At 34.9% G+C, this 72,089-nt stretch overlaps 1 protein-coding gene and 1 long non-coding RNA gene across 2 annotated transcripts; both read right to left on the bottom strand.

Annotated features, from left to right (window-relative positions):
- Positions 1-17,696: 17,696 nt before the first annotated feature.
- On the bottom strand, positions 17,697-23,340 carry SDF2 (stromal cell-derived factor 2-like protein precursor). The gene is made up of 6 exons (XM_086602006.1): positions 22,988-23,340; positions 22,769-22,909; positions 22,551-22,691; positions 18,578-18,627; positions 18,370-18,499; positions 17,697-17,970 (listed from the first exon to the last, which is right to left on the bottom strand). The coding sequence occupies exons 1-6, from the start codon at positions 23,093-23,095 to the stop codon at positions 17,887-17,889; spliced, it is 654 nt and encodes a 217-aa protein (XP_086458132.1). The 5' UTR covers positions 23,096-23,340; the 3' UTR covers positions 17,697-17,886.
- Positions 23,341-30,934: 7,594 nt separating this feature from the next.
- Positions 30,935-32,383, bottom strand: LOC147509781 (uncharacterized). The gene is made up of 3 exons (XR_015216634.1): positions 32,233-32,383; positions 31,248-31,367; positions 30,935-30,992 (listed from the first exon to the last, which is right to left on the bottom strand). It is a non-coding gene; the product is annotated as an uncharacterized LOC147509781 (long non-coding RNA).
- Positions 32,384-72,089: the final 39,706 nt, after the last annotated feature.

Raw genomic sequence — 72,089 nt, forward strand, 5'->3', positions numbered from 1 at the left:
GCAACGAATCCTTTGGCCTTGGGCTTCCAAATAGGCTTTAAAATTGGTCCAAGTCGCATCTTTAATAGCTTCAATTCCTTGGCCTTCTCCATGATTGTCCACGGGCTTCCCATGTGATCCTTAATGCTCCGAATTGCTCCATTTTATCTCTTTTTCTCTAATATTCTACAAAACTCTCTTTTTCACCTGTAGAATCTTAAAACATAACTTACAAACACTATTAGTCCACTAAGATGGCTAAACAAGAGGCATAATCGAGGGTTAAATTGCACTTTTTGAGCACTTATCAATTTCCACATTACAGTCCCTCTTACACTTAACGAAAAGATAACTCATAGCTTTTACTACCTTTTTCAGGTTAAGGAGTATTTTAGATCACTTATCATAATAGTTGTATCTTAGCCCCAAAAGGAGCATTAATCACGCTTATTATGAAGACTAGTAGCTACTACAGAAAAGTGCTTAAAAAGTCAAGTCAACCGGTCAAAGTCAACAGTCAAAATACTCAACTCAGAAGACCAAAGATGGATGCCCTTATTTCAAATTATGAAGACTTATCCCTAAACATACCTTGGTAAAGAAGGCACCCATAAAGCAAAAGTAAAGCAAAAGTGAAAGGGATGAGGTGTCTAGTTTAGAATAGATGAGGGCAAATCTATAAATGGCAAAAGTAGAGATATATAATCCAAAAACAAAATATAGAGAAGTCATCCATTGTATTAGGATCCAAACCTGGTTTGCTTTACTTTTCTAGTCTTGTTTTTCAATTCAAGTTTTACTTTATTGTTCTTTATTTTCTTGTATTTCAATCTTGTTATTTTATCTTGTTTATTTCAATTAATCAATATTTCCTTGTTCTTCTTGTTTCAATCTTTCAGTCAATCATTTGATTTCAATGTTTTGAGTCATTTCAATCTTTAACAACTTGCTTTTCAATGTTTTCATTCACAACTAAACTAGCCAAGTCCCAAACTAAGAGTCTACTTTCTTCCCTAAACTCCCAATCTCTCAACTTTAAACAATCTAGGATTAATCTCAACTTCTTACAAATCTTTGAAGTATACTTTCCACCAAATATTACAACTTCAATACCATGTCAAAGAAAAAACCCTGGTGATCTGTAAATCCTCATCTCGATACCAGGTCAACCAAAAAACCCTGGTGATCTGCAGATCCTCATCTCAATACCAAGTCAAAAAAAATCTAGTTCTTTGCAGCAATGTCGAGTTTGGGTCAAAAAATCCAGTTCTTGGCAGCAATGTCGAGTTCGGGTAAAAAAATCCAATACTTGGCAGCAATGTCGAGTTCAGGTAAAAAAATCCAGTTATTGGCAGCAATGTCAAGTTCAGGTAAAAAAATCTAGTTCTTGGCAGCAATGTTGAGTTTGGGTAAAAAAATCCAGTTCTTGGCTGCAATGTCGAGTTCGGGTAAAAAAATCCAGTTCTTGGCAGCAATGTCGAGTTCGGGTAAAAAAATCCCGTTCTTAACAGCAATGTCGAGTTCGGGTAAAAAAATCCTGGTATTAGCTGGAATGTCGATATGAGGTCAAGATTGTGATGAAAATCTTGGTATTGGCAGAAATGTCGATATCAGATCAAGATCGTGATGAAAATCCTGGCATATATGGTACCGTATACTTGATACCATGTCAAAAACAAGAAGGCAAACACCTAAGTTATGTAACATAAGGGATATTTCTTTCTTATTTTCGGTTCCAAATATATCAAGGGAATAGTATCGAATTTCCAACTTGATTTTCAAAAAATTACAAATGTTGATATTATTTATAGATGGAGTAGCACCGAATTTTTTGGTTTTTAGGTATTGCAATATGGAAAAATTGAATATATTTTTTTAAGCAAAAGTAGTGCGATAATAATCATTGAAAAGGGATAACATTAGCAAAACAGAGTTGTTACACATAGAGTTGAAAAGTAAATAACATAAAGAAAACATTAATCTTCATATTCATCGTCATCTTCATTTTCATCCATCATCAGCATCATCACCATCATCCTCGTCATCACCATCAATTGAAGACCCATCATTACCTTTTTCATAGCAATATGGGTCTCAAAGCTATTCATCTTCATATTCTTCTTCTTCTTCGTCTTCTTCTATTTTTTTTGTCTTCTTATTCTTCCTCTTCTTCATCATTAGAATACTCGGTGGTTGGGCAATCTGACTAATGAGACCACTCCGGGAGAACCATGACAACAACAAGAGCAGTAAGGAAGTATGAAACAGGAGACATTTTTTTTTAAGTTTGTTGCTTTCAGTAAGAGGATTACAAAAGATGGTTTACAATCATGTAGTTGAGGGTTTTTGTTTTATAGTAGTAAAAAATTATAAAAAAGAGGAAAGTTAATGGTGATTAGCAAGAAAACGAGGAAACTTAATGGTGATTAGCAAGAAAACGAGAAAAGTTAAGGGTGATTAGCAAGAAAACGAGAAAACTTAATGGTGATTAGCAAGAAAATGAGGAAACTTAATGAAAAATTAATTCTTGGTTATCGGTGCGCGGGACGGTTTCAAGATTAAATGATAATTCATTAAAGTTTAATGGCGTGGTTAATTTAGTGTATATTGGGTTTTGAGCCAGTTGGTTGAATTTATTTATTGTTGGTAATATGAGTTTTTATATTGAATAAATGTTACAAGTTTCATTACCAAATTTGTCTTCAAAAGCAAGGTTACGAGTTCGAATCCTGGTATCGGTACCAGGTCAAAGAAAAAATCTTAGTGATCTATAGATCCTTATCTCGATGCCAGATCAAAAATTATGGTTCAAAGACAACGGTATTTTTAAAGCTATATCGATATCAAAGAGATGATGTCAATCGATACTAGTTTTAATTGGAGTGGTTTCGAAAATCTAATTTTCTTTTCAAAATCTTAATAAGTATCAATCGATACTGTTTTTAATTTGAGTGATATCGAAAATCTAATTTTCTTTTCAAAATCTTAATAAGTATCAATCGATACTGCTTTTAATTGGAGTGGTATCGAAAATCTAATTTTCCTTTCAAAATCTTAATAAGTATCAATCGATACTGCTTTTAATTGGAGTGGTATCGAAAATCTAATTTTCTTTTCAAAATCTTACTAAGTATCAATCGATACTACTTTTAATTGGAGTGGTATCGAAAATCTAATTTTCTTTTCAAAATCTTAATAAGTATCAATCAATACTGTTTTTAATTGGAGTGGTATCGAAAATCTAATTTTTTTCAAACTCTTACTAAATATCAATCGATACTGTTTTTAATTGGAGTGGTATCGAAAATCTAATTTTCTTTTCAAAATCTTACTAAGTATCAATTGATACTGTCTGTGAGCGGAGTGGTATCGAAATTCTAATTTTCTTTTTAGATATATTTTTAAGTGTCAATGGCTACTAACAAATATATTGTAGATATAAACAAACCAAAAGAAGAAAAAGAGATATATTTCATATTTCAAAGGAAGTTCAAGAGAATAAGGCAAAACAAATAAGTCTTTGTATCAATATTACAAAATGGAACAAATCATGAAGAAAAGATTAGATCTGGGATGAGTTATTGGTCTAGTTTAGATCATTAGATATGGAATCAAGAATAGTAGTGAGATCGACACACATATCGACTCCTTCCAAGCAGTTGGATGTAAGAATGAAGGAGTCAGGGTTGAAAGGGGGGGTAGTCGTGATATTGGCGGGTTTAACTGTCTCCATGTCATCATCACTACTTTCTTTGTCAGTCACAATAGCCTCTGTATCAACCTCGACAGCTTTCTGGTCCATTGATAAGAGCCCAAAACTGTAGTTTCAACCCCTTAATAGTATTACATTTAGGCCAATTATATTTATAATAAATAATAGTTGGTAATGTTTTCGTATTTTTGCGTATTCTAGGTATTTTAGGTCTTGGAATTAATTATGTGAAGAAATACGTCATTTTTGCAAGAGAAAGGAGTCAAATTTCTTGCTAGAGAAGTTCTATGGTTAAAGCTCACGTTTCAAGGAGAAAAAGCCTTTTTAATGCCTAGTCAAAGAAGAAAAGTCAAAGTCAACTCGTGTAGAAAAAGAACATAAAAGTCAATAGAAATTCCACAGGCAATATTTTCGGACTCAGACCTCGGAATTGGGCATATTATATGTCAAAACGACCGACTCAGAAATAGCTTTCTAATGGTTCAAACATTTACCCAATCAGAGTAGTAAAAGTGGACAAAAAGAGTATTACAATAAATTCTATCAAGAAAACCCTTTTTGGACTTAAGTAATTAGGTTTTGGGCTTGATTTAGTGTCCCAAAATACAGCTCCGAAGTCAATGCACGAAATTATAAACCTAACCCTCTCCTATATAAAGATGATTAAGGCAAAACTCTATTCTCTCTTCCCTCCCATTAGTTAGAATAATTTAGCTCTCTCTCCTACTTAGTTTAGTTTAATTAGGGTTTATAATTGTAGCCTCCATAAAACCTCTATTAAAATACTTTCAAGTTATTATTATTATTCAATTCAATTGCTTCTCTTTCTATTATGTCTTCTTCTCATTCTTTTATTCATGATAGTCCCATGAATCAAACATAAACCTCCATTAGATAAGGTTTGAATAAAGCTTTGATGAAGATTTGATTTGTTAGTATAGAATTGTTGGTTAGAACTTCAAGTTTAGGTTTTTATTGACTCAGAAATAAGAAGAGTTTAATCTAAACTATAGAATATTGAGTTTTGACATGAGAATGGAAAACAAACTTTCTCTTATGTTAATTAGTTATGACTAGAGATACCATAATTGATTAGGGATTATTAAAGGTCTAATCTTTATGTTTGAACCTTGTGTTTGAATGTAAAGATTATGGTTTCACAACAAACTCTATGCTAGTATGTTAAGTATTAATTAAAGTAGATTTCAATCTCTCTGTATTCTTCTCCATATTTTATTCAAGTCATATTCAATTACTTTAATTAAATTAGTATACGTTAAATTCATATATTTAGTTTCGTAGTGTAAATTCACATCTATAAATATTGCTTTCACCACTGTTTCCTTGTGTTTGTTAGTTGAATTCATTTAAGTCTAGAGAGTTAAGAGTGGAACGATTCCGTACTCTATATATTGTATGAATATATATGTGTGAGTAGAAAATAAATAATTGATAACGTAAGAATAGGTTAGAGAAATCTAGTATTGTGTTTTTACGTTTATCAAATGGCGCCGGTACCAAACAAGGCAAAAGGGAGGGCGTGCGTCCCTTGAGTTAAACACAGTGATATGTAAAACTTTTACAGGCGACTCCCACAGACTTGTGGACAATGACTCTTTAGTTGTTTTCCCTAACCAGCCAGTCTGAAAAACAATCAACAGTAAGAATATCAAGTTTAAAGGAAACGAAACGAGAAGAACATCTACAAATGAAGTAGTATTAACGTTGCTGCAAAATCAAAATCAAATTATGCAACAAACATTTCAAATGATGCAGTCTTTGTGCCAAAAGGTTATTGACACGTCTCCTAACCAAAATAATAACCAAACAGGCGTACTTCCAGGTCAAGCAATGCCTAATCCTACATCGACAAGCACCACCTTCGAAGTGAACAGTATTCACTATAATGGTGATATAAACAAAGGGGCACCTACAGGCAGTCAGGTAGAGTAGTTGATAACAAAGTGACTATGCCTGCAGATCGCCCGCAAACGGAAGCTGAAAATGAAACCATACCGAATATTGTCATAGAAACTAAAAACCCTACAACTGTAGAAGTTCCAGTCCAACCACAACCAAAATGTACAACCTTACCGAATACCATCATAGAAATTGAAGATCCTACACCTATAGAAATTCCAATATAGACACCTAGATGGTTAAAGGACGAGAATTTTGATGAGATTAAGGAAGTGTTTAAAAATCTGACTATAAACCTACCTTTTCTAGATGCTATAAAAGTCTACCTGGACACACTAAGTTTCTAAGAGAGGGTTGTGCACCAAAAAGAGGAAATCCAGCATACCCAATAAAGCCTTTTTAACTGAACAATATCCTACTTTATCTTAACATAACGGAATTGTTAAGTACAAGGACTGTCACACCCCGAATTTCGACAGAATTCGGAAAAATATTATTTGTTCCCAACTCTTCGATCTCCGAGGTGTGACGCACTCTCCACTTCCAAAAACCCATAAACAGTTTAAATATGCGGATAATTAAAAACCAATAAAAATTTTAAATTAAACAAAAGTCCTCTTCATTACAAAAATTAACAAATGAAAATGCAAATAACTTTATCTTAACTGAAAATCTATATCACCTCAAAGGAAAACAAAGCCTATCTTGAAATGCGATGCTAACGCAAACCACAAGCAGCAACCAACCTTCTTCAACATGAAACCTATCAAGACTTATCAACTATGTTCATTTAATGAACACACCCGATAAGCAAACATGCAAATCGGGTTAGCATTATAAAAATGCTGGTGTGAGTAGCTCTAAAATACAACATATACTTATACACATATATACACAAACCATACGGCAGTTAGTTCCTCCACCGAGGCGCCTTAACTTTCCACGACTAATACAACATCCTTAAGTTCAATAACTAAGGTAGGTAGTTCCTCCACTGAGGCGCCTTAACTTTCCACGACTAATACAACATCCTTAAGTTCAATAACTAAGGCAGGTAGTTCCTCCACTGAGGCGCCTTAACTTCCCACTAACCACACAACAAACTATACGCATAATAAATAAGGCATTTAGTTCCTCCACGAGGCGCCTTAGGTTCTAACTAAACAAATAACCAGCCAAGCATATACAATCATCTATCTAAAGATATATTATTAACCAACATATTACCATAATTAGATTAATTAAGGTTTTCTTTGTGTGTCCCTAAAATCACGTCGTATCTATGTCTTACCTAGTTTCCCTGGCTACCACAATCGCTACCCAACGCCGAACATGTACATCCACATGCCTCCCCTTACATAATGTACCACTCCGTGCATAACTACCCTGAGCGGGATGTCGCACACCAGGTAACCCTCACACGGAAGCCATTATGTAAGTACTGCCACTATTCGACATAAAATATCGCGCGTCTCGTTCCAATATTTGCGAATGGAATAATCAAGCCACTATTCGGCTACGATTGCCCAACACATGGGTCAATCAACATCTTATATATACACCCTACACAAGGGCCAATCATATCACATACGCCCACACAGGGCAAATCACATGAGTTGTGGTAGTCAGGTTCTAGGATTTTCGTTGCGTAATTTATTCAGGTGTCATACCTTTATGACTCATAATCATTCCACTATATCACGTGCAGGTCAATTACCTTATTGCACTACGCCACACTCCCGTGGGAAATATCCACAAATACTCTACTGGCATCTCACAGATAAAATAATGGAGTGTCTATACATTTATTTCTCCACAACTATTGCATTTAATATATATATATCCCAACATATTATATAAGGTCACAATATCAACGTCAAATCTTAATTAGATAATGACCACCAAATTTATACAAGCTTCCACAGTATTTTAGCATTTGATTTGTCCATATAATTTACAACATAAAATGTAGCACAATTAAACAGTCCACAGTCCACAATCAAAGCCCAATATATATATGCTTTACACACTATTCACGTCAAATCATAATTAGATAATGACAAACAACGTTATATAATTTTAAACAATATTTTATTACTATATTTGTCCATATTCTTAAATATGTGAAAAACTGGAAAAAGTCAACATTCCACAGTCAATGGTCAAAGGTCAAAATCAACGGTCAAAGTCAAAATCAAAGTCAACACATCATGGTCGAAGTCAAACTATCGTTTCTATGTTCAACAGGTTCAGGGTCATAGCCATGGTTCATGGCTAAGGTCAATGTGCATGGCTCATGGGCTCATGACCAAGGTAATGGTTCGGACCCAACTGGCCAAGCCCAAACCTTAGAACCCGAAAGTCTAAACATTTAAATACCCAATTAGATCTATTTTAAGTTATATGGACCGGCCCCAAAACTAACTTGAAACTAGTCCAAAGAAAAGCAATTAAAACTGGCCCCCAACAAGAAATAGAACCGGCCCAACTCAAAAGATTAATATCGGCCCAAAACAGAAAATTGGATTTCGGCCCAACCAACTAAACAAGCTAGGCCCCAACCAAAACTAAAACATTTCGGCCCAACTAACAAAACATTTCGGCCCAAGACAAATAATTAGAATTTGGCCCAGCAAGAAATAGAACCGGCCCAACCGATTAAGCCCAAGCCCAAACCGAATTACTGTTCATCTTCTCCAACAGTTTCTCTCCTCCACCACCACCAAAATCGACCACCACAAGATTCCAATCGACCACCCAATTCAACCAATCGGTTTTAACCCCTGCGAAAACCCCTACCACTTTAATAAATGCGAAATCCTCAATTCATTCAATTCAAACTTCACCCAAAACTAGATCTAGAATATTCCGACCGCCATTAATGGCTTCCACCACCTTTCAACAGCCCCCATCCAAATTCCAACATTCAAACATACCTCAACAACCCACAAAATCAACCAAAACCGTTTTAATAAGCTTTTTTCAGCGGTGTTTGGGCAAGCCGCCATTAACAAGTCTTGGAGCTTCCACCAAGCTCTACTCACACCCCCAACCACACTTCTGGACTCAATCCATAACCGACCACCGTATTCCATCCCCCACTAACCTCCAACAATACAAACCCACAACAACATAAAAACGAGTTCAAACAGCCATAAACAGGACGCCATTAACATCTCCGTCAAAACTCCAACAGGCCACCCAATCAAACCTCAATAGCCAAACCTACAATCCCTTACTCCCCCCGACATCATACAACCCAAAACAAAACCACCCACGCACAACAGTAAAACGAGTTCAATACAAAGTTAGTTTGGGAAGCAATGCGCCTCTTAACACCCCCTTCCGTAGTTTCGGGCGGTTTAATAACTACTTAAAATGGTATACTAACCTTACCTAGTTTTAACAGTTCAACAACAGCCAAAGATAATGGCGAATTTAATTGAAAGAAAACATGGGACAAGAATTTTTTTGTATCACGGTGAAGTAGAAAAACTAACTACTCACCTTAACTAACAGCTCGACGAATTCCTCATAGTCCGAATCGTCGCGCTCCACCTTCCAGCAATCCAATTTTTATGTCTGCCTCCATTTTTATCATTTTTTTTTATTCTCCAAGAACCATATTCTCTAGAACAATGTGTTTATATATTTGGGTCTGAAACCCAAGCCCAACACAGACTCGGGCCCAGAAAACAGGCCCACATATCCAAATCCAATCCAACCGATTTTTAAATAAATAATTTAATTAATAAATAAATAAATAAATAAATAAATAAATATGTATTTTAAATATGGGCGTTACAAGGACCCTGGTCGTCCTACTGTACAATGCACCTTAGGCGATACCTTCATAACAACTGCTTTATTAGACCTGGGGGCGAATGTTAACTTACTCCTATTTTATTTATATAAACAGCTAGGTCTCCATGAACTTAAACCAACCAAGATGACTTTGCAGTTAGCCAATTGTTTGTTGAAAACATTCTCGTTAAAGTTCAAGACTTTTACAATCCAGCTGACTTTGTTATTCTCAACACAGAAGTTGCTCATGATTCCATTCCCATCATCTTAGGGCGTCCTTTCTTGGCAACTGCCAATGCCCAAATCAATTATCGGGATGACTCAATGACTCTTTCTTTTGGAAATCTTTCTGTGGAAGTTAACATGTTTAGACAAAAATAGGGACAACTAGGTATGCCTGTAGAAGGAGAACTGAAATCCATAGAGTTTTTTCTCTCACACTAATACAACTGACGCCTTAGTCCCCACCTTAGTCGATACCCCTTTTAGGGAAGAAGACAAAGATCATAATTTCGACTCCCTGAACATAGATGAAATCAAGGAAGATTTCCTTCGACTATTTTGCAACCCTTCTTTGCCACCTCCCGAGTCCCCTCCCATTAACATCCATTTATCCCTTAATACCATGACGGAAGAAGAATTGTTCACCCTCTATCCTAGTGATTCTTCTAAACCACTTATTGAGGAATGTCTTGCATATCTCCAGGCCTATGATGATCTAGAATTGATAACTCTAGTTAAGCACCATTCACCCGCCTCACATTATCCTATCAGTCATTCACCTTCCATCACGAGTGTTCCCTGCCCTCCACCTTTCCTGTGCTTCATGATTTTCTAAACCCTCCTAATACAGACATAATACCCAAGGACAAGCCACCAAATCCCTTCATTTTTTGATGTGAGACAATACAACCATACCTTTTCAAAACTTATCCATATCCCACATATCTTCCAAAACCCAATTTCTCACGATCATTCACTTGGTCACCCTTTCATTGCAGGAAAAAGAAGAAATTGCATGCTAGGTTACATTCTAGGTCTATTAGACTTCACTCCCATTTATTTAAGCCACGTCATAAAAAATCTTGGTGCTTAATTATGTTTGGGGGTGCTTTCTGTGATAATTATTTATGGAAAGATTCACAACTATATATTTAGATTATTGATATATGGTAAATTACATTTTAATATACTTTAGATAAAGTCTCGAGTATCTGACTTTAAAATACTCATCTTATTCTTTGGTGTACTCCATTTCATTTCATATTTCATGGGAATGCACCTTTCATGTAACTCACGCATTCATCTCTTGCACTTTTTCTCATTATTTGAGTAATGTTTCTCTATGGAGTGAGTTTCATTTTCATTTTTTTTTTCGTCGTAATTTTGTTTTTCAAAAATCAAACATATAAAAATTAAAAAATTAAAAGCATAAACATATATTAGTAAGTCTAGGGAATCAGACTTTAAAAAACCCAAGTTTTTGTACAATACCACCTTTCGGGAGTATATGCCAAACAAAAATTTTCAAATTTAAAAAATGTTTTCAAATTTTGTTTGGGGGTGGCATATTTTGGTCTTTCATTTCAAAAAATTTTGCCACTTTTTGCCTGTCATGTTTACTCCACTAGAGTCTAGGTTAGTTAATTATGTAATTTAATTGTGTTATTGAATTATTTCATGAACCCCCTTTTCCCAAATTGTTTGGGGGTGGTATATTTAATTTTAGCACATTGTACATTTACGTATTAAAATTGCATGTATAAATATCAAAATATTGATGCATAATGTATTTAGGTACCTTAATTTCGTGAAATTTCACTATTTTGCTGAATTTTGGAAGCTAATCCTATAGGAGCCACGATATGCACATGTTTGATTTGTGAATGTATGATATTATTTTATTTCACTTAGAGTCTGCTTATGTCCCAAGCGCTATTTATTATTTCATGTTATCCCCATAACGGGAGGAACTAATATAGTAAGAACAAGGTTTTCTCTAGTTATATATTTTGAAGACCCTATTATCTCAGACTTATCTTTTTGAATATCCATTTCCTTCTTTCTTTAACCAATACCTACGCCCCGTATCACCTAATAAAGACATCTAGCTCAATTAGGAATAGGTTTGTGTGATAGTAAGTGATAGATGTATTTGATCAACCTCAGCTTTCTTAGATTTTCATTGAGATTGTGAGGAAACGTGTGCCCACTGCACACTGGAGTTAGCAAACTTGAGTGGAAAAATCCGAGTGTTATGTGTCTTGACACATTCCTTATGAGAACCTACTCAGGCACGCTACCCAAAAGTTTCAAAAAAAGACCTGCCATTGCATTTCATAGCATAGTTCATTGTATAGTTATTTATCTTAAGATAATTTGATTATTATGTATATATTAATTTAGGAGTTAGATTGATGATCTTTGTTTAAATGCTAGTTAGATGTATAGATATATGAGATAAATTAGGGGAAAATTAATTTTATTTCTTAGTCGTTGTAGTATAAATAAACTTTGTGAGTACCTTCTCTAGAAAACTCTAACGAGGCTATAACTCGTCCACTACGAAATTCTTAGTGGTTTAAGGCCTTATTACATATGGTCAACGTAGTCGCACTCAGCAAAACGAGTGTAGTTAGGAATACATTTTTGGCCACTTATTTTAATTTCAGATATTTGCTGGAGGACAAGCAAAATATTGTTTGGGGGTGGTTTGATAAGAGCCCAAAACTGTACTTTCAACCCCTTAATAGTATTACATTTAGGCCAATTATGTTTATAATAAATAAGAGTTGGTAATGTTTATGTGTTTTTGTGTATTTCAGGTCTTGGAATCAATTATGTGAATAAATACATCACTTTTGCAAGAGAAAAGAGTCAAATTGCTTACTAGAGAAGTTCTATGGTTAAAGCCCAAATTTCAAGGAGAAAAAACCTTTTTAAAGCCTAATCAAAGCTGAAAAGTCAAAATCAACCCGGGTATGTAAAAAAAGAACATAAAAATCAACAGAACTTTCGCAGGTCGTATCTTTGGACTCATACCTCGGAATTGGGCCTATTATATGTTAAAACGACTGGCTCGAAAAGAAATTTTTAATGATTCAAGCCATGACCCAATCAGAGTTGCAAAAGTAGACAAAAAGGGTATTACAATAAACTTTATCAAAAAAACCCTCTTTGGACTTAAGTAATTAGGTTTTGAGCTTGATTTAGTGGCCCATAACACAGCTCCAAAGCCCATGCACGAAATTGTAAACCTAACCCTCTCCTATATAAAGAGGATTAAAGCAAAACTCTATTCTCTCTCCCTCCCATTAGTTAGAATAAATTAGTTCTCTCTCTCTCCCACTTAGTTAAGTTTAATTAGGGTTTATAATTGTAGCCTCCATAAAACCTCCATTAAAATACCCAAGTTATTATTATTATTATTATTATTCAATTCAATTGCTTCTCTTTCTCTTATGTCTTCTTCTCATTCTTTTATTCATGATAGTCCCATGAATCAAAACTAAACCTCAATTAGAGAGGGTTTGAATGAAACTTTAATGAGGACTTGATTTGTTAGTATAGAATTGTTTGTTAGAACTTCAAGTTTAGGTTTTTCTTGACTTGAAATAAGAATAGTTTAATTTAAACTAGAGAATAGTGAGTTTTGTCATGAGAATGGAAAACAAACTTTCTCTCATGCTATTAGTTATGACTAGAGATACCATAATTGATTAAGGATCATTAAAGGTCTAATTTTTATGTTTGAACCATGTGTTTGAATGTAAATATTAAGGTTTCGCAACAAACTCTATGCTAGCATGTTAAGTATTAATTAAAGTGGATTTCAATCTCTCTCTATTCTTCTCCATATTTTATTCAAGTCTTATTCAATTGCTTTAAATAAATTAGTATAAGTTAAATTCATATATATATTTAGTTTCGTAGTATAAATTCGCATCCATAAATATTGCTCTCACTACTATTTCCTTGTGTTTGATTAGTTGAATTCGTTTAAGTCTAGAGAGTTAAGAGTAGAACGATTCCATACTCTATATATTACATTAATATATATGTAAGAGTAGGAAATAAATAATTGATAACGTAAGAATAGGTTATAGAAATCTAGTATTATGTTTTTACGTTTATCATCCATATTAACAGCAGATTCAAAAGGAATAGCATTCTCATCATCAGAATTAAGGTGATACTGATCAATAACATCTGGAGGAAGATATTGTTTGAAGCTCTTCATGGTAGAGACACAATAATTCATGTTTTCATCAGCTTCAGCTAGTTCGGTATCAGCCCGGGTTATTTGGGCCACGAGCTCAGTTTTCTCTTTCTCAAAATCATTTCTTTCTTTCTCAAGTTTCACCTCCATCTCTACATAAGAGAGTTTCAGTCTATCAATCAATAAAGTATTCTCATCAACAAAAGTCTTCAGTTCGGCATTAGCAGTTTGTCGAGCTGTTTCGGAAACATCTAGTTTTTAATGATGGTGAGAGCATGTTTTCTTTTTTCCTCTTCAAAAGAGTGTTGGAGGTGTTCATTGTCTTTCTTTAATTTGGCATTTTCTTCCATGAAATGGTGGAAGGAAGCCATCTCGTTCTCAAACTGACTAACAGCAGCAACTTTAGCCTGAAATCAAGAATACAGCAGAAGGGTGCATTGTAAATAAAGGTCAAACAGTTATAAAATCAAGGCAAAAGGTATATACATACTTTTTCGAGCGAAGTACACAAAATTTGAAATCATTCAGAAATTGGAATTTCAGCCATCGCTGATCGATCTCGAGGAAGAATCGTGTTCAGAACGAGAGCTTCTCTGAGTCCAGATGTCGGAGGATCATAAAATAAAGAAAAAGATTTTAGAACCTCTTTTTATTATGAAGAACAAGATCTGGCACAAAAACTTCAGATGAAGAAGAAGCATACACAGTTAATGGACCAGTGGCATGAACAGTGGCTGGGGCAGTTGAAGATTTAAAAGGCATAGAGGCAAGTGCAACAGAGTTTGAAGTCCTCGAAATCTTGGACACCTCCGCAGTATGTAACACTTCAGTGGTCGATGGTTCTTTTCTTTTCTTTTGAAGAGGGCGAGTATCGGCATGTTTTTCTTTGGAAGGAGTGGGAGTCTTGGGAACCTAGGAGGAACTACCTCCTGTTGATTTTTTCGAGGTAAGAAACTTGCTAGTTGATTTATCTTGTCCACGAGGGATGTGAGATGCCATATCTGTGTACAATAAGCAGTGGTGATCAAACACATCTTGCAAAAGTGGATAATTATAGAAGTCTGGAACTTCTTGTTTGATTTTGGGAAAAAGATCTTCAGTCATAATAAAGTCATTAATTATATAATCAAAATAACATCGAGGAGTGTTATCAGGCAATTCAGAAGAATTAAAATTTTTTCTAAATCCTTTTTCATAAGAACAAGACTGTAATGAACATGGAGCAGCTTGGGAAGGTACAACAGTTTGGGGAGGTGAAGGATCTTGAGCACATTACTCTTTAAGATATATAAAGGAGCAATATAATTGTCGACCTCTTGTAAGACGACATTTGAGACTGGATTTTCCATATTTATCAGCACCAGTTCTAGCAGTTATTTCTTCGTCAGTGCCTTTCAGAAGCTCCATTACTCTAATAGACTCTCCACGACCTCTCGAAGTGGTAGATCTTAGTACTGAAACAATGGCACAAGTATAGGCCAATCAAATAAAAGGTCCGAGATGGAGTGTCGAAAGCTTTTTAGAGATGCCATAGTTAACGTACCTCCAAAATTAAACACACAGTGTACCAAGGAAGAAACATCGATAGATGTGGATGACTCCCATTAACCAGATATGATGAGAGGATAGAGTGGTCATCTAAAGTCACTATCTCAATTCACTCTTATGGTGCCATGTCGGTTACTCCATTTCTTGGGATAAAAATAGCCACTAGGCTCAGTTGGACCATTTTTGAATTTTTCAAGACGTTCGATAAAGGTATAATGGGTCTGAATATCGACAAGCCGGATTTTTTGGGATCTCCACATATCGGGTTCAAGATGAACATTATAGTAGTTACAAATGTACATCAATCTCCAAAAATTGCCCATGCCTTTGCCATAAGAGATGTTCAAATGGTTCAATACCTCACAATCGAGGTAAATTAAGGGGAGTCACAAACCAGTAGCTAGTTGCCTAATAGTGATGATGATTAACTGGGCATCACCACTTTGGCATCTGGTCCCTCTCTTACATCCAGCATAGTGTCAAAGAGTGACAGTATCTGGTATCTGGTATCTGGTATGCAGCTCTAACTACTTCTAAGTTTGGTCTTTTTGGGAAGTGAGGATTCAAACCACCACTCCATATGATGTAATCTTCCATAATTTTATGCTCCGATTCCGAGGTCACAGTCTCGAAAGGGTGGCATGCTAGGCCAGCAACAAGATACGTTAGGCGCCATTCTAGTTCATCAATATCAGTCCTTTGTGATGTCGAGGCTGAGGAAGAAGAACTAATTCTATCTTCAGACTCGATACCTTCACTTGGCATATCGATATCACTAGAAACAATAAATTTTTTATTATAATTATATCCTTCATCGATACTACTATCGCTATATTCAGTACAATTGTATATTATATTATTTATTATACACATATAGAGATTTCGTGGTGACAATGACGAGTTTCGAGGTGATAATGTTTGTCTCAAAAGCATATATTCTTGACGTCGAAGCCAGGATCTTTTCGAGATGGTTCGCCTAAAATTAACACAAGTTTTTCTCCTGGTCATACTAAAACAGATTAAAATATATAATTCAAAAATCTAGTTAGTATAGTGGTTGTACAGATAAAACGTTCAAGTTCAAACCCTAACCCTAACCCTCTTAATTTGAGAAGAGGAACAGACGCGATATTAAGGATAAACAAATAAAAAGAAAAACGATTATGATAGCAAATAAGCATATTAAAGTTTTTTTCTAACTAACCTGTCAAATTTGCAGGAAAATATGGTGAAGAGGACAGTGAGTAATTCCAAATCGAAGCTTTTCAGGTTTGTTAATGGTGGTGGAGTTTGAATATTTTGAGTTTTTTGCGAATAAGTGAAGAGAGAGAAAGTGAAGACGAGTTTTTATATTCGATATTTTGATGTGACTTTTCTGTTCCAACAATAACCGCTTGATAATTTGAATTTTGAATTTGAGTATTTTAGATTGAATTTTTGGTTTTTCCTGGTTGTTTCTCAAAACATTCAAATTTTCGAGATCGAAATTTGAAAGTTTCGAGAGAGGGGCGATGTCGTGGGCAAATATCGTCAACTCGATATTTCAGCCCGAATATCGTAAATAATTCGAGATATTGACATGATTGTCGATATCTTGTATATAAGTTCATGTGTTACAAAAACAAGCGGGAAGAATGAATGAGAAGAATGGGAATGGACACGCGTCAGAATAGGATTGGACTCCACTATAGCTGAAGGACTATATAAAGCGATGATCAGGAAAAAGAAGATTCATTCGATTCATTCCAGAAAAACTTATAAAACCAAAGCAATAGAGAGAGAGTTTGAGCAACTTTGTAACCGCCATTACTGATTAATACAAAAACTTAAGTTTTACTTCTTCGCAACTTTGTAACCGCCATTACTAATTAATACAAAAGCTTAAGTTTTACTTCTTCTTGATTCTCAATTCAATCCAAACCTATTCAATTTATAATTGATCTTAGAAGAAGAACTTGATCACTATAGTTTATGCCATCATAAATCCGTCACTCCTTACATGTGTATGTGTTTTTCGTCCAACTGAAACTGAGGTACATTGAGTGATACGTCGCCAACATTTGAAATTTTGAATAGACTAAACTCTCTAAAGCCAAAATGTCGTCAAAGTTCTGACAACAATGCTCGACTACCGTATTAGAGAAATTTCCAGGGGTGTCAAGATAGCCGATCATTACCAACTAAGCGAGCTAGGACATCGTTCTAGAAAAATTTTGCGCATATCTTCCAAAGAATGAATCTGCAATGAATTGAGCTAATTGGAGTAGAAGGCACATGGTTTGAGAACTCTGAATTTACACACAGACCACAGTTAGGGTGGTGGTGGTCATAACAGCAACAAAAACGACGTTGATAATAATATTAAGATAATTTCACAGTTAACATTGAAAAAAACTTCTAAAGAGTCCTTATGCTACATTGCATGGTAGGATATCAAGCAGAGGTATTTTTTTCGATAGGTTTCTCTCATATATACGAATGTTCCTGATAATGAGAATAACAGTGCAGAACAAGTAGTTGGCAATGCAGAATATAATAAACATCAACATATTTTTGTGAGATGAAAAGGTGCGCACAAGTCCTAAATGAACACGCACAATCAGTATGAACATGACTGGCCATAAGTGATGATTCTTCTTTTAACTCAGAAGAGATACAAGCATGATACAAAAAACCCAATTACTTCAAGCTAAGAGAGCCAAATCTACTTGGTTTCAGAAACTGGAAGGTAAACCCCTTCCGCTGCCAACCACACATTATCAGGACGCTTGTCACGAACTCCACAAATCTGCACACAAGCCCACAGTTACAGTTTAATTGATCTTAGCTTTGAAGTGGAAGGTCAGACACAATGGTGGAAATGCTTCACAGATACTGTTAAGAAATATTATGTTATTAGGTAAGATTTATGTATTGTGAGAATAAGGAAAGATTTGATGTAGTATTATCACATGCTCTATAAATGTGCTAAGTAGGCATTATTATTGTATTGGATATCTTGACACCCATGTATTTAGTATTTATAAATAGATAGTCGAGAGATAATGCAACTCTATAAGTCTTTCCTCCACCAATATATCTTTATTCTTCTTCTTCACCCTTGGTCCCTTACTGGTTTTCCTTAGTATTGTCTAGTTTAATCTTTCCTAGCATTACCATTTACAGATATCAAATGACATTTACTTACCTCTTGCTGACCCCCAGCTATTCTGGAGTATTTCTTGTCATGACTGTGCAAATAACCAGTAGTGTCAATGTGTTGCAGTCTGATCCTTTGGTCTTGTCTCCAAGTTTTCCCACTTCCCTCTATCTGAAGCCTAAAAAGTGCACACATAAGATGAAACCATGTCAGAGAAACACATGTAAGAGATAGTTTGAGGCAACGAGCTCCTCACCTCCAATAATCCCCAGTATCAGAGTTACCATCATCTCCAAAGCAGCTCACCTGCATAAAACTTGCTGCAAGTTACATATTGAAGAAAAAAATCCAACAACGAAAAAGTAAAAGAAGCTCACAGCCAGTAAATTAAGATAAACAAGAGAACATCATTACAAAAATGCCGTCTCTAAACCCAATTAGGTTGTGTATCACATCATATTTTGTGTTCTCTAACAAGTACATTAAAGGCCAATTTACTTGTTCTCGCGTTGCTGAAAACAATTTCTCTAACCATGTAATTGACAACCCACCCCCCATGCGGTGATGAATGAAGGACTTCATTAGCTAGGAATAACTTAAAATAGAGAAAAACTATTAGGTGAGCAAGAACCTCACCACACGGAATTCAATCGAACCAGCTGAGAACAATCTGTCTTTAAAAGAAATACAAAATCACCTTACAAAGCATATTCAATTGAAAGAAGAATCCAGAAATATATAATCACTGAACATGTCCTATGATATCCAATCAACCCATAAAGTTCATCACCACTAATACCGTGTAAAGTTTATATTCGCCTTGTTAATCAAGATAAACCCGCTTATATTTACATCAACAAATATAAATAAGAAAAAATGCATCTTTATAGTTCTTAAAACTTGCCAAAACACTGCTGCTGGAAGCAGTCGCAAATCTTTAGCAGAAAGAATAATATCAGCTGATGTATTGGAAAAATATCATTATAGGAATCAACTGAAACCTATTTTACATGGACACGCCATATTATAAAAAAAAACTGTGTCAGATATGTATACACGTGTTTGTGACACGACACAAACACATATAGTATGTGATATACCTCAGCTTTTGATATTTCGCCGTGTCAGACAGTTAGTACCACTATCAGATACAGACACATGTATTCGTGTCAATGTAACTTAGACCGAAACGTATTGCCAATATACAGGTCCAGTAATATGGCTTGTTGAAAGAAGAGGAAGAGTGGGATTGCTCCCAAATCTCAACAGAGAAGGGGCATCAAATGATTAGACAATTCACAATAGCCTCTTTCCCGTTAGACATCACCATCATCATATTCCTTTGATGGGTCGAACAGATAAGTTCATTCTTTCCAATAAGTTCTGTTTCAAACCATCTCACATATAATATACCTCTTGAAACCTTTTCTTAACAACCTCACCCCACGTTAATTTAATTTTGGTCATCTTCTTTGAAATATAAATGATGTGCAGAGTAAACCATCATTTGATTTCTGTTGCTGGACGCCTCTTATATTAACCGTTTCTTATAACTTCATCCCACGTTAATTCTGTGCAAACTAGTCTAATTCATACATCCACAGTCCAAAACTTGTTGCGAGGTCTTTCACACGTGTTAATATTATTATAATTTTTTTTGGCTCTAGGTTGTAGCCTCAAGGAGGCATATCTTTGTTAGGTGAGCTATTCTGTATGAGTATGACACAGTAACCTCAAGTAGCAGGAGAACCAATAGCTCCAGCTAACGTCCATTGGAGGTCGACATTTATTGCTTTTTTCTTTTCTAAAACCAACTACAAACTAAATTGACCTAAACAGTACATAAGTCTAGTAAACAAAAAGGCATTATTTTGTAAATTATCACAGGATTTAGGAACTCCCAAGCCCTACTTTCTACCATTAACACATTTGATCATAAAAAGCTCAAAACTTTTCCAATCTTATCTTGATTCATTCCTGTTGAGTTCTAAGAGGACATCTCCCGAGGGGACGCATTATTTTAGGAAATTTCTATCATGTATAACTCTGATATTGATAATATGATTTAATGACATCCCCCAACCTGAACATCTTAGAAAGATTCTATTATGTAGAACTCCGATATTTTCTTATATATATAGAGTGATACAAGGCAGAAACTAACTATGGTCGTATCATTTTTTTCTCTCTTTCCTCCCAAAACTTTCATCTCCATTAACAACACTATAATTTTTACTTTTCCTATGGTCTTCCTATAACACAATCAAATGCTTTCATGGTATGTGATTATATTGTGCATGTGTTGTTTTTGTTTTTGTTGTTTTGCGTAGTCTATACATTTATTTAATCCCCTTCTTTAACGACTTTTTCTCTTATCAATTGTGCATGTGTTGTTTTTGTTTTGTTGCATCTATACGTTTTAAAACATTTCTCTTATCAATAAGGCATCCGTTTGTAAAACATCAAGCCACAATAACATGCTTATAGATAGTGATAGAAATAGACAATTGTTTTAGGGGTCATATTGGCAGCTTAGCGGTGATACGAGATTATAAATCAACATCCATCCTCCAACTAAAAAAAATAAATACTTTAGAAGGAATATCCGTGTTCTAAATTAGAAGGGGCAGTTTAGGCCTCCTACCCACACCTTTTGCATGATATATCAGGAGAGTGTTTTTGATACAAAGATTCCCTCCAAAGGCTGCACCGATAGTTGCTCACCTACAAAGTTTGTTATATCTAGAATGTGTAGATGAAAAAAAAGGAAAGAAAAAAGTAACAGTCCCGGGCCTAGGCGGACTCTTATGGATCACCATTTTCTTTACATCCATTAGTTTTTCCTGGACAATCTGAACGAATCAAACATGAATGGTTGAGTGTGATTATGAACGTTTCATGGAAGGTTCACATGATACTTCCAATTGTTCACATTGAGGTAATAACTCGACAAGAGGAAAGAGAAACAAAGCGTGTGTGTGTGGGAGAGGGAGAGAGAGAATTTGGTGTCGGTGAGAAAAGAAGTAAAGAAGATAAAGAGAGGACAGAAAGACAAGGAAACTGCCAAATTGTAACTCAAGGCAATTGACATTGTTACAACAAACATGTTTCTATATTAGGTTGCGGTCCATTCTTAAGGATTGAAAACCAAGCACTCTAGAAAAAAAGGTACTATGGAAAACCTGTGCAAATGCAACTAAACAAGAACAACGACGACGGCTTTAGTTAGTAACAATGGATGCCTGAAGGATTCCTAATTGATAGTGAATCCAAACTGGGCACCAAGTTTAAAATAAAACAATATTAAAGTTGGACTGCACAAACTATTTGTAAAATAATTTCTACGCATAACATTGTAACTCATAAGAGTTCCAAAAATTCATTTCCTGAGCTCTACATATGTTTTTCCAGTCATAAACACGAGTATAAGGATGGTCAAGATTTGTTAGCTGAGGCAGTGGCTAGGCCTTAAGGACAAATAGGGATGTAGGAAGAAGGACCACTATCCAATGTGTCATTTTCAATTTCTGAACTCACTACTTATATCTTACAAAGCATTCAAACTAGCATGTGAAGACATGTGCCAGAGTTCGATAAATACATGGTTAGCACTTAGCACTGACCAATTATACATTTTTCAGCAAGCATGTCCAAGTTTATAATGGTTTCAATAAATTTATCTGTCTTGAAGAGACCTGGAACCTAGTTAACCTCCAAACCAACACATTTTGGTAAACCCCAACCTCCCCCTCACCCCCTCCAAAACTTACAGACACGACTAAAAACCTGAATATATAAATATTCATGACAAGCAAGAGATCTTAGCAAGCTAATGTGCCATTTCTTAATTTTATGCATCAACATTGTTAATACATAGGGACGTTTTCTACTGCACAAAGGAATCTTTCCCTTGCGGATTTTTAATAGACAATTTTCATGAAATAGGGCTACAGAACAACATTTTAACCACTCTGAAGTGCAAGTAGGACTAGGGGAAATTACAAATGGAAGGAGGGGAGAACTCCATGTCAATTTTTGAAGGTGTAAAATTTCCAAGTGTCCACAAGAAAGCAGGTCAACCAAGATAAAGTTGAATTGTGCAACCAGACACACCACAATAAGCTTATACATATATTCTACTAAAAATTCACAATGGTAAGTACACAATCTATGTTCTAGTCAAGTCACATTACGTCCATAAAATATAAAACCAATAAGTAGTGACTAACCTCGAGATTCCCAGAAATGGGTGATGCATGCAAGTGGCTATGAAGCCATCGTCGGGTCCTCATATGTTGCAACCTAACAATACTTCCACTAGTAATAGCATCCCCTTGTTTCGCAGACATATCAGGCTGTGGCCTAACAATCTAAACAAAAAGAAAAGTTACAAATCTTCAAAAAATAAATGAGCAAAAAAAAAAAAAATGCCGCACAATATATTTACCCAATAGCTATTGGAGTCATCGACATTAGGAAAGCCAGTAACAGATTGTTGCCCACTACCGGACCCGTACGGAACGTCATGGGAATGGAGTCTCACTTTTGTTTTCTCATGCATCAATTTAATAACTGACCCATACGTAATCTGTTTATTATTAAAACAACCAAACCAAATATTAGATATTAAATTTAAGTGAGAGGAAGGATATATTTGTAATTATACCTCTACGCCTTCTTGAGCCGCGGCTGAAGCTGACGAGGGAGAAAACTCGTCGAAGCCGAAGCTGGTGAAAGAAAGAACGATAGCTAGAGCAAAGAATGAGATGGCCATAAAGAGGAGGAAAAGAATGAACCAAGTTTGCTGCCAAAATGGAAGACCAGTTGATTTCTTGTACACAATACGAGTAGGGGTTTGAGGGGGAGAAGGTTGTTGTTGTTGTTGTTGTTGTTGTTTTCTACGAGAGAGGTTTTGATGCGGTGAAGAAGCCACGATTAATCGATCTGGTTTGATCAATTTTTTAATGTTAGATTTGTTCTCTTTTGTGTTTACTTCACTTTTTATTTTGTTTCTGTTTTTTGTTCAAGTCTTCGGTTTTTAAGAATTTTCAGTTGTGCCACGTACTACAGAGTGTTGGAACGAATGGGTTTGTTACACGTGGAGGTCTTAGTGACGTGTAAGGTTGTGGTTAGAGAAACTGTGACAAATTATACGGTGCGAATATTCAATGTTCAAGACCACGTAAGGGTATGATGGTTCAGCCTTCAGCTAGTACGTGTTGCTCCACCCTCTCCAAAAAATTTCGCCCCCAAGTCGATTTGAGTTTGAATTTCGCCATAAGTCCAAAAGCATGAGATGAGATCAGCAATGTAAATTCAAATTTACATATTTTATATAAATTGAAATTTTCTTATGTAAATACAAATGTATATATGTTTGAAATTTGAATTTACATATATATGATGACGTCAACCCGATTTGTCCTTGAGCTAAAATTATTAGTAAAAAATAATGACGTAAGCTCGGTTTTCCATGAAAATATTGGTCATGGAGAAATACCAAAGTCTAAAGAGAAGTGGAGGAGCCAAGAACTTTCTTAAGGGGTAGAAACAGGGTCTACTCTGTCAAATTTTTGTATAAGAGACGTTGGTATTTTATATATTAACAAATTTGCCCCTAAGTCAAATTTGTAAAAAACCTCCATTTTTAACATTCAAATTTGTAAAAATCCTTATTCAAATTTTTCCCATTTTGCAATCTCCCAAACATTTTTCAATTTCCCCATTCAAGCAATGTCAACTAAACTAGTGAGTTCATGCTTAGGGATATGTGCTACCTTGTCAACATCCAACCTCACCATAGTGGCCGATAATAGTTTCGATCACATTATATTTCTACCTTACCATTTTATGATGTCATATATAATGTAGAGTTCATGAAAACGTGACTTATTTATATTTTTGACAATAACAGCTTTTTTTTTTTTTGCTTGGCATAGAAAAAGATGGGATGGGATGATGCTATGTACTCCTATTAAACATATATATATGTTGCTGCAAAAAGATGGGATGATGCTAGAAAGGTGAGGAAACAGATGAAAACTGAAGGGGTCACTAAGGTTCCAGGGGTGAACCTGATAGAACTGAATGGGAATATGCACCGTTTCTTATCGGGTCACAAGTCGCACCCCGAGTCATACAACATCCACAGAAAGTGGCCAGAGATCTCTACAAAGCTGAGAAGCATGCTAGGGTACTCGCCTGATACAGTGCAAGTATTGTTTGACATAGAAGAGGAGGAGAATGAACATGTTCTATCCATTCACAGCGAGAAGCTTGCCATTGCTTTTGGGTTCTTACATTTGGCTCCAGAGGACACTATATATTAGGATCGTGAAGAACCTTCGTGTGTGTCGAGATTTCCATGATGTTTCAAAGCTTATTTCAAAGGTTTATGATCGTAAAATCATAGTGAGGGACAAAAATCGTTTCCACCATTTCAAAAATGGCAGGTGTTCTTGTATGGATTATTGGTAGATTAGATGTGCATTGATAGATTGACTACTGACAACATGGCTTACTTAAAGGGATCATGGCTTCACTGTACTTGGTTGATTCATGGATTTGATCAAAGATGCTAGTTAACCTCCAGTCATGCCATTAGCATGGAGTCCTATTAAGGATTCACTCCAACAAAAATGGATATAGTCTATTGCAACAGGAGCTATATGATGTTTATATTTATCTTTGTGCAACATAACAGTTCGAGAACACAACCTCACACAAAGCTGGTGTAAGATGTGGATTAGCATTCAAATGTTGTTGCGCTAGGAGCATTAGGTCCAATATAGTTCATACTTCTCATGTAAATGAGTTGTTGAATTTAATTGGTGAGAAAAATGAAGAAAGATTGAAAAATGAGGCAAATTTGAATTGGGGGTGGTTTAAATGTTAAAAATGGGGGGTTAGTTTTACAAAATACCAACGGTTTGTTACACAAAAAATTGACGGAGTGGGAGGCAATCACTAATGATTTTGAAAATAGGAGATTTTCTCAAAAGTGGGTACAAATTTTTGGGGTGGGGGTTAAGTCAAAAAGCCCTTTTATAAGGCCCAATGCAAACTCCTCAAAATTGGACATTATTGGTTTCTTTTTCTATATTAGGATATGGGCTTTTGCACTAGATCGGGTTTTGTTGTTAGTTTTTAAATAATGTAGTAGGCTTTTTTAAGCTGAATGGGGCCCTCAATTTTGGTTTTTGTTTGGGGGCCTATGCACGGCCTTAGACTACATAGGCTCAGGGCCAAGCCTGGGTGGAAAACGCCAGCATAATGTTCAACAAACTATGTAAATTAAAATCTTAGGGTTTGTTTGGAAATTTTCCTTTGGAATTGAAAATATAATTCCAAGACTTACAATTTCAAGTAGTTAAAATATTGAATATATTGAAATCTCAAGTTTCTGCCCCTATAGAAACTTACAATTCCTTGATTTTAGAGATTTTATGTTTTCTATTCCAGTGCATAAAATGTTGCCAAATAGGGTGATTCTTAATTTTCAGAAATATATTCTAAATTTTACCTTAAAACCCTAGTTGCCAAACACACCCTTAGTAGTCAATTGTTTTTCTAAGCCTCTGATTGCTAAATGTGCCCACCCTCTGAATGCTACGTGCTAAAACCCGTTTGTTTTCTATTTGTTTTCTATTTGAATGCTGAATACAAGACATTTTGTCCATTTTACCCTGTGCAATTTAATTTTGATTTCACATATATGATTTCACTAATACAAACACTCTAAATATGATTTCATGTAATCTTGTAAAGGTTTGTTTGTTTTTCGTTGTGCAAGGTGGAGTTGGAAATAATGCTTAAAAATTTTGAAAAGTAAATTTTAGTTTAAATTTTAATATTAATTTGAAAAGCTGTAAAAGACAGAAATAGCTATAATTTTGTTGGCAAATTTTCAAATTAATAAATTTTCAAATTAATATGTAATTTTCAAATTTTAATATTAATTTGAAGAGCTGTAATTTTGTTGGCAAATTACATTGTTTAGTTTAAGCAAAGAACAAATTCAACATTTAACAAGGGGAACGCTGAAATCGATTTGTGGCTCTGAATGCTGAAACCAACTTAAAAAAACCAAACGTCTTTGCTAGCCTCTGAATGCTTAAAAGTAATAAAAACAAACAACCCCTTAATGAAGGAGTAATATCTAATTAACAAAATTGGTTATATATTATATATAATTGTGTAGTAAAACTTGAGTAATCAAATCAGAAATTAAGTAGCTATTCTGGTTTAAAATTGCTCAAGATGACCAGATGATTACTATTGGTTTGCTTTCCTTTTTTGCTTTACTTTCTAAAGTAGAATTAGAATAGAATAATTCATGGGCTAAGGAAACATGGGCCTTGGCTCACTTAAATTTATTTTCAAAAACAATAAACTTTTATAGAGTGGGCCTAACATAACAAACACAAATTTGGTTGGTTAATTGTTTATATTGAAAATGATTGGGTCTAGTAGTAGTATTTTTTTTTCGAAAAGTTTAGGATGGACCAGGCCCTCCTAGCCTTTATGTAGGTGATAAGTGAAGAGGATAGAATAGTGGTGATTAGGGTTTTGTTGTTCATCTTAGATCCTTTATTTGGATGAATGGTTTGATGGTTGGAAAACCTCTCTCTAAACTCTCTAAACTTTCTAATGGTGGAAAACACTAGTTATCTTATAAGAAAGGTGTTTGATCTCCACCTACGTGGCAAACGTCCATTAGTAGGGGTCTCCATTTTTATTTGTTTAATCAACAGGGCTAAAGCCCAATTTGCAATACCATGGATCAATGTACATGCCTATTAACTCATGTGTCTATGGCTGAACCTTAGCCACATGGCTTGCCACTAACGTATATTAATTTATGTCCATATTCGTTTCTTATCAAAGAGATAATTATCAATTGAGATGAGTTATATTCAATTATAATTACTTAAGCTACAAGAATATTTGAGCTACAATGAGTCTTTACTCTACTTATATAAATACCAAACTATTTTTCATAAAGAACTACGTTCTTGAGACTTGATCCCATCGATAATTTGGGTACCTAGGCAATCGAAAGGTACAGTCTCATCATTCTCTCGATCACCATCACTTTTCTCACTACATTTTCTACGTTATTCATCTCTTTCGTCACCACTTAGTGTTCTGATCATATTTGATCAAAACAAAAGGACTAAAACATGAAAACTTGGATTAATGGACTCAAGAACATGTATGTAAATGATGTGGTTGTTTAATAACTAAATGAACAAGTTGTATTCATTGATTGAATACAACTTGCTTAAGTTGCTTTAAATGAAAGAAAACAAGATGATGGGTTCAATAACATATAAACAAGATTCTTAAAACTTGAGATAGATTGATTGAAAGCAAGAACTTGAATGAAAGAAGAACTTAAAGTACAGAAAACAAATAAGGACTTAGATTTAAATACTTGTAGTGAAAGAACCTTGAAGAACAACAATTGAAATAAAGAAAATAAAAGGACTTTTAATTAAATGAGTTAAATGTAAATTTAGGTTACACTACTCCTAACAAACCAAATGGTTTGGACCTTAAAATATTGGATAACTAATTATCTACATCTCTTTAGTTTATATAGGACACCAATTATATATTTGCCCCTCCTTCTAGAAACAACCTTGAGGATAAGATTAAGCTTTGTGGGCTTTTGACTTTAGCCCATATAATTGAATTCTTGATTTGGCTTTAAGTCTTTGAGTCCATAGCTTTTAGCTTTGAGTCCTTGAGTCTTCAACTTTTAGTCCTGAGTCCTTGAAAGGTAACTTTGACTTTTCAGCACTTTTGCTTCTAAACTGGAATCTTCCCAAGCGGCGTCAATAGCAATCCTTTTTGCGTTAAAATGCACGTTTTGGGAATATACGTCATAAATGGCATGTATCCTTCAAAAAGTAGCAACAGTTATAAGTTGTCTGTTCATTAAGCATAATAAAGGCATAATTGAAGTATTGTAAAGATAATAAAACGAACATTTGGGGACTGATCAACTACCCCCAAACAGCATTTTGCTTGTCCTCAAGCAAAGATGAGAGAGAAAAACTAAGATCACAAATGTGTGATTTATTCTACTAGTCTCGTTTCGTGGAGAGCGATTGCATTGACTATATGCAACAAGGCCTTAAACCACTAGGAATTCCCCAGTGGATGAGCTTAAGCTTCATGAGAGTTTTCCATAGAAACTCATAAACTTCCTCTATCTAGTACAAAGGGTCTTGTCTCTTTATTATTCTCAGAAGTCTATACATCTTGTTAGTGGGGGAATAAAGAAAAGCTTCTTTGAATTCAGAATAACATATACACAGTAATTTAATCATTTAAAGATAAATATGCAAAACATGAGTGGTGAAATGCAAAAGCAGAGTCGTTTCCAAAACTTTTGGAGAGCGTCCTTAAGGTGGGTTCTCACAGGGGTGTGTTGCAATCATAACTCTCTGATAGATTCACTCAAGTTTTGTTTTCTCAAGTGCAGATGTCACTTATATTCCTCACATACACGAATGACGTCCAAAGAAACCGGGGTCGATTGATCACAATATCCACGTACTTACTATCATACCATCCTATTCGTAGTTGAGCTAGATGTATTTTATTAGGAATTATGGGGCTATGGTAGTAGTTTAAAAATAAATGAAAGGGAAAACAAACTCTGATAAGTTGAGAAATTGGGTCTTCAGGATATTTGTAACTAGAGAAGAACCTCGTTTTGTTATTTTGCTTTCGAATTTGTGATTCATTCTTTAGCCCTTTGCTTTGTGACTCCATATGATTTTGATTTTTGGGAGTTCTAACTTTGCTTTTGTTTCTTTTGAAATCGACTCCTTTTGATTTTGAACTTTTGGGAGATTTCGATTTTTGAATATTTTCTTTCTTTTTCTTTATTTTCTTTTTGAAAATTCTAACTATTCTGTTTTTGTACAAAGCCTTCTCTTCTCTTTTTACTATTCATCCAATTCTCAATTTGTCAGCTGGGTACGCTTTTTATTGTATGTAGTAACGGTTCAGGGATTGTAGCGAAGAATTAAAAAGGTTTTTAGAAATTGGTGAAGGCTCAAGGAAGGTAACTAGAGAAAAACTATCGTTTTGGGTTTCACTACAACAGAAATTACATTTAAAATCACTCTATAAGTGATGTCAAAAATATACCACATCACTTTTGAAAGTGATATAAATGGTGGCGACGTGAAAACTAAGGGTTTTTAAAGTCACTTTTTCGGTGATGACAGCAAGTGATTTGATAGGTCTTTTACATCATTTTTTTGGTGATCTGGTAAAGGTGCATCACTTTAAGAAGTGATGACCCAAAGTGACGTTATTCAAATATAAATCACTTTTTAGGTGATATAATAATTGTTACGTGAGAATAGAACATAGACATCACTTAAGAAGTAATGTTAAAAACCAATTAAACAACACCTAAAAAATGATCTCACATATATTTTAAGTCACTATAAAAGTGATGTCATAGTAACCAAAAAAGAATTTAAAAAAAAAAGAATTTCTACATTTGCCAATAGAAACCCTAATAAAACCATTGGTAATCAAATATAGAAGAAATATATCATTATATTGTCATTAGTACTAACTAGTATGCTTGAAACACCAAAATACTCATTTATTTAGAATGGTACATGGACAATGTTGAAATAATCCATACACATTGTCAAAATACAAGCTAACTAGCTTTGAAGACATACACCGATAGGGTATAATAAAACTAGAGCTTAACTAATCACGATGCAATATGTGCAATCATCAGGCTGCATGCTAGTCTCATAGCTATGCCTTTATCGATATCCTTGCTTTCAATATATAAGCTAATTAGGCACATCCCAAACTCCTTCAAAAGTCTCCAAGACATAAATACTAACACCTGTATATCTGCACACATGCCAACAACAAGACAAAAATTTCGTGTAAGCGTACGTACATGATGGTGGAATCTTATATATACAGGCCTCACCAAACACACTAATAAGATATTACAAAATCAAGAATCATTAATGACTAGTCAACCTACATTACTACAAAATATAATTGATCAAGAAACAATCTCATCCTTAGACCATTCAACTACAACAATGACAAAAACTAGATTATTGAGAAAGTTGAGACAACTAGAGAAAGAAAAAGTCGGTTCAACTATTACTAATGGATGCCTGGAACAGATCCACACAAGGATATAGATAGGGCAGCACAGTTCCTCACTTGATATCAACAAGTCATATGTTAATTTGGTCAAACCTTTGGCTATGAGAAAGAGAGGTAATCTATCGAGGAATTCATTTCGTAAGAAAACTCGTCAATCCATCCAATAGAGCTCCTACGTATTATATCATGACAACCACCCTCAAATGTATGCAAAAATAAACAAACAAAGAGAAAAGGTAATAATATATGCAAGAACACGAGAACATGCACACTATAAGCAATTGGACCCAAGTCATGTACGAGCTCCCAATTTGGCATAAATCATGTACAAAAACAAGAAGTGCCTGTAATAGTAACCCAACTGAATGTACTTATTGCAGATTCCCAACAACAACCCAAGAAAGAGCATATAATGGAAAAGATGGAGCACAATAACCTAGTTTTGAGATGGTCGGATACCATGAACTTCCTGACCTTGATTTTGATTGTCCATTAGGTATCTGCATAGAAGGTAAAATGCCCAATTTCGTAGCACATCTTATGGAAAAAAAAAATCAATTTCAGGAGCAAAAGGAACAAAGGAATAAGTATGAAACTCATTGCGTGCCCGTCTATGGTGTATTCTCTTAGGCACGCTTCATGTAAGCTATTGTTTTGTATGGAATGAAAGCACAAGTAAGGAAACACAAGCCAAGTTTATAATCAGCCATTTGACATTAAAAAAAAAAAAAAAAAAAAGTATAAGAAGCACGGACTAGATTGATTTACATATCTGAAGAGTCTAAGACTCTTTCCTTTTCCCCTCCTTTATCCGGGCTTGGGACCGGCATAAAGCTAGCGACAACTTTACAAAGGCGGAGTTAAAAAGTTTTGGCCTACAAGAAACAATCAAGAACAATCAGTATGGATATACGAATAATGATCAGTTCTAGAACCTGTAAACATATCAATAACAAAGTTAACAATATATTCAATAACATAGATATAACACCAAGTAGTTGAATTTAAAGCATTCACCATTCATTGAGTCCAATTCCAACTAAATATACCATCCCAAACAAAAACTAACACAACTTTAACAGTTTAGGAAGTGTGTTAAAACATCGTAAGACAAGCTCTTAAAATCGCGTGCCCATCACAACTTAATTTCCATTGCAATAAGCTCAAAATTGGCAAAAATTTAAAATATTAAACCAATAAAAGAGAGTGGTGAGGTCCCTACTCCTTAGTCCATACCCAAAAACCAAAAGGCAATACCAAACCACCACATGCACGCTTTCTTGTTAATTAAAACCCTTAATGACACCTTTAATTCCTAAGTCAATTCATTTTTTTCCAAAGTTAAACCATTAAAGCAAACTTATACTTGGAAACTCCAAGCAAAGCAAACCAACAGGATCACCATAATAAGGTAAACCATTAACGTGGACAAACTAACTATTCCTTAGCATGTTGTTCATTATAGCTACAGCATGCATATCTTAAAAGATCAAAGAACCCCAAGCAACATGAATTGCAAAAGTTGAAATATATACCCAAGGCTGATAATCTTCACTAAAACTAAAAAATCCACCTTTCTTTTCATCCCATACACAGATGGAAATATCAAAATTAGATGGTAGCTAGTATGGCACTAGCAAGTGCTGCTAGCCATCGATGGAATAAAAAAATGATTAAACAACAAACAGATAAGAGATAAAAATAGCAAGGATTTTGTACTGTTGAGTTATGAGTGGATACCCGTTGGTGGTCAAGATGGTGTTTGGAGCTAAAAAAGAGGATGAAGCTGAAGAGGTTGAAGTTGACAAGTTCATCATCATCAACTGAGACATCCTTGTTTCATAACGGAAAACAGCTTCTACGCAGAATTTTGTGATGTCGGTAAACAAAACTAAAAGAACAAGAATGAATTGATAAATCAAGCATCTAAGATGATTGGTGTACAAGCAAAATCTAGTTCACTACAGACTTTTACTTGCTTAATTTAATACCAGAGTAGTTGTTTTCAATCGAAAGACAACATTGTTCACTCAAAAAGTTTAAATTGGGGGAAGCTAGATTCAAAAGAGTAATTTTTTTTCCTTAAAAACATCAAACAAGATTGAAAATAATGGAATATAGAAAAATAATCTTACTTGTTTACAATATGTTCTGTAAAAATCAGATCTTCTTAGCAAATATCTTTTGACTCCTCAAATAGATCGTGGAAGACATGGCTAGGGTTTAAGAGTAGTCGCTCTCTCTTGAAATCAACAGAAAAATATTCTTCTTTTTGGGGAAACCATGATAAAGATGGAAAATATTGAGTAATATATTGTGGTTACCTGAGAGATGAGAGAATGAGATTGAGAGGAAGAGGAAGCTACTCGAGCCAAAACCCTTGTTGAGAAAAATAGAATGGGATCGTGACTTTTTCTTTTAGTTTTAGTTGACCATGTTTAGTTGACCCGGGCTTATTTTTGTATTCGAGGACAATTAGTTAAACTATTAAAGGCTTGATGCTTTAAACTTTGTTCAGTTCCAAAAATTTTAAATGAACACAGTGAAACTACGGTTTACAATTATATAAGCTAATCGCGGTTTTTTACATTCTAAAAACCAAGCACGCCCCTGTTTCATTTCAATTTAACCTAATTTTTTCGATGGTATTTTTCTAACTAATTAACTTAATTAAGAAGTATATTAATAATAACACTTCTAGAAGTCACATTATATAAGTGATTTCGAAAACTTGGCAAAGTCACTTTTAAAGTGATGTAATTAAAGTGATGTTTAATATATAGATATTACATCACTTTATAAGTGACACCATGAGTGACAACACCTTTAAAGTGATGTTGAATACATAGATATTACATCACTTTATAAGTGACACGACAAGTGACGTAAAAAAGTGTTACTACATCACTATCACGACATCACTTATTAAAATAATGTTGTACATCTCTACAACATCAGCTTTTGAAATAAGTGATGTTAAAAAAAAATTGTGATAATTATTACATCACATATTAAAAAAAATGATGTCATAGTTTTCTTATGACATCACTTTGCTGAAAGTGATGTAAAATTAGTGATATCATATGTCATATTTGTTGTAGTGTTTTTAATGTTTATTTGGCTATATCGATCCAAAAAGAGCCTAAATTATCTCTTAGGATATGGCGTGGTGATCAAGCAAGTGGACGTGTTATTTTTCTATCCAGACATCATTTGTGTCATCACTCAATAATCATTCAGATAAGACTTTTGGCTAGATTCTCAATAATCAGGATATGGAACTTATTTAACTGTTCTAACCTTGGTCTTAGAAACTCACTGCTATATACAATCAAATGCTAATAAATGTCATTCATGAAAAGATGCAAAACTATTATATCTATATTAGTCTGAGTTTGAAGAACAAATCTTTACTCTATTGCTATAATGAGACTTCTAAATTAAATCATTTGTTCATCATAGAAAAAGGAAAACAAGACGTTTAGTACTAAACATAAAAATATTTTTGGTATTTTCAAAATATTTTAAGAAAAAAGAAATATAGAAATATACTAATTCTATATAATATAAGAATGTTATATAATAAATGCCTAGTTTTTGCAAAATGTTACTATACTACCCTCAAACAGAAATTATATGCTTTGTCTTCAAAGTATGAAGAAAATGAGGGAGATTACCATAGACATATGAGCAAAAACGGCAATAACCTATACTCTGTTCTTCGTTATTGAAATATACCACCCTCAAACAAGTTTGGAGCTTGGGTTGATAGATATAGAACGAGAAATACATGGTTTATCTAAAAAGTAAGCTACGTAATTAATCTACCATAAAAATTTTTCTTTTTTTTTTTAATCCTGTTTTTCTCAAAATGTATCTCTAACCATATAGAAGGTTTTTATAAGAAGATAAAATCATATGTTTATCTAGTATCATTTTGGTTACTCTAGGCATAAGATTTTAATTTTTATATCTTCAAGTTTTGAAAACTATGTAAAGATATTAAAAAGATAACTCGTACAAAAGCTGTGATTTCTAAGCTAAGTTTGAAAACAAACTACAACAGGTGATCTTAGGCAAATTTAGTGTCGGCTCTTTTTGAACCCGATCCAGTCAGACTGTGGCTTCAGTTATGTGTGTTGGAGGATTTACTGTGCAAGACGTAAGATGTCTTATATGAATATCATGGTGATATGGGCGACCTTTAGTAACACATAACTGATTCTCAAACCGCCCTTAGAAGAATGGAGATTGTGTACTTCTAAGGGTTGGTTTATATGGAATCCATTGCCCGTTTTGTTTTTGGAAAATCACATAACTATTGATGTATCGAGAAACTCTATTATAAGCACAGGAAAAACATGAACTTTTATGAAAGGGTAAGAGAAGGGTTTTTTTTTTGGCTTTTTGGCTATTTAATCCTAAATTACTTAAAACAATAACAGAAAAAGAGAAAACTACTAAGAATCGTCACTATGATGAGAGTGATCCACACAATAGAAGGAAAAGATTTTTAAATTTATGTGACTTAAATTGTGAACCATCCCATGGTTTGGTCTCCCTAGATCTTCCACCTCTTGTTTTGCAAGTAGGCAAATCTAGCTAGTGAAGAGGACTAGCTCTATTTCTATATAATCTAGTCTCTCCTCTCCTACTCTCTAGTTAGCCCTAGTTAAAGCCATTCCAATTAGATTGTAAGACAAAACTCGAAACAACTAGAAATCACCCACAGAAGGAAAACCTTTTTGAAAATAAAGGGCCATAGTTGCCAACCATCCTATGGTTTGGCATGCCTATATAAGACGAAGCATGTTAAACAACTATGAAAAGCAACCATAAGACACCTTCACATAATCACCATCTCACCTCTGCTTTGTTTCACATCTCTTCTTTATAGAGGAAAGACTACTTAAGCGTCAAAGGTGAGATTGAAAGAAAATTGTTTATGTAAAAATAGAAAACAGGGAAATGAAAATAAAGACAGGAATTGTAAATGATAGGAATAGAAAAGCTATTCTAAAAAGAATTGCAAAATAAAGAAAAAGAAAATTGTATACTTACTCCATAGAGGTACACTACTCAAACTACGAGTAAAAGTGCTAACAAGGAATATACAAGTATACATGGACTAAAGGCTCCGGCACTTATAACCACACACTCCAAGTAGAGGGTTTGGTTACCTTAATGATGCACTCCCATGAAATGCACCAAGAAAACATAACATGAATCTTTTATAGTCAGATATTCAAGACTATATGTGGGGTCATTTTAAGTAAGATTCCCCAAGACTATGCATATGAGATAGATGATATGCTGTTAACTATATACTAATAATCTAAATAGTTGGGGATCTTTATAGAAAAACATAGTAGAGCATTTACCCCCAAATAGAATGAAATGATGCATGTGGAGTGTAAGATGCAGAATGATAAGAGAAAGCTTATGTAAACCATCATGGAACTTATGTAGTAACTCGTCACTGAATTGTCCAAAAGAGTGTGAGTGTGGTAGTAGTTGTTCTTCATGAGGCTTAGATGATGCGACATATGGCAAACTGGGTTTTTCAATCACTTGAATAAAGGAATCATCGTATGCTCTCAAGAACTCATATTCCACCTTAGATTCTATTTTCTCTTTTTCTAGCACTTCAATTAATGCAGGGCCCTTCTCAACTTGAATGATAGTCTCGAGAGTTTGTATGTTGGGCAAAGTCTCTTTACTGGGAAGATTTAGAAAATTATGAAGGATTTCAAAGGCAATTGGCTTAAGTGCAAGCTTGAGGTTTTTTTGAAATGGTTTAGTAGTGCAGTCCTCAGAATTTAGTGGATTTTTGATGAATGGAGGTTGGCTTTCAAGAGGTGTTAACTCGGGGGAATGATGGTCGGGGTGGTGATTCTTCATATAATCTCGAGGACTCAGGGAACTCTTCATCTAGCTTTGGTGTTTCCATAAATTTGTGGTTCATATCGGCAATATTAAGGATGTCACAAATTTGTTCCATCGATAAGTCTTTAACAACCAAACTAAAATAAGATCCACTTCCCACTATAGAATTTATATCATCTTCTCCAGGCACTTCATTTTCTTTGTCCTCTTTATCTAGAACTTCATAAATTTTCTCAATGTCATCGTCCAAGTTTGTCGAGTTACTTTCTAACACAGGTTCTAGAGTTTCTTTTGTCGAAGTGTTCTCATGCATATAGTCATTATCATAGAATCTATAATTCACACGATAGTCATGTGGATGGTGATATGGTTTTAATTGGTCATAAATATCAGGATGAACTTTAGCAATTGGCTTTGTTATAGCAATACCTTGTTCCTCTTTTTGGTTATGTTCTGGACTGGTGGGAAGAATATTAGTCTCAGATGTGATATCGATTGAAATGGATTGGAGAGAACAGAAGGTCTTTGCTATTTGTTGTATTTGAATTGTTTGCTTGACCATTGCTTGGTAAAGTTGGTCTGTAATAGATGGTGGAGTGGGATATGAATTAGATATAGATGGTGATGTGAATGGTAATGGGGTTGGGGAGAACCCATATTCTGACTGACCGGGTGAATATATGAATGATAGTTAACTATTTGTCATGGAATTCTATAAATTGTCTGCATGATTAGAAAACTCTTGGGTGTATTGGGTACTAGGGAAATTTGAAATTTGAGGTTCGTAATTGTAAGAATATTCCATAGGAGGTTCGAACTCGGTATATGATGTGCATTGAGATGCCCAATGATACGGATGACCACAACAAGAACAAGGTTCTGGGTTTGCATTGTAATTCCATAATGGTTGCACTGCATATTGATAAGCTATGTATGCTCAAACAAGAATGATGCACAATCTGCAAAAATTCATTTGTGGCTTTGAAGTTTTTGAAAAGTTTGCATGCAATGTTTATAGATTAGAAACTATGCCCTGTTTGAATTTAACAGCGGGCGCGAAACTGGGTTTTAGGAACTACACACGTCAAGGGAGAAGATTGCTACTTTAATTCACCAGATGGTGTGCCACCAAGAATCTCACCCACGGTATTTATGAGGGAAGGGAGTGAGGAAGGTGGTTGGTCCACTGGAATATGGTAGTTCACTACCATATTTGTTCGTGCTAGATGTTTGTCCTGATGGACGTGACTAGATTGGCTTTGCTTGATTGATTTTATCTTTTTAGTTTGGTATATGTGACAAACAGCTCACGCAACATCCATTCTTAAGTGGGGTTTAATCCCACTTTTTGTTCCTTTAGGGCTTGAAGAGTGTGTAATAGTGGTGTTGAGGGTTGTATTGTTTATCTTAAATCCTTTGGTTGGAGGAATAGATTGATGGGTGAAAAACTCACTTTCTATTCTTTCTACTCTTTCTTACTCTTGTTCTTAAATTTTAATGGTGGAAAAACTAGTTCTTTATCTAGAATAGTTTGGAATTTTAAACACACTATGGATTTACTAGAGAAACATGTATGAAAATAGGTTGGATGGATATCTTGCTCACAAAGTTATACTCATTTGAACTTGTCAAATGAGTATGACTAAGGGCATCTCCAATGGGGGGTGTAAACCGTATAGAGTAGAAATTTTACACCCTAAGAGCATTTGCAATGCAGGTGGATAAGGTGGGTTTGTGACTATAGTCACCAGTTTTGTTGAAAAAGGGTGTGCAATGCAGAGGTGAAAAACTGGTGATTATTTTCCCTAGTTGAAATCAAGGTGAAACCTTCCACCGAGATAGTGGTTGACTTGTTAACTTCGAACGGGATGTTGGATTTCGTCTCATATGTTTTTTTCGATTTTTTTTTCTAACGGAATGTTTCATTCCGTTTCGCGTGTTTTTTCGATTTTTTTTTCAGTTTTTTTTTTAACTTCAAACAAAATACCGGACAGGATGTTACATTTCATCTCAATCAAAAAGCCTCCAGACGGAATCTAACATCCCGTCCGAGATTTTTTTTCCACCTTTGCATTGCACATCTTCACCTTGCTTTTCACTGTTTTGGTGAAATGAGGGGGAATAAGTGCCTACGTGGAGGTGAATAAGGGGGGGCATTATTTTGACTTGCATTGCAAATGCTCTAAATGTCAAAAAACTCTTTTCAATGGTGGTGTTATATCGTAGGTAATAGAGTATTAGTTTATAATCTAACATCGACTAATAAAATGCCCGGACGACACTTGAACAGACGTCTGAGTAGAAACAAATTCGGACGTCACTTGGAGTGTCGTCCCTATCTATTTCTAAAGTCACAATTTGCAAATTTTAAAATCGGACGTCACTTGAAGTGACATCCCACTTTAATTTAAAGAAGGACGTCACTTGAAGTGACGTCCGAGTTTAAAATTGAACTTTTTTACACTTTCCCATTGGGAACAATTGATAGTAAAATGAATAGTTTACCTACGAAATGAACGATGAATTCAAAACGTAAGTAAACTAAAACTGGTTTTTTTAATCTCAATTATCAAAGCTTCTTTTGAATTGCACTAAGTGGAGTAGGAAGTTCGTTCCATCCTAGTTCCCTAGCATGGATTGTTTTCTAAGTCTAAGAAATCAAACTTAGGTCAAAAGAGCTTTTACTTAAATGTTATGCTAATGGTTAATTTAAATAACAAGATATAATAAATAACAAGATAAAATATAAACTAAAGTTAATCTATTAAAGCTACGGAAATACGATTGTTTGAATCTAGATAAAGAAATAGAGGGGAATTAAATCCACCTCGAATCCAACTTAATAACCTAGTATAGATCGTCATTATCTCGATTCTTACGTTTTCACGGCAAGAATTTCGAAGTCTAACCCTAGTGTTCATGGCATTTCTACCAAGTCTCGACTAGCATATGAAGTCGCCCACCCATTCTCATGGCTTAAACACGACCTTCTAGAGTGGAATAGATTCTACAACGATTCTATACTAAACAACAAAGTTTTCATCAAGGCTTCATCAACCCCCACTAATGGAGGTTTTAGCCTTGAGTCATCAAAACATCATTTCCCATATTATTATAACTAAACATAATATCAAGATTCAAATTTACTTAATCTAAACTAAACAATGATTAAATTCTAACTAACAACTAAGAAATGGTAACCAACAATAATTAAAACTAGATCTATAAATTGAAATACCACAATTCGAAATTGCTAAAATAACTATTTTTATTTATCTAATCAATCAAGAATAATGATTCAAAGACTTAATCTAAAACAAGAATTGAAAATGGAACTAAAACTTAATTTAAATAATGAAAACAGATCTAGATTTATCTATATTATTTTAGGTCTAACTAGCTACCATTAACAAAGAGTGAAGCTTTGGTTTTTATACATTCAGATCCAAAAATCGTGCATGGGTTTGGAGCCATGTTTTGGGCGAGAATTTATTCTTTCAAATCCAAAAGGCCTCTTTGCAGTTCGCTTCAACAGACTTTTCGTCCACTTTTGCTCCTCTGATTGGGTCAAGGCTTGGACCATTGGAAAGCTCTTTTTTCCGGTCGTTTTGACATAAGGTAGGCCCGATTAGAGTGGAGTTAAAGATATGGTCTCCGGAAGTTCTGTTGACTTTGTGCACCTCAATTTTCTTTGCGTGGACTTTGACTTTTCATCTCTTGACCAGGCTTTACAAAGGCTTTGTCTTCTTGAATCTTGGCCTTTAATCACCGAACTCCTTAGTAACCAACCATTGCTCCTTTATCTCATCAAAGTGGTAATTCCACGCACATAATTGACTTTGAAGCCCGAAATACATAAAAAAACCGTGAATCGATTAACTCTTACTTATTAATCACATAATTGGTCTAAAAGTATGATTGCTAAGGGGTTAAAACTATAGTTTTGGGCTCTTATCAACAATATAGAGTGGATATTTATGGACTCTGTAATAATTTACAATTGGAGTAATAAAATCCTAATGGCACTTAGGTGGCGCCTATGTGGAGGTGTAATTTTACACCCCCCGTTGGAGATGCCCTAATGTTTTAGGATTGAATAAAAAATGAGATAAGTAATGAAAACTTATATTAAAAGAAGATGAAAACTTGTATTGAAAAGAAGATGAAAACTAGTATTGAAAATAAGAACTTAGTTTAATTACTAAAGCTTGAAGAACATAATAATGGAAAACAAGTAAATAACAAATTATACTATTAAATTAAAACATATTATCTACTTCTAATGACCAAAGATTAGCTCTAGGATAATATTATTTTTCTACAACTTTGGTTTATATAGGACACCAATTACATATTTGCCCTTCTTTCTAGAAACAACCTTTAAACTTTGTAGGCTTTTGACTTAACCCCATACAATTGAATTCTTGATTTTGGCTTTAAGTCCTTAAGTCCATAACTTTTAGCTTTGAGTCTTTGAGAGTTGACTTTGATTTTTTAGGACTTTTGCTCCTAAGTTGGAATCTTTCCAAACAGTGTCAATAACAATCATTTTTGCGCTAAAATGCACGTATTAAGAATATACGTCATAAATAATCTGCAAACGGTAGCAAAAGCTATAAATTGTATGTTCATCTATATATATATATAAAAGCTCGCGCACATTCTCTCTCCTCACCATATCGCTCTATTTTGCACACCGAACAATATGATTGGCTACTAAAAAATCAGATTGAATAATAATTAGTTACACCTCCCCAAGTTTGTTTAAATCTCCCTAATCTATTATTATATTAGTATGACCTCTCCAAATTCTAATTTATACACCTTCCTAAATTTGTTACTTTCTCCTTAGTTTACGTCAAAATTATAAACAACTCCCTAAAATCTGAAAAAACATCCGAAATTGTCAAACAAATCAAACAGAAAACCAATCGAAATATTTCTTCAACCCTAAACTCTTCTCACCTTAAACCACAGCAGCCTTTCTTCATATAAGAAAAAGAGGAGAGAAAAAACAAGAGAAACAATGCAATTTAGGAGCTTCTCCTTCAATCTATTCGGATAACCATGGCTTCTCGGCCAGATTTGTACCGTTTAATGCTGATCCCTCTTGCAATGAGTCTTACTCACTCGACGACGTAAAGTATAAAAGTCTTTCTGCTGGGCTTCTGGATGTGCAACACGATATAGAAACTTTGAAGAAGTTCAATGCCCAGTATTGGAAGGCATTGTTTAACTCGCGTGGGAAGACTACTTTGTCTTATGGATCAAGTGTTTGACTACTTTGTCTTATGGATCAAGTGTTTGGAAATACAAAGAATGGGTCTTGCCTGAAATTGATGCCGATGACATTGTTAGTTTGTATGAAGGCAATACTAATGCATTTTGGGCTGCCAGGTTGGTAAAGATAATTTAGGTATGAATGAAGTGTGGCTCAAGAATTGTGGGATTATTAGTCATACTGGCAGTTTTAAGGACATACTTGGGCATGACTGTTTTGGTTAGTCAAGTAAACCGAATGCGGAAATTGAATCCAAACAAGATTGTCGCCAATTTCAAATGGCGCATTGGTTTTGAGTCTAGACACAGATTTCGATGGGTGCAGGCAGTTGGTTCGTGAGATAACTACTAAGGTTCCCATATATCTTGCGAATTCTTTGAATAGTTTGAGGCTTGAAGGGTAGAAAACCGCTGCTATTGAGATATTGGAGCAATTTGATTGGGAAGTTTCTGATTGGGTTATTGTTCCTGGAGGAAATCTCGAAAATATATATGCTTTTTACAATCCTTGGTGGCACTTTCTTCGGTGAACAAGTATGTTCTTTATTCGATCCATTTAAACGTGTTTATAAATCCATTGGATATTACTTACATAAAGATAATAAAAAAGTGTATGTTCAGGATAGACAATGGGTCTATGTTAGTTACTTAGTTCCAGAAAATGAGATAGTTCATGGGATTATTGTTAGTTGAATGTGGTTAGTTTTTGGATCTGAATATAGAGGAAGTATTTTGAATAAATATAAAATGAGTATTTTAAAGAGGGGTTTAGTAGACGTAGTCATCAGGAGAGTTTTGATACAATGCTTGATTATTTGTTCTTTAGCATGTTAAAGAACACGTCGGTCATTAATCCGGTAGTGTTAAATTAGATTGATTGAGTTGACTAGGTTTTTATGTCCAATCTTGATTATCAGTATGCAACACTATTCATCCCATTTGAAACCAACGAGAGATTAATGGGTTAAACAGGTAGATTTAAAGAATGACTCTACAAAGTCCTTTAATGCGCACTAAAGGAACCCATCATCTCTCGCCCACGTCTATCCTCATGGCTTTCGCTTCAGGTAATTGCATAACACACTCAAATCTATGGCAAGATATACTATTTAAGCAAAAATGATGAATAAGACGAGTAGCTTGCAAGAAATTATGTTTAAAAACCTGACAACAAAAAATAGTAATTGATATACTGGATAAGATAAATTCAACAGAACATCCAATAATATCCACAGACACCATGCTGCATTGACGTTGAAGAAAAATAATGCATGGTGTTGTAAGAGATCACAGTAGCATATTACATGTCAGAAACTAATGAAAAGAAAGAGTCATTAATTAATTCTTCACTTAACTAACATATGCTACCACTGCTTATTTATTAATCTACGGGGTTAAACCATTTGTCCAAGTTCAAGTAAGTTTCAGTCAACAACGATGGTCAACTATAGCTTAGTTGGCAATGACTGTTCTCTACCAAAAAATTTCATCGTACGTTTGTTTCGTTCAACATTTTCTTTGAAATTCTAAACCATCAACTTTGTGTAGTGAGCTATGAACTCAGTAGGTTATAAACTTAAAATGTTATAGTTGTTATACTGTGTTACTAAAATGTTCAATATCGTTGCATGCCCTATCTGGATTCTGAAGAGTTACATAGGAGTATTATTTATTATTGTATTGTATCATAATCACAATCGATTATTTATATTGTGGTTTTTCGTAGCTTCTATGTTTGAGACCAGGAGAGCCTACTTTAACATATATAAGTACTTATCAGCAGATGTGTAATACATGGGACCTTGAGATTGGGTGTGTTAGAGAAATATATATTAAGTTGAGACTCGAGCCTCCTTATGACAACCATAAGAGATATAGTGGAGCTTCTTGATGATGAAGGACATCGACGCGTTGAGACTCGAGCCTCCTTATGACAACCATAAGAGATATAGTGGAGCTTCTTGATGATGAAGGACATCGACGCATTCTCAACATCAGAATTACAGGTGGTCATGGGCCCCGGTAAGACTCATTCCCCATTAATTGTTCTTTTAGTTCCGTTTTGCAAGTGCTTATAGTGAAGAACACTTTTTTTGTGATGGCAAAATATTCCTAATATCATATAAGTATGGGTCTTTGTTATTTTTCCATTGTGTTGTTAATAATACTATGTAAGATTTACAAGTTTATTGCATTGGATGTGAGTTTTACTCCAACTTCTTCTTCTTTCTTCAATACGTACACAAACTTGCATCTTCTTCAACTTCGTACTTCTCTATAAGTCTCTCGAATCAGATAAGAGTACTTATACTAAAGCAATGAAAGTTTGTTGTTGCATCTCTTTCATCTCTAATAGTTTAGGCTCTTCTTCATCGAATCAATTGAGCTACAATTACCGTTTCAACTTACTTAAAGTTGGGTTATTTTATTGCATCAGAGTTAGGTCAGAGTGTCAAAGTAGCATCTCTGTTGGGTTATTATATTTATTATCATGTTACAATTTTTCATAATTGTTTTATTTGGAGGTGACTTACTTGCTGCCCCAATATCAATTAGAACAACTGATTTTTCTTATTATTTATTTATTGATTTATTTTATTTTTTTCCTGATAGAAAAAAGCTGAATTTATTTATAACAGCTAAATTTGTAGTTGGTCGTCCGCATTTAGAATCATGTCAGGCTGTAGTTAGCTTGGTACCCTCCTACTTCACATCAGTTTGAACTTTGAAGCACAAGGACACCACAAACAATGCTCAAGTTGATTACAACATGTGTATGGTTGACATAACTAACATTAGTGCAATAAGTACGCTAATATGGTTTGAATTGAGATACTTTGAGGCTGGTTTCTTTGAGGTGACTAATCAACTTAAGTAGGTAGTAACGCACGCTAAGTATCTATTTTCAAGTTGAACCATTGACTATAATTTTGGGGACATTTAGCTGTAGGTCCAAGTTGAACCATTGACCACCTAATGATGCCAAATAGGTTGGTAGTCTCACCATATCGCTCTATTTTGCACCTCGAGCAATATAATTGGTTCCTACAAAAGAGGAGGTCTTAATAATTAGAAACAGCTCCTCAAATTTGTTTAAATCTCCTTCATTTAAATTCGTATTACTCTGACCTCCTCAAATTTTATATTTGGGGCCTCTTAGACTTAAACTTAAAGTCTTAAACCCACGAGTAAAGTAAAAAGAAAAAAAAAACCTAACGAGTAAGAAACCAAAAAGTTTCGTCTGTTAGCCGACTGCTAACAAACCTCACCACCACTAAATCTCATCCTTCTGTTATTTTATTTTATTTTATTTGTCTTTTTGGTATTGAAGCAAGTTCATTTTTTGTTACCAATTTTGGGATAGAGGTGTTGCTTTGGAAAGTTGACTTACGAGTGGAGAGTGGAGAGTTTTTCTGTGGCAATGCATGGCTAGAATTGTGCATACAACAGATCACTTTACCTCTCATCACTTTATCGTCGATAACGTTTGCTACTTGTATAATCATCACTCTGAAACATCACATCATCTCTTCTTTGTATGTGAATTTTCTTTTTCCCTTTAGTTTTCATAACCGTAGCACACTTATATAATGGAGAAGAAGACTTCAACATGGTGGTCTAAGCAATGGTTGACATGATCACAACACAATATGGTAGAGATGATCTTCATTCTTGAGCTCTTTGGTACACTTATCTGGAACATATGGATTGCAAGAAATGTGTAGGTTCAAAGGTATACAACCTGATCTATTGAGTGCAATATCGAACGCACAAAAACTTTCGGAAGATATAATCAAACATCTTTATGGTAAGGTCTGCAGAACAATTTTCTACTCGGAGGGTGACTGAAGTTAAACAACACTAATGGCTCCGCTAGGTCAAATCCAGAGCCTGCTGGAGAGGGAGGTGTGCGTAGGGATGACACTGGTATGTTCATATTTGCCATGGTCATTCCAATTTTTCTTGATGTATCTACTATCCAGGCATCCAGCAAACATTTTTAGTATGTTATGTATCATCATCTTGGAACCTATATCCATTCTCTATGTATAGCATTTTAAGTTTCATATTTGCATTACTGTATAGGAAGAATGATATTGAGTCTTGATTGAATAGTATGACACGTGTTTTCACATCCTAACGAACTCTTGCACCTAGGTGAGTTGTTTTAGAAGTTATGTGTTGTGGAGGTTATAACATCAATAGGTTAAGGGTATATACTATTAATTTGGAAGTGTTCCTCCTCGGGGATTGTCTGCCTACACTATGTCAATATAAGCTACCAAAGATATCAGCATACAATTTTTTTTTTATAATTTAAATTCTCTGAAAATTATGATTAATCGCCTTAAAACATAGGAAGGGAATTCGGACTCTTTACCAACAGAAACATGTCAAATTATACATGAAGCATTTTCACAATCCAGCATGCAGCCAAATCATTTTTTCCTTTATTTCATCTACTTTTTATAGTTTTTTCAAGATATTCAACACTTGGTCTTTTGACCACTCCCATCTGACATTTTTACCATTTGTTCTTTTGGTTGTTGCGAATGATGAACAGGGCAAAATACATAGTTGGCATAGTTAAGTCCTTGCAATCAAAACCTGGTGGAGGTGTAGAGTGGCTTGCTTCTCTTTGTAATTTGGATCTTAATGAAGTTGTTGAAGCTCTCTGTACTTTACCTGGTGTTGGTCCCAAGGTCGTAGCCTACATTGCTCTATTTTCATTAGACCAACACCATGTTATTCCTGTTGACACACATGTCTGGCAGGTATGCGGCATGCTTCTGTTTTAATTCTGTTTTGATTGCTAAAACATGCAAACTGGCTCTTTCACTAATATTATTATTATTTTTTTTCTTATGTCTTCATTTTGGGTTAACGGTTTGTGGTCGACGGAGTATTTTTGATGAACTAAACGAAGTATTGACAAGAGAACTTCTTATGAAGATGGTCAACGCCATGTGTCTTTGAAATCGGATTACCTCGATATGGTCTTCTAAGATTGAAACTCTTTGGATTTAGTTAGGGCCTAATAGATCTGCTGGTGCTTCTCGAACTGATGCATTATTGAATGGATTGGAGATATTTAAGCTCGGTCAAAGAGGGGATCTTTCTTATCCATCAAAGCCATCAGGTTCGGGTGGAAATGCATCAGGTGTGAAGGAGCGGGCTCTTTGGGTTGGAATTGGATCAGGGATTACTTCCATTGTTCTTCTTGCATTTTTGTGTACTATGTTTTTACATTCGTGGCCAAAGGGAAAAAAACAGCTCCGCCAAAAAACAATCTACGGATGGCGCCCTTTTTTCACCATTGGTGGGAACATGGTATCACCATTGATATCGCATTATAGAAGTTTGTGACCACCAAGTATTGATGCCCCGGCCATCGGGATTTCATCAAGAATATGATTACTGGTACTTCCCAGCGCAGGCTGATGTGATGTCCTCATTATTGACTATACTACTGGAGGTTTTGAAGCTGGTATTTCCAAGGATGGTCAGACCCATCTTGATGCAGGATATGTGAAGATGATTTTGTTTAAGCCCATGGTCATGGAGACTTTCTTTGAATACCCGCCACTCGGTCGTTTTGCTATGAGGGACATGTGTCAGAATGTTGCTGTGAGAGTCATCAGGAGTGTTGAGTAGAAATACCCATCTGGAGCCAAGGTAAGAATGTATGTAGCCAAGAAGAAATGAACCAATGTCTTCTTTGGTGAGGTTATTTCCATTAGCTATTATTGTCGTTGTTTTGTAACAGTTCATATACTGCTGTATACATTGTGAAGGGCAAGTAATTTGCCAAAAGCGACTTAACTGTTTAAATGGTGTTATGAGATTTTTTTAGAATTCGCTTTTATATATTTGATTAGCGTAGGTTGGAAATAAGTAAAGCAACATCATCTGATGAGGAATAAAGCCTCAATACTAAAGAGGTTTGATAGTTCTTCTTTGAAATTGTTTTGTTTCTAGATTTATGGTCTTAACCATTTTGTGACTAATTAGTTCGAACAAGTCCACACTATAAACTTAGCTATCACCCCTGCCTTTATTACTATATGCAAGATTATCGAAACAATTAAGTTCATGTAAAAGTTATTCAATTCAGATTTTGAAAAATATGCACAAGAAACATGTAGAAGGCGAATGTTTTCTTTTTTTCATGTAGAAGGCAGATTTACAAGTTTTCCCCAATTTATTTTACTTCACTAGATGTTCTTTTCAATTGTAATAGCAAGTCTGATAATCAAAAAGGATTAGTGGAATTCGTACTATCATTAAGGTAATGTGTATCCAATACTCACATGTTGCCTAAAAAGAAAATGTTAAAGAGAGAAATCATTAATGTAGCCGTTAAACCATCTTAGTTATTTTGTATCCTATTATCATTAGGACACTTTAAAAGGCCATAGGTCGTAACACATGAAGTTTATCACTGTAACATCGATTACTCGAGAAAGCATTCATATCTCATCTTTCAAATTGCACCAATAACCAGATTTGTGTAATTATTATTACAAATATGGTTCGCTCACAACTGCTGTGGTGATGGAGATTTTCAGCAGACCCAGCAAGTAAACCAAGGCCGATTTGCTTAATTTAAGATAATTGGAAAAAAAAAATCTTATGTAAGATATATACAAATCATGCCTTATCTCCTATATCTATACAAATCACGTAGTAATTGAAGCAACTCCTAAAAAAAAAGGAATGCTAAATAATTATAAATACCTCCCTAGATTTGGTTAATTCTCCATAATCTACTATTCACTTATACACATTCAACCAAAACATCTCCTTACCGTCTTTATACTCAACCAATATCTGTACATTGTTCACCAAATCAGGTACTCTTCTTACTGTTTATGTTATGTTTGATTCGATTTTTTTTTTGCTTGGAGATGGGGCTTCAGTGCATCTGGGGCCTCTATGAGATGCAGTACCTCCCTCTGGTCCATCTCCAGCAGCATTCCTGTTATCTTAGAAACTGGTTGAAGTTGTTTCACTAGCGGGGAATAGACCTCTTGCTTTTATTGATAGCTATTATATTTGTTTTAGTAAATTTTAGTAGTTCTTAATAATAATTTTATGTCTTATGCAACTTACAGTTCTAATATGGTTGCAAGAGGGACAACAAAGCATACTACAAATAGTTCTAGAGCAGCATATGGTACAACTAAACCTAGAGCTGCAAGAAGATCAAGAACAAACATATCTGACCCTGAAAATTGTTTGGCAAAAAAACCAATTCTTAGTACTCCGGTACTAAGTAAAGAAGAATGTAAATTTAATCGATCTAATCGGATGTCTTCTTTAGCAAAAAAGAGGAATAGACCTCTAGGTGTTGGTGATTTGCAAAATCAGTTAAAGAAGGATTTAATAAAAGAAATTCCCATAAAAAAAACATACCTCAAAAGAAAAAGAAACTGTTTTGATTCGCTCAGAGATGATGATTACTATTAACAAATCAGTGGATGTGAATCAGATGTTGATGAAGAAAGCAATTCATATGAAGACATGATGCTTGGAGAAAGTGAACATACAAGTAAGAATTTAAATATATGTTATTTTGATATTTAGAATGTAAAAATTTTAACTGTGTTATTTTGTTATTTTTTTACACAGGAAATTTTCAAGAAGCATGGAATTTTGGAGAACCAAACTGTGTGTGTTCTTTTTGTGGAGCAATATTATGGTATGAAGAAAAGGTTGGGCTTAACAAGACAAACCAAAACCACAGTTTGGAATATGTTGCCTACATGGAAAAGTTCAACTTCTGTTTTGGCTAATGCACCTCCATTCCTAAACCAACTACTAGATCATGAAAGTTGTACAAGGTCGACCAAATTATAGAGAAAAATATACGGTATAACTTCGATGTTTGCTTTCACATCAACTGGAGGAGTGGTTGATAAAAACAAACAACGGAAAGGGGCCATATGTTTATAAGATAAGTGGGCAGAATCATCACAAAATTGGAACCTTGCTACCAATTCGGGTTAGCTTTTAAATTTGGCCGAGTTATACATATATACACTGACAAATGAAGTGCAAAATATTATATTGTTTTGGTATGTATAATTTTCTTTAATGAACAATGCAGAAAATAATTTGACATTTGATTTTTCTTAATAATTTTGTGATTACATGTCATTTACTGTTAATTTCGTTTTTTGTTCTTTACGCCAAAGTCGATTCCTAAATTTGGCCGAGTTAACGTATATATGATCTGACCAATGAAGTGCAAAACAGATTGAACTCTTTTAGTAAAAAGATTGAAAAAAAAACCGTTAGATCCAAACATTATAGCGGGACTCATTGAAATGTTAAATGAAAACAACATAATAGCCGAGAGTTCTGAGAATGGCGAGGAGATAGATTTACGAATCTGAAATTGCCTGATGTTAGTATAAGACTCATTAGTACAAGATAGACTGACGGAAGAGTATACAACATTCCAACTTCTAATGAGGTAGCTGGTCTCATTGTTGGTAATGGAGATGAATCTCAAGGTCACCGTGACGTTGTTGTTGACAAGAAAGGATACGGCTTGAAGAGGATCGATGAGACTTTTCCAAGTTTTATGTCAATGCAATACCCTCTCTTATTTCCTGATGGAGCTGATAGGTATAGACCTGAAATAAAATACAGAAATGGTAGTAAAGTTGGTAAGAGACAACATGTTACCATGAGAGAGTATTATGCTTTTAGAATGCAAATGAGAGCAAATGAAGGACTAACAATATTTAGAGGTGGTCGATTGAAGCAATAATTTTGGGTTGATGCATACACTGCTGCTGAGGAAATGAGGCTTTCGTGGGTTAGAAATAACCAACATACAATTTGTGCTGAACTATACCAAGGTATGGTTGATCTTTGTTGTTTACGGGGATACTAAAACGCATCTGTTGGTAGGCGATTAGTTTTACCATCGTCTTTTACAGGTAAGTTCAATCAAATCCCAAATACTCACTTGCAACCTTTGAAAATGAATATATAATGACAAATGATTAATTTTACCATTGTTTTTTATAGGTGGTCCAAGATATATGGTTCAAAATTATCGAGGGATGCCATAGCCATTTCCAGATGGGCTGGAACTCCTGATATTTTCACCACATTTACTTGCAACCCCAAATGGCCTGAAATTCAAATGGCATTGGACAATCAAATGGCATTTAAGCTTATCATGAACTTGGCAACGAACTAACAATAGAAAATTAGGAAACTATAAATATGAGAGCGAGTTCAAGCGATATTGGGAAAAATAAAAGTGCATTTATGAGCGACTGAATTTACTTCGTTGCTAAAGTCAACTGAAAATAGATAATCGAGACATAGGTTAACCCATTTGCTTTCTTTAAAAAATAAGAGTGAGAATACACGTGTGGAAATTAGAGATACAAGTGGTAAAAGTCCTAATCTTCATCCGTAGCAGAATCAGTTGAAACAAGAGACGCATTGGCATCCAAAGAAGCAAGGGTGAGCTAAAACCCTGCATTCCATAATGGCATAAAAATAAGACTCTAAGGATTTTCGGGTTTAGCATCCAAACAAAGACACAACCCGTATTCTTTTCTATTTCCGGTTAGTATTTTGTTTTTTCGAAATCAAAGGAGCAGCCAAAGGGGCACCTATTTGCATCTGAAAAGCGGTAGAGTCCTCCCCTTACTTTCGGGTTAGGAAAAGACTAAGTATACTAATGAGCTAAGAATTAAGCCAACATTTATCATAAAACCCATTAAAAAAATGAAAATTAAAAGACAGCCCAAAATTTGGATATCTTAATATACTATAAGGACTATTGATAAAAAAAAAAAAAAAAAAAAAACATTTAGTGTAACAAATTATTGGCGTAAGGAACTTCAATCAATTAATTTACTTTCCGAGTTTCAATATAGTTTGGAAGTAAGATTTATTATACATAATAAAGCAAATGAAAATAATTATATAAAAACGGGCCCCGTTCGTTGAACGGGTCCAAAAATCTAGTTAAGTATAATACACTGTGTCAAAACTGGAAATTTAGGAGACGGGGGCTATCAACTTAACAAAACAGCTCGCTTTCCTGACTCGCGGCTGGGATTCAATCTAAGGGTGGATAAATCTACGGTCCCCAATCCGCCACAATATGAGAGAGATTAATTAGAAATTAATTAGGAGTTTTAATTATGAGATTAAACAGAAAAAAACCCTTCGCCTCTTACCTTTTCTTCTTCCTCACATCGTGTTGTTGTACTGTCATTCGCTCTAGCATTTTTCTTTCCAAAATCCTTTGGTCTCCCATCTTTCCAATTCCTCTCTCTCTCTAAGAGGTGGAAAACATCTCTTCTGATCAGTTCTTATTGGAAGCTTGACTCAGGTAAGCCTTCTCTCTTTCCTCTATCGGTATGTGTTGTGAAGAACTCTTCTTCTGATGAACAAAACATTATCTGCTCTTCTCTATCATGAATTGTTATTTGTTATTTTATATGATTTGAGTTGTTTTGCTATTATAGTTTCCGGTCGGGGGTTCAGTAGATGTTGATGAAAGTGAAGATCACGGAGAACTAAACTAAGACCTGCCATTCAAGTTCTATACAAATTCAAAGACTGAAGTCTCGAATATAGTCAGGGTTGAGATATGTGCACGGACACTATTAAAACACACAATTAGCATGAATAAGTTAAGCGCCTCACAGATCCTATAATTTTGAAATGTATAGATTAATATTTTGAAATCATCCAGCCAACAATGGTATATGCATCTCCAGCTGCAACTGGAGAATGGCAGCTCAACAAATCATGACTGCCTAACCAACAAATATGGAATGGGGTCCAAAGCCTAATGAAATGAAATGAAATGGAATGCTTCAGTAGGCGTCACTTATGGATTGTTTAGTCTCAGTTCAGGCTGCTAGAAAACTAACCTGAATATATTTTTTGCTTCCGGATTGCTCACTTATGGAGTGTTAACTTGCATTTTGTTGTTTCTTCCTATATTTATGTATGAGCTTTTGTATCAATGCCTCACTGAGAATGAGGAAGACCAGGCCAATCTGTTGATTAAAAAGTTTCGGACAACGTTCTTGAACTATCATTGCACTACCTAAGCAATGTGAGATGTGTTGTCTATGTCAGTTCAGATTTAACCTTAAATATCTTCTCAGCTATGCAAAATTACATGTATTAACCATTTACTTAATCATCAGGTCAGGAAAAGTCAATTCAAACTTCCCATATTTACTACATCTAGGTATCCAGGTATGGTTTTTATATCTTTTGTGGGCAGCATTTCCTAAAAGTATTATAGCATAACTCAGGTATTAATACTATGCAGTCATATGTTTCTTCCTATTGTTGTATTATTTTTCCAGAGCTACGATACAAAGTTCTCAAGGATATATCTAGAGCTTCCACCAACTCCATTGCAACTAGAAGAAGATTTAGAACAGCTTAAAGTCCTCAAAAATGGGTACAAAATGAAGGTACTTTAAGATATTGTAGAATTTCTTTTTTCGCTGTTTCCTGACTCGCGGCTGGGATTCAATCTAAGGGTGGATAAATCAATGGTTGGGACGGCGTGGGTAGGATTGGCATATTAATCGGGAAAACTGAAGACCTTTCGGAAATTAAAAAGTTAATTAGGACTTAATGGTGAAAACCTCTTGGGTTCTCTCTCCCTCAACCTCTCAGTTTGGGAGTCATAATTGTGAAGACCCATTCGTTCTCTCTCGGTCTCCCCCACCCCTCAGTGAAGAAGCAAGCAATTAGCGTGAAAATTTCTTATCTATCCAGCTTTGGGTTTGATCTAATTTTACAGGTATTAAATCATATATCTTCTTATTCCAAATAACAAGAGTCTATTTTTTTTTTCCCCACAGCTACTTCCACTCTTTTCGGGTTTTACACCCATCTTCTTCCCGCCGATTTTGTTTATTATTACTAACATTCAAAAGATTGAAAAAAGGTTAAAAGATTTCTTACATTTTACTGATCAATGGATGGAGCGCAATCAAGGTAACACACTTTATTTTCATTGTTGTGCCAAACTTTGATTTTTATGTGTCTTTTGTGTAGTTGGTTTGAAGACGAAAGAAGGTGTTGTGTTGCTGTCGAAAAGCGCATTACTTCGCCATAAAACCCAACTTTAGAGGTTAAAAGTTTTCTTCTATAGTTGAGGTGAGACTCTTATACATCTTTCTTTCTCTCGCTTGCTTGCCCGCTCTACACACCCGCACTCACACACTTTCATGGTAATCTGAATTTCGATCAATTGATTGCAAGAAGTGTGAATTTCTCAAGGTGCAAGACCTTGAGTAGCACGCGGATGGAGCATTGGCATTGTAATATTGATATTTTATATCAATGGACCAAGCTAGTTCTTAATACTTATTACTTCAAATAACAGATTAATGAAACATTCAATTGTATCGAACATTTGCTCAGAAGCTATCTATTTTTGTGCTTTAGAATTTGGATATGCAAGACTTTTTCCTGTTGTAGGGAAGAAACTAAAAAGAGAAATTGGAATCACTATGGCTGTTTCTTAAATAATGCTTATTTAGTCCGATTGAGTGACCTTCTTTGGTGCGTAAACGCATAAAACATCGAAAGCCAAGATTAATTGTAAGTCCATCATATTTATGTTGTGTTGTTACTATTACCAATTTGTGATCCGGACTAATACTACAATTACAAGTGTATTGAGCGAAGTACTTTTTTCGTAGGAAAGTGAGTTTGGACTTTTCATTAGGTTCATGCCCTCCCAACGTAGGGTTGCATGGGGACCTGGTCAACAACCGAGGTGACCCGGTTTGGTTATTGATTATACTTGAACCTTTTGTCCTTTTGGTACTTACAAAGAACAATTGGTTTTATTCATGATGAACTAAATGCATTGAGCAGAATATTTGATTAGAGACCATTACTCTAGCTAGACCTCATACATGGAAATAACAATAGTAAAATTTCAAAATCAAATCTGAATATGGTGATCAATTAATTGATGTTGTATTCTTTTCATCTTTAGATTTATAGTAAGTGCAATCAAAAGCATGAAAAACAGATTTATATACAAAAATGATAACATATATAATAATTAATTCACCTATTTATATTGAATATATCGAAATATTGGGTATCAATTAGCATTTGATATATTGAAATCCATTAAAAGTGTGTGTGTATATATATATATATATATATATATATATATATATATATATATATATATATATTCTAAGGATCCAAATTAGTGAAAAAAAAAGTTATTGATATAATGACTAATTAAGTATTGCCTCTGTAATTCCGCATCAGGTAATACAATTTTTTTTTTCCTTCTCATCTTCTTTCTATAATTTTTAGTTGTTTTTTATATCTGTTTTAGGATAGAATGTGGGGTTTGAATTTAGGTCAAACCATTGAAGTTAGCATTTAATCTCTAAATTGTCTCAATTTGTTACATTCATGCTATTTTTTCTTTTGCGGTCCTTGAGATAAATTTGATCGGCAAAGCCATTGGTTACACTATTAAATTCTAAATAACTGTTCCATATGGATAATGGCAGCTCATGTTTGCCCTTAAATCCAGCATAGTGTGTTTTATTTGCTTTTTCTTTTTTGTTCTTTTGAAGATAGCAATAATAGATAGGAAAAGGTCGAGTCAGGAACTCATGATACGGTCTTTGTTATTGTTTACATTGGGAAGTTATGAAATCTTGATCATGGTTAATAGTTAATGGCATCAACCTTTGTAGACATCTTTCATTAATTATTTTCACCATTCAACTCATTTTTCAGCCATGATTGAGGGAATCAAGTCACTTGATAAACTTGGCTATTATATAATGTCCAGCCACAGTTCGCTATTATTCAAATTTACTAAGTTTTGGTCCTGAAACTACTCTTTACATTCAAGGTAGGCTTACCACAGCACAAGTGGACACCCTACCCAAAAATCAAAAGTCAATAAGATGAAAATAAGATGTGTTGTACGCCATACAAGTTATGCGGATTAGCCAAGGTATATATTTACTCCACCTTTATATTATTGGTATGTTATTTTTTACTCCACTAAGCAAAATAATGCATATATCATGTCTAAATACTATGTTGTAGGTCTACATAGATTTAGATACCCAGGATGTTATCGACTATAAAAGCAGGTCAGTGTATCATCTTATCTTTCATTTTTATCATATTGCCTCCTGACCATGTCATGCGTTACAATATTTGTCATTCTTAATTATATAGTTTGGGAGATATCAAACTACAAATAGAAAAGCAATAATATTCACGTACTTTTTCCCTCCTCTCATTCATTTTCTATTTTAACAATTTCTTTGTCTTTGTTTAGAGAACACTTATCAAATGAAAATTTTCATTTCAGGTGATGTGTAAACTTTTCTCTTTCTTTTTTTTTTTTCTTGACCAACTGAGATTCAATTGGATGTGCAACTTCATCCGATGTGTAAACTTTTCCATTTGTTTTGGTATCATGTAAAGGCTTTTAATGCTCTTGAAATCATTAACGCATGTCCTTTTACTAAGATCAACAGATGGGTAGAATGGCTGAACTTTAGTCTTCAAAATCAAGTATCATGCTATTAATATCATTTCTAAATATCTAAGTTTTTTATGTCCATAGTGTACTACCCCTAGATAGGTATCAGAAATCTGAACAAATGTTGAGAATAAAAATTGTCCGAACTTTATTTTTTGATTTTCAGCAAACCAATTCTACGGTTAGATATCTGAGTGCTTTATATGCAGTGCTATCTTTTAGTTAAGAACATAATTTATCTAAGAAAAGAGCATATCCACCTCTTTAAACCAAGGGGTTTTGGTGCCTACAGTAAGGTAATAATAGATGTTTAGTTGCTCCGTCCATTATGTTTCATCGCTACTCATAGATTATAAATAGCATGGAATTCATCTTCGCCACACCTAATGGTTTCCACAGTGACCGACTTATGCATACTTTTATATATATGGCAATAACTTGCCTAATTGACACAACCTTCATGATACCCTTTCTTTTCGATTAGTGCTCATTTCAAGTAAATAATTCAGGTATATTATGGCATTTTCTTATCTGTTAGTTTGATGCAATTTTTACAATTTCTTCTTTGTTTTCTTTTATAGGGTCATTTTTTCTATTAAATCTTGGTTGCTTACTTATGGACATAGTACTTTTAGCTTAAAAATGTATGTTTCATATATGCTTAATTGTGTTTCTTTCATGAAACTGAGTGTGCCTACTGGCTACTGCTACACTTTGAGTTCTACCATGGATTATGGAAATTTTGTATTGGCACTCTAAATAAATGCACAATAAATGCAAAATGCTTATTCAGATTGCCCAACACGTACATTTTGTGGGATAGATGGACTATCATTCAAGTGTTTGGAGATTGAGTGCCTCAACTGAAATTAGAAGATCTAACTCAGTGCAACCAAATGTATGAGCAGACCTCCATGCCGTTCTTGGAGAACATGGAATCGTTCCGCAGGTCTTAGGTTTTCATATGTCATGTAACTCACATGAAGCATACTAAATATAGAAAAACTTAGCTGCTCCTATGTCAGCCATTTATGCTTAGCATTTGCATAATTTAATCAACATCAACACCTTCTTTTATTAAGTCTTTTTATCAATATTTTTTAATATCTTACAGGTACAATTTGAAATGTCAATGTATGATTACCAAGACCCTTCTAAACTTTGCTTAGGAAAAGACCACTAGAAAGTAAGGGTTCGTATTACAAGGATAATGTGGAAGCAATTAACTTGAAGAAAAAGAATGAGATCATTAGCAAAGACTTTTGATTGCTAGATACTAAGGTAATGGAAATGATTTATAGTATTTGTTTTTCAAAAATTAAAAATTGTATTAAACTATGCCTAACTAACAATTGTAATATTTCTGTTAGTGCATGTTTTATAGCTTTTAAGTTCATACTCGCTAGGACATTATGGCAACAGTTTGGCGTTGGTTATTTTGTAGTTAGATTTGTAGATTTTGTCAAACAAAATGCTTTGAGGGAGATGAGAAGAGGAAACATTGTTGGAATGTGAAATAATTGGTTTACGACAAGTCTACTTTAGGTGAGTTTGGGTTTGGTGGAAATGCTTTATTTTATGAATATAGGATAGGGAATTAGTATTGAGCAATGCTTTATGAATTGGTTTTCTTTTATATTTCCACCCTCTTCTAGGATCATTACAATTAAAAGTGTGTGGTATCCTCACATTCACTTCCTCTTTACTATATTGGTTATGTTGGAGGATACTTGATTTAACTTTATAACTGTGTATGCACTTTTAACTTAAACAAAAGGCAAGTAGGTTTAGTGGCAAAACAAAAATGGTTATTTAATGGTTAAAAGCAAGACATGGAAGAGAACTTTTAAATAAAATTCCTGAAAAATCTATTTGTTTCTTGAAAGGGGAATAAACTGTGGAATCAAGTGCTAGAAAGAGGATGGTAGTTTCCCACACAATCCTTATTCTTACTTGCAATTGCAACTTCTTATTTTTTAGAGATTTTGCTTTGCAGTTATTTTCGCACCTGCTCCATGTTCTTTTGGAATAAAATCTTGAGTTCAAAAGTGAGAACTGATTGAAGTGATTTTCCCACATTTTGTTGTTATCCTTGGCAATTTACTCTAGCTAGAGAATGCAGATGGATACACCTTCAAGGAAGAACAACTGAATTTAGTTGAGATGGAGGAGTGCGCCAGGTTGGTGTGAGGCCAGTTTTAAGAGACAAACAATGCAAGGGACAACTGCCTTTGCAGGAATTCATATGGCTTAAGGCAGCAAGAACTATGCAAAAGTTATGTTGACTTCAGTATGCAGAAGCCAGGGTATCGGCAAATGCAACAACGACATAGTTCTCCAGAATGACTCCTTGGACTGTAGATAATTCAGGGAGTGGAGTAGATTGTTGTTACCACCCTCCCTAACAATTTCGTACGTCCTTTTGATATTAATATAATTATAGTATACCCAGCAACAAAAGGAAAAGGGATATATATATATATATATATATATATATATATATATATATATATATATATATATATATTGAAGTGTAATTGCGATACTTAGGTTCTGGCTTAGAATATTTATCTTACTATTGCGGTTACTGAAAAAACTTTGGGAAACATACCTTTTGAATTTCTACATAAAGACCACATAAAGATCAAAACAAAAACAATCGAGGATTGACTTCCTTATCTATTGTATATTTTAATTTGTTGGATGAACTTATCTAATGCTTCAAAACCATTTAAGTGCTATCCTTTCCTATTTTTTTAAAACATAGATGTAAATTATATAAAGATATTTCAAGTACAATCCGTGCCGAAGTGAATTTCGAGATCTGTCTTTTTTGTGGGTAACAAGCCTAATAGGCATTGCTATTAGTGATCTTTCTATGATTTTCATTGCCTCTCTTTCCGTGTAGTGCTCAAGTAGTAGTTATGGGGCATGGGGATGTAGCTTTGCTGCAACACTATTTATGTTGTTCTTGCTATATAATTTTAATTGATTTAGGCATGTTATTTTAAGTGTTAATGCAAATTATAATAAAATGACACAATAACTTTATGAAATCCGTGTCAAAGACACGGGCATTAGCTATACTTATAATAAGACAGCTGCTAACCGTGGTATAGTAATCGACGGCCCAAAAACCTTTTTCGACTGCTGAAAGCAGTTTCTGCACTTTTGGACGGCTCAAAGCAGTCCATCCCTTTTCTTCGCAACCTTTCCCTCAAAACCCTTGTTCCCTCTCGGACATTACCGCCTTCCAGTTTAGAGGAAAATGGAAATTTTCATAAAATTGGAATGCTCTCTCTCTCTCTCAGTTAAATGTTTCAATCCATCTCTTACCCGCTGGAAAAGGAAAGAGTGGGTTTTTACTAATTATATTGGAAGCCTTCTTTCTCTCTTCTATTTTGGTAGTGTGACGCAAAGCTCAAGCTTAAACCTTGAATCTTTTTGTTCCTTGTTTCAATCTCTTTGTGTCGCTCTTCTTTTATGCAATCTCTCTCTCTCTCTCTGGGTGGCAAACACAAGTTAACAACAAAGAGTGCGGATTGCTTGTGTTTGGTAATATTTCAAGCTTAAATCTTTGTGTTTTATCTATTAGATTTTAGTGGAATGTGTTGTTTTTTAACCACTTTCACTATTTTTTTTCTGCTAACATGAAATCTAGGGTACTACAATTGGGTGGTTGCTACTTGTTTGACGAAATTCCTGAACCACTTTTTCATCAAAGTTTTGCTATTTGGTGATTTTCTTACTTTCTCTCTTTCAATTTATGTTTAGCTCTAGAAAGTAGATTATTTAGAAAGTGGAAAGTTGCATGTTTTTTACTATGATTTTTTTTTTTTTTTTATCTCATTGTGTTCAAATGTTTCATTTTTATTGTTCGCTAATGCTGATGCGTTATGGGTGGGACTATAATTATGTTTGAATGTATTTGTCTACCTTTTGACGAACTCTAATAGTTAAGTAGAGTGTACCTGAAATTATATGTTTGAATGTATTTATCTACCTTTGGATGAACTCTAATAGTTAAGTACCTGAAATCTGTTTCAAACTTGTCTTGTTATTTACGTCAAAAACTGATTTTTTTTGCTGGAACTTTTTAATGGTTAGATGCAAACACTCAAATGCATATAGCTGCGTTGTAGAACTATCAATTTTTCATTCTCAGATAGGTCATGGCTGCATTTATCTGTATGCTTGTTTATGTTTCAAAATTGTCTTACATATGTTTACAATTTTTCCAGTTTCTCGTTTCCTGTTTTCATTTTCGTTATTTGGTTTTCTCGTACCCTTTTTTATGTTGATGTTCCTTTTAAACTTTTAAACAAAAGTGTTATATAAATTAAGGGTGCTTTTCAATGTCACTATATATATGGAGAAGCAGGGAAGTAACAAAGAGAATTATGGTCCTTAGTTGTTTTAATCAACTGTTTGTCTAACTAGCCTATTGTTTTTCTCACAGGGCATACATATTCTTTAGTTCACCTATTCCGAAGGAATTGGTTAGCCTCATCAAGAATAATACTAGTGTATCACCTCGAATAGGTGCATATAGAAATATTTCTTTCCTCATTTATCTATTTATGAGTGACAAGATTTTTTTTTTGGTTTTGGGTGATAGTTTATATGCTTAACAATGATCCTTTATTATTTGGGGTGTGAACTTGCAGATGAATTTGGAGTATTTTGCCATAGATAGTCAGGTATTGTGCTTACAACTTTTGTTAATTACCTTCATTTTGTGTCCATTCGAACTGGGTGAGCATGTAAACGAACACCTAATTTCTTTATTTAGAAGAAAAAGGTTTAAAAGCAGACATATGGGGCTGAATGACCCTTATCTTTAATTATGTTATAGTTGTAAATGATGATATAGTAGAGGAGAGTTTGCTACATGTAACAGTTTGCTATCCTGTAACAGATACTATACTTTTAGTGGATCCGTATATCTTTTAAGGGATTAATTCTAAATCATTGATATTCTTTTGAGTTCTTCTGTATGGTATTATCAAAGATAATAAGAGAGCAATGGAGGAACTTTTTAGGGAGAATGTTGAGAATTTTTCGCCACTATGATGCCTGTTTGAATGTGATGGCCAGTCGCATTGCTACAGTTTTTGCTTCAATAAGGGTATGCATTTGTCGGAGCTGAAATTGTTTAATTATTTGGACTTTGGTTAAGTCTTGTGATGTCTATGGTTGGTTGCCATTATATTGTCAAAGGCGGCTTCTATGGCAGCTTTTTTTTAGTGAAAATAGTTGCAGGATATTTTGGAAACTCAACGCTTTGCGCCTCTGCCTCGCCCTTTAGAGGGATCATATTGCTTGAAGTTCATTTTATTTTCCCACTTTTCTGGTTTTATTTTCCCACTTTTCTGGTTACATAATAAAATCTTTGTTGTTGGAGTTCCTTAACATAGTCCTTTTGTTGAAACTTGTTTCTCATTTTGTGAAGAGTAACCTTTAATTCTATATGAAGATTAATAGTAGCCTAGGAATAAGTGTTTTTTTTTCTTGGGTAATTGTCTTTCGAGAAATTGAGGGAATTTTTGGCATTTAAGTGTTCACTGGAAGTAGATTTTTTGGCATCATATACTATATGAACGTGTTTTCCACTTTTTCTAGCTACTTTTTTTTTAGTCTTTTGAACTTCTTATAGCTACACCATTTGTGTTTTCTTTACCTAAAGCACTGCATCTTTTGTTCACTGCATTACCATGTCAGAGTAGGTAAATTTGGTTTTCTCATGCTTTATACTTGGGTTGTATTGTGTGTTTTCAATTTTTTAGTAGCTTCCATGTGTTCGTTACAGAGCTGTCAAATCCCTTGATGCATGACTGTTACAACTTACAATACTCTGTGATGTAGTTCCTATGAAACTTGTTGCATCTATTTGAAATTGTCTTACAAAATATAAATCAACTATACCCCGCTTTCCTCAGATAGAAACTTGTTGCATCAACTATACTGGATAGATTGATGGATCAGGTTTTAGAACTTACACTATGTCAAAAGAGAGGGTTTATGACACCCATGACGCCTTAGAATTGGACGGATTCTAATTGTCTAATAATAGACCACGACTAATTTCTTGTATTAGACAGCTATTATCAGTTGATGTATATTCGTTGGTTTTCATCGGTCTATTTCCACCTTAAGCATGTTGTCGAGACCTCCCCCTTCTCCATTGAGCGCCTAGAAACTTCTTCCCACCAAAAAAGATTGAACCAATTTTGTGTTTCCCCTTCAAATTTTCAGTTTACCCAAATTTATTCCCTCGTCTCTGTCTCACATCTTCGTTTATGCAAAAAATAAGGTACCCTCACTTCATTCTCTCTTAGGGTTTTTATTTTTTCACTGAAATTAGTTTCTCTCACTAAAATTATCGCCGTTTATAGATCCACCCTTCGAGATCAGTTCAACAATACTCTCTCTTCACTACTCACTTCTCAAAGATCCTTTCTTCTTCCTTCAACATCTCAACTTGGAATTGTTGGTGACCGAAGCACAGGTCAGTTTAGTTTCGCTCCTTCAATGTCTCAATTTGAGATCATAAATGTTGAGTAGCAAATTGGATGGATGAGTCTAGTGTTTCTTAAACTGGTGTATAAAAATTGTAGAATTGAGTAAGTTGGGGAAAATGGGTTTCAGGTTGAAGAGACATACCAAATTAGTTACACTCTTAAGTTAAAACGAGGTGATTTTGTTATGGGTTTCTTGTTCTTCACTTTATGAGTTTTTCCAAAACTGGAAACTTTTATTTTTTCAGTTTAACAAGTTTGTGGTTTTGATTTAATAGGTTCTTCTCCCATTAGAATTTTTCTTCCAGGAAAGGTTGAATCTTTCTCATTGCTTCTCCAAGGTAAGGTATAAAATGGTTTAACTTTATTTATTCTTTGTTTGTAAGGTGTAATTTTAGAACTGGTTTATGATTTGGTAAAGGTTGTTTTTTTTATGGTACTTGAACAAAATATTATTAAGTCTCATTGCCGCCGTAAGTACTCCATTACTATGTAAACTAACTTCTCTTTCTTCTGTTTAATCCATCATTGTGTAGATTATGTATATTATTCTCTTGGTTCAGTGTTACACTGCGGTTCGCTGGTATGGTTTATTTATTTATTTATGTTTTCTTTTATTATGTTTTTATATTAATTCTAGTACTTAATTTGGTGGTCTTTTCTACAAATGGGCAGATTTTCTGCTTCTAGTTGTGCTTGTGCTTGTTCTTGTTTTTTTTTTTTTTTTTTATTTTATCTTTTAATTTAATTTTTGTTTTCAGATTATGAAATTCGGTATCGAATTTGTGTGATCCCCATTCTTGAATTTTGCTCGGTCTCGAGTCTTTTAACTCAGCTATAAATTCCATCAATTGTTTGAGTATATGTCATTGTGGTATTTCTCTGTGTATCAATGTATGCATATTTTCCTCCATGGTAATCAACCATATGAAGTGTCGTTTGTCTAGTGTGTAATGTTCCTATTTGGCTGTTTCTCTGATTGATTTATTCTGCTGAAGTTTTCTGAATCAGCACTTACCATAAGTAGGGTGCAAAATATATCATATCAATTATCATCATGTTGGTTCTCTCGTTTGAATTAACTATTAAGCCTATATCAAAGTAGTTTGTATAGGCCTTGTGTTTTTGACATATTTTTTACTGCAATTGTCTTAAATTGAGCCTATAATTTTGGCCAATACTCTCCTTTTTAATGATCTTCCTTATACTTTATTAAGTCGGTACAATTCTTATATAATCCTTCTATCAATTATTGTCAGTCACCTTCAGTTAAATTATTATCAGTCACCTTAAGTCGGTACAATTCTAAATGGCCATGTCTTTAATCTTTATACAACCGTAACATTTATATGATTCTTTGTATTTTTAGTTTGTTTGTTATTGGTTGTAAATTTAACTTGTTAACCCCGATTAAAAAGAAAAAAACTTGTTAGCAATGTCTTCTGTAAGTTTGCATGTTTGGAATGGCACTTATAATTTCAGTTGTAACTTAAATTGATGTTATGCATGACTATGGTGAATGATGGATTGTGTGTGTGACCCTTTGGAATGGAAAAGGGGTTGTGTAATATCTTGTTTCATTCTTTGATTATGACTTGCATCCTGTGCTTATAATGCCTTCAAAATGAAGTGTTTAGAATCAGTTCACGCTTAAGCTTGCCTTCCAAGACCAAAACAGTTCAAACTTGATCCCGTTTCAATCATGTTATTGTAAATTTATGAAGTCGATTTTAATTTTAATACTTGTTTCAAGTTTCAACTGCTTGAGAACGCTTAGTTTTTGCATGGAAAACATCAGTGGTGAAGTTATTCCTTTGACAGCCTTTGTTTACGTTTTTGAATTCTGAGTGTGTTACAATGGCATTCACTTGGTATAGATACGTTTTCAATGAGTTTTACCCTAGGTTACATGGATGAAGATGTATTGGTAGTGGTGGAAAGGGTTTTGTTGTTCATCTTACTCTCTTTGTTTATAGGATGGTTTTTGATGGATGAAATACTAAATTTTGCAACTCTTTTCTCCTATTTTCTTTTGGCTATTGGAATTACTCTCAATCTTAAATTTGTATTGAAATGATTAAAAAAACTTGTATTGAAATGATTAAGAAAATTTGTATTGAATTGATTAAGAACTTGGTTACACTAAAGCTTGAAAAACATGAAAATGGAAAATAAATAAATAACAATTTAAATTAAAAACATTTAATCTACTCGTAATGACTAAAGATTAGATCTAGAGTAATGGTTTTTCTCTATAACTTTGGTTTATATAGGACATAATTTACAATTATACCTTTCCTTCTAAAAACAATCTTATGGGCTTTTAACCTAAGCCCACATAAGAGAAGTCTTGATTTTGGCTTTAGGTCCTTGTGTCTGTAGTATCCAGCCGTGAGTATTTTTTTTTTTTTTTTTTTGAACTAACTAGGGGTTAAGGATACCCCGACCTTTTATTTAATGGCAACCTCGCAAGTACATTTTCCCTTCTTTATCCCCCTTGATCAGTTCATCAAGTTTTTGATCCATAGGAGGAATAAAGTACATAGTTTCATTTACACAATTTCTACTTACTTTTGCTAGATAGTCGGCAGCTTGATTTCCCTCCCTAAATACATGCTTAAAATTGACATGTACAAACTTTGAGATCACTTTTTTTAGCTGCGCAAACAAGTTTCTGCAGTACCAAGGAGGCTCTTCTTTGGAGCTCAAAATCTGAATGGTTCTCATAGAATCTGATTGCACTTGTAGCCGCTGAATATTTAAGTCCGCAGTTCCTTCCAACCCTTTCAGCACTCCAAGAAGCTCCTGATAAAGCATAGACTGTCTTGCCGAACTACCACCAAAAGCCATCAGCACATCACCATTACAATCTCTCAGCACGCCCCCATAGCTAGCACTTCCTGCCTGTACCGATCCATCTGCATTCAGTGTTGGTATCTCGTCCTCTGCTCTGTTCCATTTTACCCATGTCTCCTCCTCTCGCGTGTAGTTTACTCCAATTCCTAGCGATCTCAAAATCCTCTTTGTTGCCTCATCTTCCTTTACTGTTTTCATCGACTTTCCCAAATAGATTTTCATGTTATTCAATACCTTCAAACTCACATCATCAGCCGATCTAAACCTCTGTTTCTTTAGTCTCCAGTTCCTCTCTGTCCAGATTGCTCGAACTGGCCGGCGCCAAAATCATAGCCCGTATGATCTCATTTGCTACTGTGGAGGTACGACAAATCTGCATTAAGTAGTACCATTCATTGTGAGAAGATTTAACCATTTCCGGTAGCCCCATAGCTCTTTTGAAGTTTCTCCATACCAGCGGTTGTGAATACTGCGAATCAAAGAAGAGATGGCCCGAGCTTTCCTCATGTCCATCCACGAGACAAAGACTTTGACGTTCAATCACCTTCTTTTTCATCGGTCGATTCTGGCGTAGGTAAAGCCCCCGAGAACAGAAGCCAGATAGTAAATGAGTGTTTTGGTACTGAAAACTTCCCCCATACAATCTTGTACCATTTTACCTTGTTTCGGACATTTTTGAGTGCTGCATATGCTGAGGAAATCGTAAATGCTCCTGTACTGGTTGGAGTCCATGTAATCTGGTCTTTTTCAGTGTGAGAATTTATCTCAGTTTCCATTATCCATTTCTTAACTTCGCAATCTGGAAGATCAGCTATAGTTCTCGCCCAACCCCTATCAGTGATCACTTCTGCGACCTTTGCATCGTCAGGTACTACATGGCCAAGGAGGTGTCTCGCCTGTTCATTTTTGATAAGAGGCCCCGAGCACCATGGGTCGTGCCAGAAGCTAGTCTCCTCTCCTTTTGCTATACAGTACCTTACGAACCTCCAAGCAATTTCCCGATGCTCCATCACACCTCTCCAAACCCAAGAGCAGTCTCGAGGGGTCTTCATCGTCCAAAAATTTTCCTATTTTATATGATTATCCCATGACCATCTAACCCACAAACACTCATGTTTCTTTGCAATTTTGAAAACCAAGCCACAGTAAACAGCTTTATTCCAAATCATTGGGTCCAATATTCCCAGTCCTCCTTGATCTTTATCAAGTCTGATCGTCCCGTGACTAGCATGATGCATCTTTTTGGCCATATTTGATCCCGCCCAAATAAATCTATTACACATCTTTGCCACTCTATCAAGTACTGTCTTCGGAAGGACGAAAGTTTGGGCCCAATACGACAGGAAAGATGAAAGGACAGACTTAACCAACTAAATCTATTACACACCATGGGCCGTGAGTATTTGAGTATTTGAGTATTTGATTTTGACAGTTGATATGACTTTTGACTTTGACTTTCCGACACTCTTGTTTCTAAGTTGGAATTTTTCCAAAAATAGTATAAATAACCATCTTTTTTGTGCCAAAATGCACGTATTATGATTATATGTCCGAAATGGCCTGTATCCTGCAAATGGTAGCAAAAACTATAAGTTGATTGTTCATTAAGCATAAGAAGGGCATATATGAAGCATTGTAAAGGTAATAAAATGCACATTTGGGGACTTATCAACTACCCCAAAACAACATTTTGTTTGTCCTCAAGCAAAAGATGAGAGAAAAAAAAACTAAGATCACAAATATGATTTATTATACTAATCTCATTTTGCGATTGCATTGACTATATACACCAAGGCCTTAAACCACTAGGACTTCCCAAGTGAACGAGTTTAAGCCTCGTTAGAGTTTTCTAGAGAAGGTACTCACAAACTTTCTCTATCTAGTACAAAAGGTCTTGTTTCCTTATTTATTCTCAAAGATTTATACGTCTCATTAGCGGAGAATAAAGAAAAGCTCATTTGAACTCAGAATAATATATATACAGTAGTTTAATCATCTAAAGGTAAACATGCAAAACATGAGCGGTGAAATGCAAAAGCAGAGTCGTTTTCAAAAATTTTTGGAGAGTGTTCTTAAGCTGGGTTCTCATAGGGGTGTGTTGCAATCACAACTCTTTGATAGATTCACTCAAGTTTCGTTTTCTTAAGTGTAGAGGGCATTTATATTTCCCACATACTCGAATGACGTTCAAAGAAATTGGGGTCGATTGATCACAATATCCACTTACTATCATACCATCCTATTCTTAGTTGAGCTAGATGTCTTTTATTAGGAATTACAGGGCTAAGATAGTGGTTTAGAAAGAAAGGGAAGGGAAAACAAATTCTAATGACCAAATATTAGATCTAGGGTAATGGTTTTTCTCTACAATTTTGGTTTATATAGGAAACCATTTACAATTATACCTTTCTTTTTAGAAACAATTTTATGGGCTTTTGACCTAAGCCCATATAAGAGAAGTCTTGATTTTGGCTTTAGGTCCCTGGGTCTGTAGCTTCCAGCTTTGAGTCTTTGAGTTTTTGACTTTGATAGTTGACTTGACTTTTGACTTTCAGACACTCTTGGTCATAAGTTAGAATCTTCCCAAGCAGCATAAAAACCATTTTTTTTGTGCCAAAATGCACGTATTAGGAATATGCGTCCTAAATGGTTTGTATTCTGCAAACGGTAGCAAAAGTTATAAGTTGACTGTTCATTAAGCATAAAAAAGGCATATATGAAGCATTGTAAAGGTAATAAAACACACATTTAGGAACTGATCAATGGACACGCCATATTTTGAAAAAAAATTGGTGTTGAAAACATATTGTATGTAATTTACCTAGAATTTTGTTATTTTACCCAAGTAACAGATGCAAATATGATCCCTACTTGTAGTGCCTAAGTAGTGAACATATTAGAAATCTTGTTCATGTGTGCTCAAGGCAAGAGGCTCTTTTAGGTACAGTTTTAGGTATTGGCGGGTTTGTGTATGCAGGCTGATTTTGGGTTGTTAGGCTACTTTTACTTAGTAGGAAATCAGATTTCTACCTTCAAAATAAAAATGAGATAAACGGGTGTCACTGTAAGTATCTTTTGTTCTCAAACCAATCACTACAGCACACATTTTCACACACCAGGTCGTATTTTCACAGCTCGTATATCCCTAGGTCGTACTACGCCACCTGGACGTAACTACGACCCAAACTCAGGGCATCCCAAATATCAAATACAGCCATACATGGAAACAAATAATCTACCGCGATAAAAAAGGTGGTATTTACTTTGTAACAGTAGAAGTAATGACAAATCATAAAGAGAGCACAATATATGGATCTATACTTGACAACGGTCTGAGGCAAATAAGGAAAGTCAGATCAAACACCTATAAATAGAGAGAGATGAACTACCTAAGGTTTGATTCAAGTTCACCCAAGAAACTTGATACGTAGGCAACTCTTATCCTAAGCAAGAGTGCAACCATTCACCCCCTCAACCTCAACCTCAACATCAGGTTGTAGGTAGAAACCCGCACATCTACATTGGTGTTGTCTGCTGGTTCGTGTCCTTGAGAAAAAAACATTCATACCATTTTCTCAAGCCCACAAAACTAGGTAAAACCACTATGGAAAGACAGCTCAAAACTTTAGTAGATCAAATGAAGACTCTCCAAGATTCTTTCATAGCCCTTCAACAAGAGAATCAAACTCTTTGCGAACAAACATCCAATACCAACAACATGGATCCTGACGCCATTGATAACAACGGTGTTGTAGCATTGACAACCACCACAAATCAACGCCTTGACGACATCACCCAGCGCTTGGAAAAATCAAACGAAAAGGCCAGCACAGCACAAATCGTTCAGAAGATGCTCCAATCTTACAGAGCGTCACCATTCACCGCTGAAATCCGAGACAAGTAGCCTCCCAATGATTTCATCCAGCCAAAGTTTCCAATGTACGATGGCAACTCGTGTTTAGGTCAGCACATAGCTCGGTTCAGTCAGATCCTTACGCTCTACAACGCGCTCAGACTTCAACTACCTGAGATGCAAACTTTTTTCAGCCTAGCCTAAAGGACGGAGCATTAGACTAGTTCTATACGCTAGCGCCTGATTCAATCCACAACTTCGACAAGCTCGCCGAAACATTCGTAGCTGAGTTTGTCCACAACAGGAAGAAACAAGCTAACCTGGACTCATTGTTCCAGCTAAAGCAAGCACACAACGTAACTATTCGAGCTTTCTTAGGCCGCTTCAAAAAGGAAATGCTATTAATGGAGCTAGGCCTTAAGGACAGCTTTGCAACCTCGACATTCACCAAGGCTCTCCTAGACTACTCTAAACTAGTAGGGTCTCTCATGCGCAATAAGCCAGAGCACCTAGATGACCTGTACCACAGAATCGACAAGTACATGAAGTACAAAGAATGGATGGCCCAGCGCAAATGCAAAGAAGTCCTCGCAGTAAGCAACAAACGGGGACCCAAAAAAAGCAAGCAATACTCAGGCAACAACAAGGGCACTAACTCCCAGAAGGCATCATCCACCAAAAGAGAATTTTCCAACTTCTCTAGGACGCCAAGCCATATCCTGAAGAAAATATATACAATACTTCAAACCAAACATCAACAAGGTGATAGCAATACCAGAATGCCCATATTGCCACTTTCACAAACTTTATCACCATGACACAGATGAATGTTGGAGCCTAAAGCACTATCTCCAAGACTTAGTCGAAGAGGGAAAGCTGAAAGAGTTCCTGCCAGAAAGCGACCTCAGGCATAAACTGAATGCCAACCGCAATACAGAAGCAGGAGCCGTAGTTATGAACGACGAGCGAGAAGGAGCAAAAGCAGAACAACCCGACGATCTAAATCTCTAGGTTGGTCGAGGCACAACAGGTGACAACACTCCTCCGATCATGATGAGGAAAAGGTAATCCACATGATTATAGAAACCTCCAGTAACGAGACCTGCGGTCGTGAAAAGCACAGGCGCGTAGGAGCACTGCAAGAAATCTACCACCTATCCCACAAAGCTAAAGTGATCACTCCTACCAGCTCTCAATCTACGACCTCAATATCATTCATCGAGGAAGATCTCGACAAGGTGTGCCTACCCCATAATGATGTTCTGGTAGTATTCGTTAAGATCAACGGATGGGCAGTCAAGCGGGTCCTCATCGATCCAGGCAGCTCCTGCGACATTCTCTTCTACCAAACATACAAGGATATGCGCCTACCAGACTTAGTGATGATAGAGTCAAATGCACCACTCTATGGGTTCAATAGAGACCGCACAGATGCCTTTGGAGACGTAATTCTACTAGTCTCCATTGAAGAAAAAAAAGACATGGTTAAGAATTTAACACGCTTAAGTATGATAGATGTCAAGTCATCATACAATGCCATCTTAGGACACATGTGGATTCATAAGATCCAAGCAGTTCCATCAACCTTACACCAAGTCCTGCGGTTCGCCGGACCCCGAGGCATCATGGAGCTAAAAAACAACCAATTAGAAGCTCACCGATGCAATCAAGTAAGCACAACAACCAATGCCAAAACTCAGGTCGTCCATGATAGGGTTATATATTAAAATCCCTATTTTTGTATTAACTCTAATTCTTTATATTTCGAATGAGAATCATATGGGCAGATGTTATGCATATTATATATGTTATTAGTTATATGCATACGTCTAATACTTTATGTTGTAGATGATATGGTGTGTAGTGACACACAGAAGATCATATCATCAGTACTTTATAAAGTATAAGTAAACGTTCACAACTTAGATGGATTTGGACAAACCATTGGTACGGTTGTAGTATAATCTGGTATTAGTCTATCTTGACTACAAGATTACACTAGTATACTTTGTGTGTATTGAACAGGACCAAGTGAGGTTGTTTCTCTTTATACTGACTATATAAGAGAACAAACACTTCTGTTATTATGGATGCTTGTCCTTTTAATCCGGATATAATAACGGGGCATTTACGTGCATTATACATTGCTTTAAATCATCAATAAGTGAGATTCATTTGTGAATCAACAAACTCGATGGATTGGGTAATGACATTATATGTAAGGTGTGCTGTTAGTTATAGAAGGAATCTGTGACTCACAGGAAGTCGGGTTGATGATGTCCCCTTGAGGAGTTCATAAGGATTGTCATGTAAACTCTACAGGTGGATTTAATCCGGCATGACAATGAGGTTGAGTGGTACTACTCAAGGACATAAAAAGTTGATTAATGTAGTTGTTAGTAACTTGACTTAATCAATGGGCATTCGATATCTTAAACACGGGGAGATCAACGAGCATATAATATGGAGCCCATAAAAGTAATTTTGGGATTAGGGTGGTAGTGCAACAATGACCTTTAGTGGAATAAGTCATTTGTTGATGGACTTGGGTCTTGTGTTCTGGGTGAACATGGGAAGCCCAAGCCTATCAGGAGACCTAACCCTAATTTCTCTTCATGGTCCCTGTTGTAGCATATATGAAGAAACCCTTTTT

Source organism: Coptis chinensis, chromosome 3, assembly GCF_015680905.1.
Source record: "Coptis chinensis isolate HL-2020 chromosome 3, ASM1568090v1, whole genome shotgun sequence".
NCBI lineage: Eukaryota > Viridiplantae > Streptophyta > Magnoliopsida > Ranunculales > Ranunculaceae > Coptis > Coptis chinensis.

Bases quoted from the DNA above. Each gene is read 5' to 3' on its own strand.
- SDF2 (XM_086602006.1), bottom strand. From the start codon at position 23,095: ATGGCCATCTCATTCTTTGCTCTAGCTATCGTTCTTTCTTTCACCAGC. The intron at 22,692-22,768 runs GTAAATATATTG...CTTTTTGTTTAG, and splicing joins ATGACTCCAATAGCTATTGG to ATTGTTAGGCCACAGCCTGA. The intron at 18,500-18,577 runs GTGAGGAGCTCG...TGCACTTTTTAG, and splicing joins GATACTGGGGATTATTGGAG to GCTTCAGATAGAGGGAAGTG.